Raw genomic sequence first — 72,089 nt, 5'->3', positions numbered from 1 at the left:
TTTAATAATAAAATTTTTACCTTTTCAATAAAAAAAAACAAAATGGTAATAATTTTTTTAATGGATTTTTCTAGAATTTATTAAAGATAACTTTCTATGTAGAAGAATTAAGTATACAAAAACATTGTCCAAAAAACCTATAAAATTGACAATATTCACAAGTCTTTCTCATTCTATTCGATTCGATGATAATTAAAAAAAAAACTCTTAAGTAATTTTTAATTCCTTAAATAGAAAGTACATTAGTTTTTTTTTTTCTAATTATTGATTTTTCTTATAATAGGGTGTCCTTAGTTTTTTTTTTTTTTTTAATTGAGTTACTTAAAAGTAAAATCTCCCTTATCATTGCTAACATTTTCCATTTATTATTAATTGAAAAAGAAACGAATCTTATTATAGGCGAAGATGATTGCATGGTCATACAATGAGTGGATGTCAAGCTCACGTCAGTCGCCAGTTCAATCTTTTTTCCGTACCATTTTTGTTTCTAAATCTTTTGAGTTGAGACCTCTTGAATAGAAGAAAAAGAAAATATTAAATAGAGAAAAAAATGAAGAGAAATCATTGATAATCATTCAAACAAGTTCCTTTACTTGACTTTTTTTGGCAAGTGGGTGCAAAGAAGCTACTAATACACTTTTTGATGATTTTATTGAATCTTATTTCCATGAATTTGTACCATCATTAGCGTTCCTAATACATTGGTCAAAATGTGTATCATGGAGTATCACCTTAATCATTGTTTCCTCAAACACGCATTCTCATAAAATTATATCAATTGTTAAATTTTTTTTCCTTATAGATTCAATTATTAAGCAACTCTCTCAATTTTAAAATGAGTGTCATTGTAAAAAAAAATTGTTTCAAAATAAATTTATTATCACTTTTCAATATAGAATTGATTACCATCAATTGTGTCTTTTAATTATTACTCCCTTCAGCCTTATTTATAAGTAAAAAAAAATTCCGGTTCATTAAATAATATATATATATATATATATATATATATATATATATATATATATATATATATATATAGGGCATATCATATGAGAATGTTTTTTTTTTTATATGAGAATGTGAGAATGAATCTGAACCATTGGATTTTAAAATAAATGGTGAAGATTATAGGTGAATCTTTTTTTTCTCTTTCCTATATTTTGAAATAAATGATGTAGGAGAGAGAAAAAAAAGATTCACCCATAATCTCCACCATTTATTTTAAAATCCAATGGTTCAGATTCATTCTCACATTCTCATATAAAAAAGACATTCTCATATGATATATATATATATATATATATATATATATATATATATATATATATATATATATATTTCCGATCAATGCCATATATATTAACAAGATATTATTTTTCCCTCACATCAATAATCAATGTCATATATATTTACATGTATTGTACACAAGATTTTTATTAAAATATGGTACACTTTTTCTTTTAATTTTTAATAAAAAATTCTCATTGTTTTTAAAAAAGATTTTCATCAAGATTTTTTTTTAAATTAAGAGATTCATATATATACATATATTTACATGTATTGTACAAAATATTTTCAAGATATTTTTAGATTTTAAAAAAATTTCTCATTGTTTTTTTTCAATTTTATTTAAATTAAATTATATTCTATTAATTAAAATTTAAGAAATAAAAATTGAAAATATATATAAACAATAAATACAAAATAATTTAATTCAAAATAAAATTAATATATATTAATTTTATATATTAATTGATGTCATTTATCTTTCAGTTTGGCATAAATCTGTGTATATATCTTGCTGATGTTTCTTGACAGATCACATGTCTCGACATCTCTCAATACATTTGGATCTGTTACACCAGAATTTCAAAAACGTTTCATTTTAGTCCTTTTAGTCTAATTAGCGACGAATTTAGCGGTCGATTTTTGAGTTTTTCCGTCGCTAATTAGACCAAAGGGACTAAAATAGAATATTTTAAAGAGTTAAGGGACCAATATAAAATTTTTTTAAGTTAATGGACTAAAATGAATCTTGGGGTAAACTTATGGGACAAAAAGGTATTTTGCCTTTTTTTTTTACTATAAACACCGTAATCTTTTTTTACATATTTTAAAAAAATGTTCAATAAATTTAATAATATTAACATTTATCATATTTATTATTCCTTTACACAATAAGCCCAGTCAAAATAAGAGAAAAACAAATTATTAATAAAGGAAGCGTGTACATAGTATATCAATGGTTATAATGAAATTAGGTTTTCCATGTTTTGGAATATAGAAAGACCAAGTACGACTATGTTTAGAATAATGCAAAAAAAAAAAAATTAGAGAATGTAAAAATGATTATATCAGATTAGAAACATTAATATATTATTTTTAAAGAGAAATTTAAAAAATCAGTCACAACATTAAGATTGTTTTTAGAAAATTTAAATCATATGACAATGAAAGACATGTTTGATAACAATCTTTTCATCACGAGCTTATAGCTTATTTAACTAGTTTATAGTTTATTTTTCAAACGCAACATAGCATTTTAGCTTATAGCTTATAACTTATCATCTTTTCTTCCACTTTTGCCTTTATTATTATTTTAACTAAAACCCACCACTACTCTTTATAATTTAATTTAAAATAAAATAATTATATATTAAATATTTTTTATGCCATCTTAATTTATCAACTAATTGAACAACTAATTTTACCAAACAGTCCAATTAGCTTATCAATTATAAGTTATCAGTCATCACCTATAAATTATAAGGTATCAATTATCACTCATCAGCCATCAGTCATAAACTATAAGCTATCAGCTAACTTATCAACTATCTGCTATTTTTACCAAACATAATCTTAAGTTGGATTAAGTTCACATAAGCATTTATATTTTGAAAATTAGTCCTATTGAAAAGAACAAAAAAAAAGTAATGTAGAACTAAAAGTAATTGGAAGATACAAAGACAATGAAAATTGAAGAAAAAAAAGTAATATAGGACTAAAAGTAAGAATAAAATAAATGAAAGTAATTATGAAAATAGTTAAGATAAAAATTGAAATTAGAGTATGGAAAAATAGTTTAATTAGTCTTTATTAGTATTAGAATGCAATTATGGTGATAATTGATTTTTTTATTTTAATTAATAAAATAAAATTAGTTAATATCTAATTATTACATATTAAATTACATTTCACTTTTTCTACAAGCTCTTTGTCAGATACTATCTTTTGTGTTGACATTGCTTGAGATCACTTGAGGTTTTAGATAATTTTCACTTTGTTTGTCTTCTTCGGATAGTCAAGTTCATCAAAAACCATTATACTTAGGTTTGCATCTTTAACCTTTTAAGCGTTGTGTTTGACTTGTTATTAATTATCCTTAGTTGTCATCATCATCAAAAGTTGATGTTTTGATTAAAGGTCTATTACCTGTAAAACAAACCTCCACAAGAGGGACAGATAAGCATACCACCGAGAAAGAATATATATATATATATATATATATATATATATATATATATATATATATATATATATATATATATATATATATATATATATATATATATATATATATATATATATATATATATATTCCCTCCATTTCTTATTATAAGAAAACTTTAATATTTTAGATTCATTGAAATATTAATGTATATAGTCTATATATAATTCAAATACATCATTTATTCAATGAATTTAAAAAGTTAAAATTTACTTATAAAAGAGAATGGAGGGTATATATATATATATATATATATATATATATATATATATATATATATATATATATATATATATATATATAAATAAATAAAGAACTGATGAGGTAGATAACCTTCGTCGGTGACTTCAGAGTGGTCGGACTGGGTCTGGACTCTTTGGCCTTTGTCTTTCTCTGTGATTCTGGGTTGAATGCCCATAGCGCTTCGAAGCACCTTATTTGGTTGGACAGTGTCCAAGGTGTCATGCCTCACATTTACCTGTTGATGCATATTGGAGGACTAACTTATCTGACCTCTAAAGAAGGAATGAAAGTTATCCTTCATGTCTAGTATTTCCTTTGGGACAGTGATTTTGGATGAGATCATAGGGTTACGGTTACCTCATTTCCTTCTGATGCAGAACCTTGGGTGGTGGAGTGCATTCATCTAAAACTAATGGTCGGTGCATCCTTTCCTCTCTTGTCAATTTGATAATAGGGCACTTGCTAGTAAGCTTATCCTGAACCCGAGTGATGTCGATCAGGGATGCAACTTCTATGCTCGGATACCCTTGCTCTCAATCTGGTGCTCTTTGAATTGCATTTATTGATAGGAATGGACCAAGCAATAAAGGGAACATCGAGTTTGACTTAAGGTAGGATCTTTGGTTGGCCAAAGATCTTCTGGTTCATATAAGTATCCGCTATAAGTGCCCCCGACACCGGTGGGAAGTTCGGGTGACATTATGTTAGAGGTTGGACCCCGAATATTTGGCTCGGCCTTCATGGTTATTGCTCCCAGACCCCGATGCAACCCTAGATTTGGAATCTTTTCCTTTGCTATTTTACGGATTTTTCTAGAGAATCGAAAAATCCGAACTTCAGAGAGTCACAATTGAGAAGATTGCCAGTTGAACTGGCTACGATAGGTACTTGATTTTTCTTCTGAGCACTCTTTGGTTTTGAGATCTGATAAGGTTATAAATGACGAAAATGAAAGGCAATTACGAATTTAGCGATAATGTAGGAATAAAAAATTGGTTCTCTTTTGATTTGGAGATCTAGAGAGGTTGTGAACTAGTTAATCAGAGATATAGATTTAAATCGCAAGAATCCAAATTTGGATCTTTTAAGTTTCTTCGATGGTGTTTTGTGAAACGAATATGATTTTTATGAAAATCGTAGGAATCAAAAGTTGATTCCTACATACGGTGTCATTCTTTTATTCTTGGACGAGAAATGGTTTATCTAGCTCTACAAAGGAACTGGAAAATAATATAGTTGGGTTAATGTTGATCTTGGATGCTGGCTCTGATTTCCTTTACGATAGCGTGATAAAACCTGCATGGTTAGCACTTCAACGTCCAAGTCAGTTCAAGATTCAAGATGAGTATAATGAAAGTAGAGATAAGAAATTATGTACCTTCTCATAGCATGTGAACTATTTTTATATATTTGGTCGAGTAGAGTGGGCTTAAGATGGATTGGTCCTTGGTCATATGGGCCTTTGGCCAGTCCAGAACAAACTCCATCTACTTTCTCGTGGTCTCGAAACCCTATGATTGGTCTGTCTTATTTCTGCCTCTTAGTTACCACAGGCGATTCTTAAGAGTTTCACGCTGGATGATTTTCATTATCTACATCCTTGTTAAACGATCGACCATCAATAACAAAAATAACAAGGTAAGAGATGATCTTGGAGTTGATAGATCTATGGTGACTTCATCGTCTAGATCTTACACCATCGTCTTCTTTCAAACGAGATCGCAGTTGTGATTCGTGACTTTGGAATCAAAAGAATCTTATCTTGAAAATTCGTGAAAATCAGACATTGATTCCCACTGACGACGTCATGATTCCGTAGTGGAACAGTAAATAGGTGGAGATTGAATGAAATAGAGTTCTTATGCGACGGGGTGAGCTTTCGGTACAGTTGAGCAGGGATGTACTTACAAGGTTAACACTACAACACACAAGTCAGTGAATGAATGAGAAAGTAGTTTGAGGGTGTGAAAGAGAGAATATCTGAAATGGTACATGTTCGTCTAATTACATCTAACGACGATGTGCAACCATCTGGGGACGAGGATTGAGTGTGAATCTCATAATTACTGGTACTCTGAATCCTTAGCATCTTAGTATAGCTTATTATGGTTGGACTTTTTTGTCTTTGAGCTTATTGTCGGATTGGAACAAAATTATTTTTTTTTAAGAAAAAAGATATTATTATTAGCTTAATCTATAAGCATAAGTTATGCTACAGAAAGAGAATAACAATATTAGAAATGGAACAAACACACCATTTTAAAAGCATAGGCAATATAAGATGAAAAATGCCTCACATGCCCCCATACAAAGAACACCAAAACTAAATCTAGACCACCACAACTTAAGCCACGAGCTTGAAGACACCAAAATATTACCATAATAAAATTTAAGCAAGAAAAGTTCTAAAGTAAAAACTCTATATTACACCAGCCACAACCCCAACTACAATTCTAATTGAGCTATAGTCATTTAAAGCACTCTACCATGAAATTCTAGCAGCGGCCAAATCATAATGGCTAGGCTCAAAATTAGACAAATGCATAATAACCAACAACTCAGAATGATATAAAACCATCCTGATCAAAATACAACAATTAAATAATAATTAAAAAATCCACCACTTCATAAATAACCAACTCTTAGGCGAACTCAAATCATTCCAAGAAATTAGGCAGAGAAACTGAAGAAAAAAAGCCTAGTTGAGAATCAGCCTTGGATTCTAAAACCATTGTGATACGTTACACTTCATCGAGTTGTGTTTGATGCTCAACCTGTTCCAAGATTGTCTCTAGACATTTTCAATCAATAGATCCACAGAGGTAATCTTGTTTTTTAAGATACTGTTGTTTCTTGCTTTCCATATGCTCCAAATGGTTGAACCATATCATCCAGGCTCTGATAAAAAGGATTTTACTACTCTTCATAAGGCCTTCGATTTGCTCTAAATGCTCACATCTATCATTTGGTAGGAAAAATGACACGCAGAGCCACCTATTAGTGTAACCCTAAATACCTACAAAAGGTGGATACTCAAAAAATAGATGAGATATGAATCCGTCCACTTCACACCCTTCAACATTGTGAGTATTGTCCTGTGATATGGCTCCTCTTCTAATTTGATAGTCTTGGGTTGGAATTATCTTGTGTAATAATTTCCAAACTAGGCATGATACTTTTGAAGGAACCACATTGTGCCACACTGCAGACAAAGTTTTGCTACTCTCTAGTCTATTATTCGCATTCAATTGTTGATAGCTCTCCTTAACTGAATACGAATATGCATTTTATCTAACTCCTATATCTATGTGATAAATATATCGCCACCACAACGAGCTATTCCTATCGCAAATTATGTTAATCCCCTCGGAACTGCCATATCTATCCAACCACATTTTAAACCAGAGGCCAAATCTCTCTTTTCTTATTTTCCAAATCCCCTTACCTAGCAAGGAATTGTTAAACACGCGTAAGTTCTTTATATCCACCCTCCCTCTTTTATAGGTCTACAAACTTTATCCCATTTGATCCAATTTATCTTTCTTGCATCCTCGTTACCTCCCTACAAGAAATTTTTAAATAAAGATTATAGTCTAGAGATAATACCTGACGGAGCTTTGAAGAAAGATAAGAAATAAACGGGGATTGCAGACAAGAAAAAATTTAGCACCACCACTCTTCCTCCAAACGATAGATGTTTATGCTTCTAATTTGACAATCTTGATCTCACAATATCCATCGTCGGTTGCGAAGTTTTCTTTCTTATTGGGTTAGCTCCAATAGGAATCTCAAGATAATTTAACGGGATTGATCCTACCTTACACTTTAGATTTTTGGATGCATCTTGGAGCCAGCATTTACAAATGTTACCCCCAAAGAGACAACATTTCTGGAAGTTGACTTTCAGGCCCGACATCATCTCAAACTAGATCATATTTGCTTTTATGCTCTTAATATTGGCCCACTTCTTTTCTCCAATGATTATTGTATCTGTGTATTGAAGGAGTGAGAAAATGTTCCTTCCTTTCTCGAATTTGTACCCATTAAATTTTCCCGTCTCCACTTCTTTTTTCATTAGCATGTTGAAGCATTCAGTAACTAGTAAAAAGATAAAAAGGGATAAAGTGTCCCCTTGCCTCAATCCTCCACCAACCTTAAACTCTTTTATGGGGCTTCCATTCACCAATATTGAGATCGTTGAATTTTTTAGGCATTCTAAGATCCATCTCCGCCATTTTTCTTGAAATCCCATCTATTACATCACCTCCTCTAAAAATTTCCACTCCACTGAATCGTAAGCCTTTTCGAATTCCACCTTGAACAAAATCACTTCCTTTTTCTTCCGCTTTGTTTCATCCACGACCTCATTCGCAATTAGTATACCGTCTAAAATTTGTCTCCCTGATATGAACGCCAATTGAGTTTCATATATGATTAAACCCACTACTCTTCTTAGTCAATTTGCTAACACCTTAGTAATTACCTCATAAATGCACTCAATCAATAATATTGGTCGGTAGTCTTCCAACTTTGTTGGGTTCTTCTTCTTCGGAGTTAATACGATATAAGACGTGTTTTCCCCCTAACCATCCTTCCATGCCAATGAAATTCTTCCATAACTCTGATGAAATCACCTTTGATATTAGCCCAAAATTCCTTCGTAAACCCTAGATTTACTCCGTCGAGGCTGAGACTTTTTGAGTTGTCACAGTCCCACACAGCTTGGTAGATTTCTTCCTCCAAAAATTCTTTGACTATCTCATTTTCTCCGCTTCTGATATTTGTTAAAAGTCCAAATTTGTATTGATCAATCTACCTTTTGTTGTAAAATGTTGTTGGAAGTGCTTAAATATGACCTTACTTGTCCCTTCCACTTCCTCCACCCTTCTTCTGTTTACTTTGAGGTACAAAATTTTGCTATCCCTTCAACTCTTATTGACGGATCCATGAAAGTATTTGGTGTTTGCGTCTCCTTCCTTTAACTATTTGATTATAGCCTTTTGTCATTGGATACTACAATTTAGGTTTGAAAGCCTGTATAACTCAGCTGCTTTAAATCTTTTGTCGATTATTTCCTCATTTGACAATCCGATAAATTCTTCTTTGATTTCGATTCTATTAAGGTCTTATTTGATTTACTTGGATAGGGTGCTAAGGCCTTACTAAAACATTCTATGGCCATCAAATAGTGACTAAAAAAGATGGAACAGTTAAAACACATTTGATACACATTATTATCATGGGACCCAAGATAAAAATAATTTTCTTCTCCAACATCTGTTTCTTGGATGGGGTAGTAAGGCCTACTCAATCAATTGCACGAATATTTTTATTTGTTTATTGCGTCACATTCATTGATAATATATGTCACTTCTAGTTTGGATTATATACTATGTTTTGTAATAAATATATTCAAATGCATTGACTAGACTATAACGGTGGAAGCATCTTTGCTTTTCTGAGTCCCAAAACCACATAATTGAATCACTTAAACGTTTTTTTTTAATGGAATCACTTGAGTTGTTTGTGGCCACACCTTCTCCATCTATGGTTCTAACCCTTACTAGTTTATTATTTTGAAAAGATTGGAGTTAGTTCTTTATTAAAACACATTCATATGAGAGGAAAAAAATTAATTTTCTTTTTTTATCTTTTAAGTCAAAAACATTCAAAATAAAAAATCTCTTCTAACTTAATTAAAAATGTTTTAAGTTTGAATTCAGTCCTTAACATGTAACACTATTAGATTTTTTTAAAGATGAACTTTACCGTCTATTGTGGTCCTTCTCGGCTTGAAGAATTAGAGAAATTTTTTTACTACTTATTATAGTTATGATCCCCGACTCAAGAGATTAGTCTCTGCAATCACGTAATCCTTCCCGACTCAAAGAACTAGATTTTAACTCTCCTTTAACAAACATTAAAGTTACTGATAATTCTTCAATATGTACTATTTTTTTTCACTTTTCAAAATTTGTACTACTCTCTATGTTTTAATTTCATTTCTCTCTTCTTTGTTTCCAATAAAAACAATGAAAATGGCATATTATCAATCATCCTTTCCCCTATGAAGGAAACACCCATCATTTCCCTCAACAATCTTTTTCAACCTTAGAAACCTATGAGAATTTCTAACATATTCCCTCTCTTCCAATATTCTTTTTCCACTTTTTTCCTTCTCTTTCTATTTCCTCTCTAAAATTTAAATAAAAAAAATAAAATCATTTTCCACTCTCTCACCTATTTAAATATCTCCCTCCTTTCCTTTTCCATTCCCTTCCCACACACAAAATGAACCCTTTTCCTTCTTCCACAAACTCAGTCAACAGTTTCTACACATTCTTAAGCAGAGGAATTGATGATTTAGAAAGAGCTTTTCTTTCAAACAATTTAATGTCAATCCAATTCCTTCAAAGGGTACTCTCTATACTTAGATCCTTTCACTCCCAACTAGTCCTTTTGGTTCAAAAACTTCATCTCCCTGTTGGTGATAAATGGCTTGATGAATACATGGATGAAAGCTCCAAACTTTGGGAAACATGTCACCTTCTCAAATCTGGTGTTTCTAGCTTTGAAAATTACTACTCAACTGGTATTAATATCACTTCGATTTTCGACTCTCACTCGCATTTCACTCCTCAACTCCGACGTCAGGTTAATTAACTAATATACTAACATTTGTCTATAACAATCCAAACTTATGTCCTCTCCAGTAATATCAGTCTAGCCTGATTTTAATGGTTGTTCATCTGAAACTTTTAATCATTACAACGATCAAAATTAGACTAGACTAGAGAGAGAGGATATAATAGCTAGAATTGTATGGAACATTTTGAAAAACTCACATGTTAAAGTTTCATTCTTTTATTTATTTGCTCTGCACCCTTTTGGAAACTATTTAAAGTTTTGAAGTTTCTTTTAATTTTCAGGCTTTAAGGGGAATATCAGGGTGTAGAACAGAAGCTATGGGAATGGAAGAAGAAAACCGTGCATTGATGGAAACAAGAGTCCAACTACTTTCTCTATGTTTCGACGAAAGAGTATCGGTTGAATCAAAGCTAAACGGTTTCAACGGTTTCAGGGGAGTTTTATATGCAATGAGAAACATTAGTTCAATGCTGCTCACAATCCTGTTACACGGTCTGGTGTACCATTGTCCCGAGACATTGAGCACAGTCACAGGGTTCGACGGTCGGTTGTTTCTTGGGTCAGGGCTAATGATATCTGCTACGAGGTTGCAGCAGAGAGTGGCAGCGGAGATGAGCGAGGTTGTGCCAGGGATGTTATTGTACGAGTTTAGAAGGACGAGGGTGGCGGTGGAGGAGCTGAGAGGAGAATTGGAGATGATCGCGTCGTCGCAGGTTGTTCAATGGGAAATGGAAGATGGTTTGAGGGAGAGAGTGGAGAGTGTTAGAATGTGTTTTGGTGTGCTTAAATCTGGTGCTGATAATATTGTTTGTCAGCTTGATGATTTCTTTGATGAAATTGTGGACGGTAGGAAGAAGCTTTTGGATTTTTGTAGTCATAGGTAATTTAGTTACTACTAAGGTTTGAAATTATAACCGCGTATGCGATTACGCAATCATCTTATTAAAAAAAAAATACAATCGAGTGATGGTGATGTAATCTTTAGCTTATTATATGACAAAGTTGAAACTAACCAGAGTTAAATATCTCAATGGATCGTGGCAGTTGATCGCATTCACGAAGTTGTAATAGTTAATACCATTCGATTGAGATCAAACTATCATAAATCCGTGACAAGGTGAATGTGTGCTTTCTCTAACTGCATTGAGTGGCACTCCCTAAAAAAGAGTACAATTATGAATTCATTTTCTTTGATAGTGACTAGTTTTGGTCATTGAAAGAGTGCTCTCTTATTTAATTATGGCTAATGATTAATCATTCTACTTCTGAAACAATAGAAAACGAAAGTTTAGTACTATAGGGAACATAGGAACACTCTTTAAGATTCCTAAACCACTTTAACCTCAAAAGAAAACTTCTTTTACTCTTGGAAAAGCTTTTGTCTGATCTAGTTTGGTTCATATGGAAAGCAATGGAATGATGATGAAAAGTAGAACAAAATCAAAAGTTTATTTTACTTTTTTTTATTACTATTTCAAAAGTTTTCAGTGGTCACTTTCTCATCTCTCGTTTGTAAACGTATCTCATGCTTTTTACCTTGAGGAAATTCATGCCTTGCCTCCTTACAAGGGTTCATATGAGTGCTGCTTTCAAACCCAACAACAAAATAATCCTAAAGGAACAATACATACAGAAAAAACCAAAATCTAACATGCTGGATGCCACACATTGTGTTCTAGGGAGCCACCCTATAGTAAAAGCAATGACTGCATGAGATGAAAAAGCATTTACCACTAAAAAGTATCATGCTCAGTCTACTAATAATGACGGCTTGTTGTAGGTAAAATTGAAATGAGCAACAAGAGAAAAGAATATTCAAGTAAAAATCAAAACAAAATCGAATACGATATATGAAGCATTGACACCGAACACAACACAGACATGTCGACGTTGTTAATAATATGAGAAAACACAATAATCCAATGTAACCATATGCTTTAATGTCAAGCAGCAAGATGCTTTCAATGTGAGGTATCAAGGCTACATAGGTTACTATGTTAAGCCGAGTTGTATATACGCAATAGATGTATGAAGGGCAGGTAAGCCGAGTTGTATATACGTAATAGATGTATGAAGGGCTGATGGGGTTTCAAGAATCAATATTGAACCCTGACATTTCAAATTGGGCAGGCAAGTATCTCAACTCGATTTCTAAGCATAATATCCTTTTTCCAAGAACATTGAGAAAATATTTGTATGATTTCCTATGTTCTCTCGGTATAATGCATGTTATCTGAGATTCCCTCAAAAGAAAATATGCTATTTTCTCAAAATCGTCTTATGAACAGCCTCTTGCTGTCACAGTATTAATTCCTGAATACAGATACAGATGATAAGGGGGTTTGAGTATATAATTAATGTGTTCAAAATCAGCAGACTCAATCGCAATTTGTAAAATAGATACAATTTATAAACAACAATGCAATAAGTTTGGAGTATAAAAACTAATGCTATTAAGAATACTTTATATTATATGCTCACACACATGGAAATATTTCATGTAGGCAGTGCACAAGACAGCAATTCAATCTGACTGTTGCAGATTTTAGACAAGGCCTAACTAAGAATGTGGAAGTTAATACATCAAAAGAAAAAAGCAGTTTAGAGTAACTCTAAATCCTATAGTTTCAATTGATTGACTGAGTTTGGAGATTTATAACAAAGATTTCTGCAAGAGAATAATCATAAACTCAATATATTCTTAAATCACATAATTTGATTTATACCAGAATTACATATGTATATAGACGACAAGGTTGTCAATAATAGCAATTCGCGGGCAGTGAGGTCAGTTGCGTCTCACTTTGAGGGTGCCAATACTACATTAGTGGTGGGAACGAAACGGTAAGGCTCGCGTCTGTTGCGGAATACCAGAATACACCCTTGAAGGGTTTCAAACACCCAGAAATACCCTTAAAATAGAGACATTGCAGAGCCATTTTTGGCATTTCACAAGCTAAAAGCCTAATAATCCTCTCTTTTCTCTTCTCCGCAAACCAGCCACCCATGAACGCCGCAAGATGCTGTTGAACCCTCTACTTTCACTTTTCGTCGTAAGCTTCATTTTCCTGAGTTGGTTAGAGATCACCCATTGCATGCAAGCAGGTCACTATTTAAATCCTGAGTACTTCTGTAGCAATCTACAAATTGAGAATGATGTTAAATTGGTGACTGACCTTTATAAATGCTGTTAAGACAATGACTTGAACAGTAAATTTTAGTTGAAAAATCATATTTAAACTCATAATCTACAAATCTTAGCTTCAAATAAAATCAATTCTAGAAAACATAATCAATTATATTCGAGAGAACAACCAAACATATCAAAATCAGTTATTCACGTAAAGAATCAATTCCGAGTGCTTCAAAAGTGAAACCAAACCTATGCTTAGTTTCCTTCATATAAATAACAGAATTACAAGACGGTTACTCAGTAGGATAAATGATATATAGAATTAAATTTTCAGTCACAAAATAAATTTGACAAAAATTGAAAAAGTAAAGAACAAAGAGAATAATTATTTTCACCTTAACCGACATTAGAATCAAGAAGCTGGAATGGGCGTTTGCAGAAAAGCAATTGGAGTTGGTTATTTATGGGTAGGAGTAGAAACAACAGAAGCAGCGACAGCAGCGTCTGAAGCAGGAACAGCGGAAAGTGCGGAAGGTTGTGCGTGGTGGAGGAGCGGTGTTTGGTGCTGAAGCTGAAGTTTCCATGAGGATGACACTGACGAATGAAATGCTGTTGACTGCGGCAACTAGGGCTGTTTTTGGCCTCTGGATCCGAAAACCAGACCGGGAACCGGACTGGTGGAACCGGTTCATTGGACCGACCGAAATGTTACTCGGTCTGGGAATGGATAATGTTTTTTATCCGATATCAAAAACAGATATTATATTGGATACTTTTATCGGATATCTGAAGTAACGGTCCGGTTTCGGTCCAAAAAATAGTCCACCACTATTTCGGTCCAACCCGAATTTATCCGATTACTATTTCGGCCCGATTTTCGAGATGACAAATATCCGGACCGGACCGATAACAGCCTTAGCAACAACAAAAGAGTGTGACAACATTTTCTTTAATAAGACAAATATATATAGAATAAAATAAAAATTACAAGAAAGAAAAGACATAAACTAAATCACTCAAACCACAAAATAACCCGAAAGGGTATACAAATAGCTTAAAAACCACAAAAACTACAAAAGTGATTTATAAAAAACTACTCCCTCTTCTCTCAGCTCTTATCAAGGGAGCAGTATCTCAGGGAGATCCGAAAGGGTATACAAATAGCTTAAAAACCACAAAAACTACAAAAGTGATTTATAAAAAACTACTCCCTCTTCTCTCAGCTCTTATCAAGGGAGCAGTATCTCAGGGAGATATTTATGGTGTCCGAATATGTAGGGGGCGCCTAGTATGTCCCACCTGCTTTTGCTGACGATTATTTTTTATTTTACAGGGCTAACATTAAGGAGGTGTCTCACCTTATGGAGATTCTTACGATCTATGCTGACGCGTCAGGGCAAGAGATTAATTTAACCAAGCCTGAGGTGTTCTTCAGCCGCAATCTTAGTATACCAGCCCAAAAGGATATTGCTAAAATCATGGGTGTCCACCATGTGTTAGGGACGGGTACTTATTTGGAATTGCCGTCGATGATTAAGGTTATGAATGAACCTGGGCTTCGGGGGAGTTCAGAAGGGTGTTTAGGTGGTCCGGTTAATCAAGGTGTGTATGATCTTTATGTTAAGAATCTTATGAGTCCCAATTCAAAGCAGTGGGATGCGCACGTTGTTAACTCCTTGTTTGATCATGTAGTGGCAGGTGAGATTCTGAATGTTCCTAGTTAACTCCTTGACTAAGTTTTGGTCTTCAATAATGTGTGTTTATGTTATAGGATGTCAAAATTAGTGTTTCATTTTAGAAAAAACAAATATAAAAAAACTTGTAAGATTTGAAAAAACGATTTTGAAAAATCTATTTTCAAAAATACAAAGAAAAAATCTATTTTTTTAAAGCTGAAACAAACTGGCCCTTAATTTTAGACAAATTCAAGAGTTTTTATGAGAGGAGTATATATCAAAATATAATTTTAAAACAAATCAATTCTAACATTTGAGGTTCTATTATTTAAAACATTATATGCTTTACTTGTATCTTGGAGTCTGGATTCATCAAATGATACATGAACATATTTTTTAACATTTGAGGTTCTATTATTTAAAACACTATATGCTTTACGAGATGAAGAATACCTAATTAATATTCCTTCATCGAATTTAGCATCAAACTTTCCTAACTTGTCCTTACAACTATTTAAGATGAATCACTTGCAACTAAAAACATATAGATAAAAAATATTTGGTTTTCTACCTTTAAGTAACTCATATGGGGTCTTCATAGGATAGGTCTAATGACCCCCTTATTTAAAACGTGGAATGCAGTATTAATTGCATTTGCTTGAGAGTATATGGGTAGTCCTATATTGGAACGCCCCAATATACTTTCAAGATTATCGACTAACCCCATAAACCAACACATGTCTTTTCAGCATGATTTGTCCTCACTCACTCTTTTTTCGGGAAACCTCCCATTAGGTATCTCATCCAAATACTAATCCACGTCAAGCACACTTAACTAGGAAGTTCTTATTTGTCAGGCTATCAAAAAGAATGTGCATATGGTTGGTATAGGTAGTATCAATCAATTCTTATAAGCCTTCCTTCAACCATACAATGACATACCTGCACATCTCGAGGATCCCTCTCATTCCAATGTGAATTTGTTTTTTCCCTAGAAGCTTCCAGGAGCCGCTCATTGTGATGCCTCTGTGTACCGACAACCACTCCCCGTCCTCGTCGGCCTCGGGTGTTACATGCCCACGAGCTTCTTCTTGATTCGTTCTCAAATCACATCATACAAGAAGAGGTCTGCTCTGATACCATTTGCAACACACCAACTGATTTCAGGAATATAGAATGACCCCACAAACCAACATGGGACTTTTTATCATGCTTTGTCCTCACTCACACGATTTTCGAGAAACTTCCAAGAAGGTCATCCATCCAAATACTACTCTAACTCAAACACGCTTAAATATGAAGTTCTTAATTGGTAGGCTATCGAAAATAGGATGAATCTTCTTTTTTGGTAGCCTAACAAATAAGTACTCCATAGTTAAAGAGTCTTGACTTGGAGTAGTATTTGGATGGGTGACCTTTTGGAAATTTTTTTGGAAAGCATTTGAGTGAGGACATAACATGCTGAAAAGACTTGTGGAAGTGTTTGGGGTCAGTCTTAAAGCAGTCTAGAGCGTTACACATATCACATATCATGCATATTTCATGCTAGGTCTTATGAAACATAATTTCTACCCTCTAAAACACAATTTTATTGTTGAATGTAGGGACATGAAAAGTTGAGGTTGTACCATTTTCATCGCAAGATTTCCCAAAATGATGGTTTACAAATTCATCACCATGATCTCTTCTTAAAGTGGTTATTTTCAAAATAATTGGTTTTGGACAAGTTTAGTAAGCATAACAAAAGCTTTAAAAGTTTATTCCTTGTATGCTAAGAATAGTTTCCAAGTATACCTAGTAAAGTCGTCTAATATTAAGAAACCATAGAAGTTTTCTCCTAGACTTTTAGTCTTGGATGGAACAAAGAGGTCTTGATGGGGAAGCTCAAGATGTTTTGTTGTTGAAACACATTTTTTTGATTTAGAAGACACTCATGTTTGTTTCCCGTTTGGCATGCATCATATATTTTTTTTCTTTAGAAAATTTTATTTTAGGTAATTCGATGATTAGGTTCTTGGATACTATCTTATTGATTATATCAAAATGAACACGCCCAAAATGATATGCCCACTGTCCTAAAATCATATCTAGTTGGCATTCCTAAGACACTCCCATATAGAATTTCAATGAATTAGTTTATATGCCCAAATTGTGTTAGGTATTTAGGTGTTAGCTCTAAGACATTTAGGCAGCCATGTCACAAACCCATAAGGAGCTTTTACATTCTTAATTTGGTAGTGAAGCCTGATATGTCAAATCTCACTATAATAGGATCTTTAGGCACCCATGTCACGACTCACAAGCCCATTCAGAACTTTTACATTCCTAATTTGGAAGTGAAACCTGATATATCCAATCTCACTATAACATGATATTTAAGAAACCATGTCGCAAGTCCAGCTGGAGCTTTTATATTCCTATATTGGAAGAGAAATTTTTTATCTTCTTTCTAGTGATGCAAACATACTTCTTATATAGTCTTCTAAACAAAAGTCTTTCATCACTAGGACTCATAGTAAAAATGATGGGTTTTTAAGAGTGTTTTGGCATTTCTCCTTTTAAATTATTAATTTCAATAAAATTGGACTAGTCTCAAACTCACTTGATTCCAACTTTTCTTTCTAAAGTAAGAGCATACAAAAATGGTCGCTTACTAGAGATGCATAGTTCTCTTTTAGAGTTTCTAGAGCACCCTAGAGTTTTAAGATTTCACCCTCAAATTTTGAAATCGTTTTCTTTTGGAGGGGTATTTTCTTAAATGAATTCAAAGCCTTTCCATGCATTCCTTAGAATGCATTTCATAATTCATTGTAAGAAGGTATATAGTGTGAAATCTGAGCCACTTACCACCACCATCTATTTGTCTTGGTGTCGCACCACTAAACACAAATGAGTGATCTCATCCTCACTGACGTTGTTTTCTAAAGATGAGGAGTCTTTATTATATTTCCAAGATACATATGCTTTATAATCCTTGGCAGATTTTCCTTTCACCTTGTAGAACACTTGCTTTTATGCTTTACTAGACTTTATAATCGGTTTTAATATGCTCATGTTTACAATAGTCATAACACATGATGTATTTATCTTCCTTCTTTTTCTCATCCAAATTTATTTATGGATTAAAATTTCTAAGCAATTCTAAGATCTTTTTTAATTGTTTGAGACTATTCTTTTTCATGTACCGAATATAATGTCTAACAAACAATCCCATCGATTGCTGCATGGTTTTCTACTTTAGTCTGATGGTGGGGGCGTACATACAAAAACTCTAATACTCAAGTCACTAATGGTCATAAGTGTGAGATTTTTAGATTAGAAGTGAATGTAAATGAGATTGATTTATATTGTCCAATTTTTTGAAAGGCCCCTAGGGTTTTTAGCCCTAAAGCCTTTTTCGATGGACACGTATCTTAGAGGGATTTGTAATATATATCACATGGATTTCTTATGAACCAATGACCTAAGATATTTTAGTTTCCTGAATCCAATGTGCCTCTAGGGCTAGGCGCCTAGGCACTAGGATGATAAGAACATGTATATCCATTTTTCTCTTAAAAAAATAGGATAAAGCTAACATGTGCCTCAAGGGCACATGTTAAGAAACCTAAATATAGTAAATTTGTATTGGAAAATGTAATTATCACATTAATTATAAAATTTTTATGAAAACAATGCACAAATTCTAAGAAACAATTTCTACATTTAGCTCTTAGGGCACATGTTAGCATAACCCAAAAAAATATGCACTGACATTGATTTATATTATTCCATCTCCATTATCACCTGTTTTTTATTCATTAAAGATTGGGTCTGTTTGTTTTCACTTTTTTTTAAAAATGATTTTAAAAGGTTACATAATTTTGGGTAAAAAAATTTTTCCATAAAAGTTTCAAATAAAAATTTGGTTTAAATAGTTATTCTTAAAATATTATTTTAGGTATTTCATCTTTTTATTGAAACTTTTTTTATATTAAAATTTTAAAAAATCACATAATTTTGAAGCTATTTCAAATAGATTTTTATAAAAATCATTTTTGAAATACCATTTTTTTAAAAATTGCGATTTTGACTATGCTCTGATCTTCAATAATGTTTGTTTATGTTATAGGATGTAAAAGTAATGTTTCAACTTAGAAAAAACGAATATGAAAAAACTTGCTGTAATATTTTAAAAAACAATTTTGTAAAATTTATTTTAAAAATTATCAAAAAAAAATTTAAAAGCTGACCTGCAGTTTTTAAAAAGTTGAGAAGTCAATAAAAATAATAAATTATAATGAATATCAGTGTTTTTTATGTTACCCCTTCACTAAGCGAGTATCACAGACAAAACACAACTAATTGATCTACTGAAGAGACATTTTCTAAGTGTATAAATGAGACAATTATAAAAGTGATAAATCATAATACATTTGTTACTTAAAAAAAATATGACTAAAACTTCAAAGGTTTTTTTCCATATAATTTTACTAATTTCTCTATATTTTGTTGTAAAACAGGTTGACGGTGAGCCAATACTCGTGAAAGATTATATTAAATGTGAATTTGACGATGATTGTCCAAAAGTATTTCTTATAAGAGTTTTCAGGTGCATGGAGAAGCTATGTAGACTAGTTAGAGTGATTCCTGATTGAGTATCATACCTATAAAGTGTGAAAGCGTCATGCCCTAAAGAATAAGTTCATGAACATAAAAAATATCTATGCAATTTTATTTTAATTTTGCATGCACTTAATAATTGTAATTTTATTTGCTTTTTTGTTTTGTAAATTTATGGATCATGCAATTATAAATTTGTACTATAAAATGTTTGCAATTATATGAAATAAAACAATAAAACAATAAACAATATTATAGTTAGACTCTTGTGAGTTTGGATGTATCAACGTGGCCTTCAATTATTTTAGCTCTTTTGTTGTAAAAAGTCAATTCAAGATTTCTCCAACACACATAAAAATCTAAAGTAAATTCAATATGGCCTTTTTTATGGAAAGTTTGATAATTGCAGACTAGGTAATCTGCTTTTGTAATGTATTTGGTTATATAGCCCATTTTGTGCTTCTAAAAATATATGCATTTTGTTAGTAGATAAATACTAGTGCATGCCATTATGCCATATAAGAAAATAATAAATAAAAAAACTATGTTATGATAATTCTAATTTCACAGTTATCACAAATTAATGTATAATGATTTCTACTAATTTAATCCTCAATCTTAAATAATTATTTAAAATATTAAAAAGAGGCTGAATCAATCAAATAAATATGTTTAGAAAATCTTAGAGTATTTATTTTAAGATAATGGTTTTTATTTTAAGGTTTAAGAATCCAATCAATCAGTTTAATCAAACAACAGGAATTAGTGCAGACACCGGGCTGAATGTTTTCTAGTCAGGTCTAATATTCAAATGATTATTTAAAATATCAAATGAAGTCAGAATCAAGTAAGTGAATTTTTTTGAAAATATTACAGTGTTTATTTTAAGACTATGATTTTTATTTTAGGACATAAGATCTCAATCAGTACACTTTAATCAAATAATACGGACTGGTGCATTTTTTTTCGTATATAGACTTCATTTTTGTTTAGGTATCATTTACAAAAATATTTAGATCAATAGTAAATTTCGTATATAAAAATATTTAGATCAATAGTAGATTTTTTTCCGTATATCATTTTTGAATAAAAAATATTTGAATCATAAATACCGTTTTTCGTAAATAATAGATTTTTTCCGTATACAAATATTATTTTTATTTAGGTATCATTTACAAAAATATTTGGATCAATAGTAAATTCCGTATTGAAAAATATTTAGATCATTGGTAGATTATTTTCCCGTATACCATTTTAGAATAAAAATATTTGGATCATAAATAACATTTTTCGTAAATAATAGATTTTTTTCTGTATACAAATATTATTTTTGTTCAGGTATCATTTACAAAAATATTTGAATCAATATTAAATTTTCGTATAAAAAATATTTAGATCAATAATAGATTTTTTTTCTCGTATACCATTTTTGGATCAAAAATATTTGATCATAAATACCATTTCTCGTATATAAAAATATTTAGATCAATAATATATTTTTTTCCCGTATACAGACCTCATTTTTGTTTATGTATCATTTACAAAAATATTTGGATCAATAGTAAATTTTGTATATAAAAATATTTAGATCAATGGTAGATTATTTTCCCGTATACCATTTTGGAATAAAAATATTTGGATCATAAATACCATTTTTCATAAATAATAGATTTTTTTTCCATATACAAATATTATTTTTGTTTAGGTGTCATTTACAAAAATATTTGGATCGATATCAAATTTTCGTATATAAAAATATTTAGTTCAATAATAAATTTTTTGGCCTATTCCATTTTTGAATAAAAAATATTTGGATCATAAATAACATTTTTCGTATAGAAAAATATTTAGATCAATAATAAATTTTTTCACGTATACAAACTTCATTCTTGTTTAGGTATCATTTACAAAAATATTTGGATCAATAGTAAATTTCGTATATAAAAATATTTAGATCAATAGTAAATTTTTTTCCCATATATCATTTTGAATAAAAAGTATTTGAATCATAACTATCATTTTTCGTAAATAATAGATTTTTTTCGTATATAAATATTATTTTTATTTAGGTATCATTTACAAAAATATTTGGATCAATATTAAATTATCGTATATAAAAATATTTAGATCAATAATAGATTTTTTGAATAAATTTTTCCCGTATATCATTTTTGACTAAAAAATATTTCGATCATAAATATTATTTTTCGTACATAAAAAAATATTTTTAGGAGAAAGAAGTGAGAAAATGATGAAAGAGAAAAAAATAGAGAATGAAGAGAGATTTGATAAATTTGATAAAATATAAGAGTTGTATTATTTTAATAAATAAAATTAAGAACTTTAGGGTGCAAAGACCAAAAAACCACAATTTTAATGTGTTGGCAAAAAAATCAAATAAGAATATTTTTTACTTTCCACAATCATTAATTTTCTTATATTATAAATAGCTACAAAATTTTCAATTTCTACTTTTTGTTGATTTTATTCACTAAGAGGCCAAAATGAGTGAAATCTGTGCTTTTTTTTTTTTTTTTTTACAGAGATGTTTTTGGAATTAGTTCTATATAGCAGGGGCAAACAACCCATCTAAATAATTCACCATGCTTATCCTTCACCTAGAAACAAAGCTTTTGTTGCATTTCAAGCTTTTAAAAAAGAAACAATCATGTTAAATTTTTCAAAAATAGCAAAACAATGCACGTGTACTTACTCCTTAGGTCTTTTAGGAAATATGTTATTTAAGGGAAAGATTGGTCAACACTAATCAATTCAATTGAAAGTCCTTTAGGAAATAAGTTATTTAAGGAAAGAAAAATATATCTTGACACTAAAAAATTACACTCTATCGGATGTGAACAGTATTTTTCTTATTATTTTAACTTTTCAATGTTTTTTTTTTCAAAACTACTTTGGTTGATAAAATATTAATACTTGGTTAATATTTATTCTGAGATAAAAATTTAATATATATATACTATTCACACTTTAGTTAATATTATAATAAAATTGGTTAATTCAATTCATAACTTGGTTAAACAATTCTCAAATATAAAAAATATTAAATAGTAAAATAAAATTGGTTAATACATTTATAATTTAGTGTCAGAACATAGTTAATAATATGTATTTAATTGATAAATAAAGTAGTGAAAGTGGTTAATGTATTATAAGTAAGATAATTGGTTAATGATTCACATATTTGTGATAAATACAATTGTAAAATTGATTAATGATACAATCTTATTTTGTGTTATAAAATAAATATTTTTTATAAAAGTAATATTATTAGGAAAAAAAGGATATGCACTGACAGTGTAAAATAGTTTTACACTGTCAACCAATGACGATCATGAATCAGGACAAGTCATACTGAAAATTTAAAAAAACTTATATGACATGGCAAAATGTTATATTTTAATTGGATGACAGTGTAAAACTTTTTTACACTGTCAATGCATAACCATTAACCTCATATTATTATATTAAAAAAACAGTATAAATATGAGGTTAATATCGGTGTAGAATTTTTGTGTTAAGATAGTAAACCTTAATTGTTAAGGAAAAGAATAGTCAACACTAATCCATTGTTTTTAATAAAAACAATTGAATCTAGAATCGCATGTTCAAGTGAATGGTTGGTTTACCTTTAAAAGTTAAAACTATAGAAACCTCTTCCGTTATTTTCAGACACATATCCATCCCTTATCAATACTGAACAGTTACTACAAACCAAACCACAAGCATGTCGAACCAGAAAACTCACATCCTTGTTTTCCCATACCCAGCACAAGGCCACATGCTTTCCCTCCTTGATCTTACTCACCAATTATCTCTTCATAACACATTCACCATAACCATCATCATCACTCCCAAAAATCTATCAATCCTAAACCCACTCTTATCAACTCACCCTAACACCATCCAAACACTCATTCTCCCCTTCCCAAAACACCCCAAAATACCCCCCGGTGCAGAAAACATCCGCGATGTCGGTAACACCGGAAACTACCCTTTCATCAACGCTCTTTCCAATCTCCAAAACCCAATTATCCAATGGTTTAGCGCCCATCCTAATCCCCCTGTTGCTCTCATCTCCGATTTCTTTCTTGGCTGGACTCAACAACTCGCCACGAAACTCAGTATTCCGAGAGTCGTTTTTTACTCTAGTAGCTCGTTCCTGGGTCCTGTTATCGACTCTTGTTGGAGTAACCCACTGCTCTTACAGTCTGAGGTTGTTCAGTTTCATGATTTACCCGGAACGCCGTCGTTTAAGAATGAACATCTTCCAAGCTTAGTCCTCCGTTACAGAGAATCAGACCCTGAATCGGAGTTTGTAAGGGAGAGTTTCATTTCAAATGCTGCAAGCTGGGGATTTGTTCTGAATACTTGTGAAGCTTTGGATGGTCGTTATTTGGATTATTTTCGGGCCCGGTTTGGTGACGGTGGAGTTTATGCTGTTGGGCCATTGGGTTCTATTCGGGTTGATGCGAATCAAGATGGTGGCTCTGACGTGTTACGCTGGCTTGATCGGCTGGAGGAGGATGGTTCGGTGGTTTAGGTATGTTTTGGGAGTCAGAAGCTTTTGAAAAGGGAACAAATGGAGGCGTTGGCACTCGGGTTGGAGAGATCCGGGAACCGGTTCGTTTGGGTTGTGAAGGCGCCGTCGACGGTGGAGCAAATAGAGGAAGGTTATGGGTTGGTGCCGGAAGGATTTGAGGAACGGGTTTCGGGTCGGGGGATTGTGGTGAGGGGTTGGGCTCCGCAGATGGCTATATTGGATCATCGGGTCGTGGGCGGGTTCTTGAGTCATTGCGGGTGGAATTCGGTGTTGGAAGCGGTGGCGACGGGGGTTGGGATTCTTGGGTGGCCAATGGAGGCTGATCAGTTTGTGAATGCAAAGCTGTTGGTGGAGGATATGGGAGTGGCAGTGAGAGTTTGTGAGGGGGCGGATTCGGTACCCGACCCGGATGAGTTGGGTCGGGTGATAGCAAGGGTTATGAGTGGGGATAGTCGTCAAAAGAGAAGAGCTAAGTTGATGAAAGAGGGTGTAGTTGGTGCTGTGAGAAAGGATGGTGTTTCATCTAATGAGTTGGATGAATTTGTCAAAGCCTTGAAGCAGCTTGGTGTTAAACAAAGATCATAATGATCGTAATCCACATGTGTCTTGTAAAATTTATGCAAAAGGGAACAATCTATGTTATCATAAATATCATGAAAAATTGAAGAAAGGATAATAGTTTGTAATGTATGACCTAAAAGATCAAATTCAAATGAACAACATCAATAAACAAACTTATTTGTTAAAACTTCTCATTTGATCAAGTACTCGAATTTTATAACTTTTTTAGATCAATTATGTAACTTAAGTGTGCGACTCTTCAAGTATTAAAACTATATCACACACTCACAAAACAATTTTCAAAATCTTCATCTATTTTATTTTGTTTTTGAAAAATTCTTTGGAGTAGCCAAACTTCTTTTTAAGTAATCATAATTGATTAGAAACTATTTGTAATCGATAAGCAATTATAAGGCGGAATGTATTATGGTCGTAGCGTAATCGATTATGGACCAAATCGACCTTTTCCAAAGTTCCCAAAATATTTTAATTGTTCTACTATAATTAAAATGAGGTCTTGTGTTCATTTGGAAAAGAAGAAAAAAATACAAGATTTATGAATAATCTCTTCTCTTCTTGAAGAGGTGGTGCAGGTCTTTCTGATGCGATTATGCAGGGTGAAGCTGTTGGAATTAAGGTTGTTTTTGTGTGTAGGACAAGTGTTTAGAAATATTGGAGGCTTGAATAAAAACTTGATAGGTAGGAGAATTCTTTATGGAAGAGAGAACTTTGTATTTTGCTTAATACAAATGTGTAGGATTACATCTCTATTTATACTACTCTAAGGAGAACTCTAGACACACTAATTCTAGAGAGTTCTCAACTCTAGAGATTCAAAGAGTATTCTAGAGAATTTTACAACTATAAGAAATATCTAGACATTCCAAACACTACAAGAATTCTCTAGAAACACTACCCAAAATTATCTAAGCCCAAAATAACTAAGCCCAAAATACCAAATAATAAAGAGGCCCAAATCAAGTTTAATATTTCAACATCCCCCCTTAAACTTGATTTGTGACTCCAAACATTCTCCTTAGCTTCATGCTTGCTCAACTCGCTGCCACATTCCAACGGGGCGTCAATTGAATTGGGGTCATCCATCTTTAACTTCTTAAGGTCTTCTTTGACATATCCTTTTTGGGTGATGAAAATTCCTTTGTCTTCTTGCTCCGGGATCTTAAATGAGTCTTCGTCCATGGCGTCTCTCCATTTGATGTTTTTCGCCGCTTCTTGATAGCTTAGAGCCTCACAATCACCAAAAAGACAAAAGAGGTTAATGTGGTTTAGGTTTTTGGTTACCTCATAAATCTCTTCAATGCTCCTTAGTCGCGGTGTCCTCTCACTTGAGCTTGTTTCTTCCAACCTTGGTGTCGGTGAGGTCGGTGGTGTAAGATGTTCCTCTATTATTGGTTGTTCAATTTCTTCTTCTTCTTCAAAGTAAGGAAGAAAATCATACCTTTCTTCTTGAACACTCCAATCCCAACAATCTTCTTCATCGAACTCCACGTCGCGGCTTATGACGATCTTTCCACTATTTGGATTATAAAGTTTGTATCCTTTGGAACTTGAGTCGTAACCTATGAACACATATTTCTCACTTTTATCATCGAGCTTTGTTCTTCTTTCGTCTGGAACATGGGTATAGGCAATACTTCCAAACACTTTAAGGTGAGAGATCCCAGGCTTCCTTCCACTCCATGCTTCTTGTGGTGTCTTATTGTGCACACTTCTTGTTGGGGGGCGATTTGTCAAGTAAACCGCACATGCCACAGCTTCGGCCCAAAACTCCTTCGGCATCTTCTTGCTCTTGAGCATGCTTCGCACCATGTTAAGTATGGTTCGATTCTTTCTTTCTGCTACTCCATTTTGTTGTGGCGATCTTGGCACAGTCAATGGACGGCGGATTCCATGTTCTTCACAATATTTGTTGAACTTATTTGAAGTGAGCTCTCCTCCTCGATCAGATCTCATGGCCTTAATGGAAAGACCACTTTCTTTCTCCACAAGGGCTTTGAACTTCTTAAAGTTTTCAAACACTTCTGACTTCTCCTTTAAGAAGTAAACCCATGTTTTTCTGGAATAATCATCAATAAAGAGGAGAAAGTACTTACTCTTACCAAAAGAGTTGGGTTTGATTGGTCCACAAACATCGGTGTGTATGAGCTCTAGCGGCTTTATGGCTCTTGATGTTGATTCCTTTGGAAAGCTTTTTCGGAATTGCTTCCCAATTAGACATCCTTCGCAAAGTTGGTCTGGGTGGTTGATGCTAGGAAAGCCTCTCACCATCTCCTTCTTTGCCAAACATTCTAAACCATCGAAGTTGAGATGCCCAAATCGTAAATGCCATAGCCATGAAGAGTCGGTATAGCACGCCTTGAGACACTTTGCCACATCATTTTGAATGTTCAAAAGGAACATTCTATTCTTTGACATAGGCACCTTCGCAATCAAGTTATGTCTACAGTCTCTTAAGAAAAGACTATGTTCTTTCAAGTGGATGTCATAGCCTTTCTCTAATAATTGTCCCAAGCTCAAAATATTATTCTTCATGTTAGGGACATAGTAGACATTGGATATGAACTGATGACTACCATTCTTCAAGCGTATGAGAATTTTACCTTTTCCTTTGACCGGTATCTTCGAGTTATCTCCAAATGAGACATCGCCAGTTGCCGCTTCATTGATCTCTACAAACATGCTTCGATCGCCGCACATGTGATTGCTTGCACCAGTGTCGAGGTACCACTTGTTTCTTTTCTCTTCAACTTGGTTTTGACATGCGAGTAACAAAGTTTCTTCTTGTCCACCTTTTTCTTCTACGAAGTTAGCTTTCTCTTCAACCTTCTTCGAGAATCTACACTCGGATGCATAATGACCAATCTTGTTGCAGTTGAAGCACTTGATTTGTGATTTTTCGTACCTCGACCATGAATTTCCTCTTCCACGACCTCTTGTCGCTTGTGGATTCCAACTTCTTTCTCCATTGTTGAAGTTGTTAGAGTAGTTGTTGTAACCTCCTCTTCCTTCTCTTCCACGTCCGCGTCCACGTCCACGATCTTGGCCACGTCCTCGTCCTCTTTGGCTCTTGTAGTTTACATAGTTTGCTTCCTTTATGTTGAGTTGTAGTAGTTGCTCTATAGCCTCCTTTTGTTTAGTTTTTCTCTTTTGTTTTTCTTCATATGCTTGTAAGGAACCCATGAGTTGCTCAATGGTCATGGTCTTTAAATCCTTATTTTCTTCAATGTTGGTAACAATGAAGTCAAAACTTGGATTTAAAGTGCGAAGTATTTTCTCCATGACTTTCACATCATCAACATCTTCACCATTTCTTTTAAGTTGATTGACTACAGCCAATACTCGAGAAAAATAATCAGAAATTGACTCGGACTCCTCCATAAACAAACGTTCAAAATCACCTGTAAGAGTTTGAAGACGAATCTTTTTTACCTGCTCAACTCCTTTGTTGCAAGTTTGAAGCTTGTCCCATGCTTCTTTGGCCGTCGTTGCGTTGGATATCTTCTCAAAAGTATCTTCATCCACCGATTGATAAATGAGAAAGAGAGCTTTCTTGTCTCTCTTTCTTGACTCCTTCAATGTATCTTTCGCACTTTGGCTTAACGAGGCTTCGTCTTGCTCCTTCAAGCCTTTCTCAACGACATCCCACACATCTTGAGATCCTAGTAGCGCCTTCATCTTGATACTCCAATTATCATAGTTGTTCTTTGCGAGCATCGGCATTTGAAAAGGGAAACCTCCATTCGCCATCTTTTGAGGACCTTGAAGCTCTGGTACCACTTGTTGGAATTAAGGTTGTTTTTGTGTGTAGGACAAGTGTTTAGAAATATTGGAGGCTTGAATAAAAACTTGATAGGTAGGAGAATTCTTTATGGAAGAGAGAACTTTGTATTTTGCTTAATACAAATGTGTAGGATTACATCTCTATTTATACTACTCTAAGGAGAACTCTAGACACACTAATTCTAGAGAGTTCTCAACTCTAGAGATTCAAAGAGTATTTTAGAGAATTTTACAACTATAAGAAATATCTAGACATTCCAAACACTACAAGAATTCTCTAGAAACACTACCCAAAATTATCTAAGCCCAAAATAACTAAGCCCAAAATACCAAATAATAAAGAGGCCCAAATCAAGTTTAATATTTCAACAGAAGCTTCATTGTTATCACTCCAATGCCTAAATTAATGAATAAATGAAGGAAGATAGAGTGAATTATAGATAGAAGCATACCTTTTTGCTACACATGTGGTGGTTTATGTATCACGGGTGATAATTGGGCTTATTTGGTATTGGGCTTGTGGCCGGTCGAGAATAACTGCCCTCATAACTTACCGTAGCGTGATAAATAGAAAGTCTTTCGAGGAACTAAGTAAGATATCCTTAGTTGGGAACTAAGTCGAGGAGATGTGAGAACAACTTCATTAAATATTATTACGTTTCACATAGCAAAATCTATAGGGATGGTGAAAAAGATTGAGGCAGTAATGCTGATATGATTGGGATCTGTTGAGAAACTGAACTGAGTTTATAACTCACCTCAAAGATCATGAATATGCAGCAAGAAACTCCACGAATGGAGCTTGAAAAGCAAGATGGAAGAAGAAAAGTATAGAGAAGAATGAAGCACTATATTCACTTGATAAATGCTTGGCCATTCATTATAAGGGAGTGTCTTATATATAGCTAATCAAAAGTGGTTGCATCTAACAAACTCTCTAACCACTTACGAGCTATATAAGGAAATGTGCAATTGTGATAAAGCTAAAACAAGTATTTTAACATGATCAATATTGTTGTTTATTGGAAAAGAAAATGGCAGTGATGCTTTTATTAGGTCAGTTGCAGCAAATAATGTTTAGTGGCATGGTGCTAGTAGTACTAGTAGCAATGTTCTGTTGGTGAAGATGATGGATGTAGAAATGGACTCGTGGTGGTATGATTTGGTCATAGTAATGTGGTGGGAGAGAAAAGCGATTCTTTGTCTTTACCTATCTCGCTAATTCATCTTAACTTATATATATGTTTCATATAAAAACTTTCAGAAAATTATATGAAAATTATTAACTTTAGTTTTCATATACTCTTCAATGATTTTAAATTTTAATAGAGTCTACATAACTCTGTTTTCATTAACTTAAAGGTTTTATAATTGGTGATCTATTTATTGGTAGTTCAGAACTCGTTCGGTTCAACAAGTTTCTCTCATATAAGTGGATCTTATATACCTGTAGTTTTTATGAACTAGTGAATATTTAATAGTGAAGCATGTTGTTTTTCAACAAGTACCTGAAATATATATTTGTGTATTAATTCAGTTTTGAAGTGTATGCTTTCATGAAGTGTATATCAGGATGTGTTTAGTGTAACATATCAACAAAAAAAAAAGAATGTGTTTGGAGTTTATGGTATGGACTATTATATTTATAATGTGTTTGGCATATTATATTTAAGGTTTTTTTAGGTTGCCTTGACAAAAAGATTAGTAAATTACCCATTATAACATAGAGCCACTTATAAATAGACATGTGTAAATGGGAAAATGAAACTTTACTCTCAAATTAATAAAACGATATTAAATAGTGTTGGGTATCCGAGTAGCAAGATAAATATCCCGCAGTTTAAAATAAGAGATCAAGGAGTAGAAATTGACCCATAATATTTATGTGAAAAATCCTCAACAAATAAGAGAAAAACAACGGATACCGGTAGAAAAGATTTTTACTAAGTGGAAGAAAATTACAACATTTCTCTTTAAATACAAGGAGAGAACAAATTACACTCGCTTGAAATATGAAAACACTCTCTAAAAGAATCTTATAGGAGAATACAATATTTTCTTTTCTCTCTTACTTTTTTTCTCTTAGTTATGTTGCAATGCTATTTTTGTGGTGTACAATGAATGAGAAATGCACCTCTATTTATAGGTGCTCATCTTCACATAATCATGGGAGTTGTTTCACAAAACCATAGGTGCAAAACCATGGGTGTTGCTTTCTTTGGTCCACAAATTGTGACTTTATTCACCAATAATCCTTGACCATAATCTTTGACAATCTTCCACTTAAAGTCATATTTGTGATCTTGCAAAATTTTCTCTACCTTGCCAACTCCATGCTGATTACGCCTCTAATAGGCCATATGAAGACCTAAACCATGCAAACTTATCAGAGTTGATTGGTTTCGTCATTGCATCTATTAGGTTATATTTGGTGTGAATTTTCTGCATATCCACACTTTCATCTCCTACTACCTCTCTGACAAAATGGTATTGAACTCATATGTGCTTTGTCCTGTAGTGAAAAGATGGATTCCTTGCAATGTTAAGGCACTCTGACTGTCACAATACATAGTAATATTTTGTTACTTGTGCCGGAGCTCTTCCAATAACCTTTGAATCCCAATTGCTTCCTTTCAAGCTTGGGTAATGGCCATGTATTCGACTTTTATAGTAGACAAAGATACAATAGTCTGCAATTTAGATGACAGTGTATGGTGTTGCTTCTAGAAAGCTGTAATCACAATTGTGATATTTCACTAAGATTAAGTACAAAATAATGAACTCAGAATATTGATATGAGATTTTTGCTTCAGAGAGTTTTTCTTCACACTTGATGATATTTCAGAGTTGCAATATTCTTGTGTGTTCTTTCTTGTTTTTCACTCGTTGTCTTGTAATTTCTTCAAACGATCATGAGTATATATAGATTCAGAATTTTTGACCGTTATCTTCAACGCTTGTATGCAGCATTAAATGGTTTGCGTGTTGTCTTTGCTTTTGTTTTCTCCAAGGATTTGCATGTGGATAGCTTCTTTAATCAACCTTGGGAATTTCGCTTTTGGAGTGTTGCAGTCGTTTTGCTAATGATTATGTCTTTAACGATTTTATTTTGAATCAATCTTCGTGATCTTCTGTTTCGGCTTGTATTTCAACTTCTGTTGTAAGCGTATTCTTTTGTGATCTTCTGTTGTAACTGTATTCTTTTGTGATCTTTTGTTGTAAGCGTATTCGCAGCGGTTTGGTGCAGTATCAGAAGTTGCCTTGACTCCTTGAGTGTCTCTTCCATTTATCCAGCTTTATATTTATTCCAAGTTCTGATTGTACTGGTACATCTTCTGAAATCAACAATATAGAATTAGAGTACCATGTTTGCTTATACAAAATTTATTTGTTATCATCAAAACACTGAAATGTGATTAGAACTAAATTATGTTCTAACAATCTTATAGCACGTGCATATGATAGGGTGTGAATTGATCTGACAATATATAGTTTCTCATAAACATTTTTCGACTTCAAAGTGCCCTACGTCAAAATCCAACATATCAAATTATGTGTATTGGGTGGGTTTCTAAATTAATGCATTTTGTTCAAGTTTATTTGAAACTGGAATGCCATATATCACTAACATCACTTAAGTGAAAAACTCATTAATCAAAAGAAGCTAAGATTTGGCTAAATTATTTGTTGGATAGGATGAGAGAATTCACCAAGTGGAACAAGATTGAAAGAGAATCAAATAAACAAAAATCAAAGACGAAACTACCCATAGATATCAATTTAGGTGATGATATATATTTTGATTCATTTTAGTTTTTATCTAACAAGGTATTTAGGCAATGACATGTGTTTTGTATGTAATATTGAATTGATATTAATGATGTAAACTTGATACATTTTGATACATCTTAATGTATATTTCAGTTTCCTACATTTTCCAACATTATTTTCCTTCTAAACATGTTTTGTTTCTATAACATAGTTTGTTGCTATGCGGTTTCGAGTGAATTCGAAAATACATTTTCAAACGCATTCCAATTTTCTTTTAAAAAGACTGTTAGGAGTTTTTTCAAAAATGCATTCCTTGAGTCACCCTATTTTTAATAAACGAAACATGGTGTATCCGAAATTACATCTCTAAAATAACCTCTGAGACAAGATTGGAATTCTAAAGTCCATATTGATCTAAAATTTGTATAAATGTGAGAATCAATATCAAACACACACAACACGCAGAGAATGTCTCAATACACATATCTCGCTTCTCTTCAATTTAGGTTCCCAGAGATCGTCCGTCTTAGCAATTTAAAATCGATACTAGTAATTTTGTATCCAAACAATCGAAAAGTTGTCAAGCTCAAGTATCGTTTACCCTCGACTGACGACAAAGGAAAGTTACTGCTCAACAAATTTGAATTCAAGATGGATAAACATTTAACTTTTATAAAGTATATTTCACTGTTACAAAATGTTATACTTGATGCTAAATTGTATTGTTAAAATGTATTGTTAAATTTACGTTAACAACTAATGTAATGTTTCATTTTTAATGGTCATATCAATGATTGATAATAATTTAAAGGGTTAAATACCTTTTACCCCCTGCCAAATAAGCGAGATTTGGTTTTGCCCCCTTTAAAAAGAAAATTTATTGCGCAGACCTTACCAAATGCAGATTCCAGCCATTTAAACCTTTTACCATGTTTTTACCTAGAACACCAGGTTGCCATCCTACGTGTCTGTTACCAATGCCACGTAAGCCATAGTATATATGTCATTGTTTTAATATTCTCATCTTACCCCCTTGAAAAAAACTAGGTCAAACAGTTCTGAAAAAGCTTAGGCGAAAACAAAAGTTAGGGCAATGGCGAAATCGAAGAAGACGAAGACGAGCAAGACGAACAAGACGAAGACGAGCCAGTCAAAGAAGACGGCGCGGTCAAGCAAGACGACGCAGTCAACCCATAGTGAGAAGACGACTCAGTCATGCCAGTCAACCAAGATGCCCAAGGTTGCGAACAGGGACGAACTTGTAGAAGAAGAAGTTACTGAAGATGGAAAGGTACGAAATTTAGGGTTTGTCAGCATTTTAGGGTTTAACAAATAAGGGTTTGTCATCATTTTAGGAGTTTAACAAATTTTTCATTTCCTTTAAAAATTCCAGAATATGCATTTAATAAGTGTTGCTTTCAATCATGGAGGGGAATTTGTGAGCATGGGTGACGGGGCTATGATATACAGGGGAGGGGTAACGACACATGTAACTGACATTCACATTGACAACTTTACCATGATTTGCATTAACAAGCTGTTGAATGAGTGGGGTTACAGTGAAGGCACATTTAGGGTATGGACAAAGGTTGTTGAAATTGATCCCAACTTTTTCCAAATTAAGAAAGATGATGACTGTTATGATGTTGCTGCATTTTCTTATGCCAATGAAGTAGAGGGTGTCATGTATGTAGAGCATGATGTAGTAGATGTTTCATTTCCAGTTGTTAGCCCTAGATGTGTGAATGAAATAGGTGTTCAGGATCATAGTGATGAAGAAGGAGTGGAAGGATTAGGAGATAGTGAGGATGAACGTGCCACTGGGTTGGAGGATGGGTTTGAAGATGTGGATGTTTCTGTACCTAGGAAGGAAGCTCCTGCTCCTTCCCTATAAGATGTTATGAGGGGTTCAGAAAAGAAAGAAATGGAAGATGGAGATGAATATGTAACTGACGAGTTGGACAGCTCAGACCCTGATTTATCAGATGAGGACAAAGGTCACAAGTTTGAAAAGTTTAAAAAGGAGCATTTCAATAAGAATTTTAAATTTGAGTGGGGTATGGAATTTAATTCCCTTGATGAGTTTAGAGAAGCTATACGTGAGTGGTCAGTATTAAATGGTAGGGAAATAAAGTTTGTGAAAAACGAGAGCTACAGGGTTAGGTTGGAATGTAGGGCCAAGTGTGGGTTTTTAATACTTTGTTCAAAGGTGGGCCACAAAAATACTTTTGCTATAAAAACAATATTTGATAAGCACACATGTGCTAGGGTTCTAGACAACAGATCTGCAAGCTCAAGGTGGGTGGCCAAGGCTGTTGTAAAAAAAATGCAAACATCACAAAGTGTTAGGATTACTGACATCATTCAAGACTTGAGGCAGAATTTTTCTGTGGGCATCACTGTTGCAAGGGCATGGAAGGCAAAGCTCATAGCCAAGAGGATTCTTGAGGGAGATGCAGATAGACAATATGCTGATTTGAGGAGGTATGCATCTGAGCTACATAGAGTTAACCCTGGTAATACTGTGAGTATCACTGTCAACAGACCTAGCCCATCCATACAACCAAGATTTGGGTCCTTTTACTTTTGTTTTGATGGTTGCAAGAAGGGGTTCACTAATGGCTGCAGACCCTTCATTGGGGTAGATGGGTGTCACTTGAAAGCAAAATATGGTGGTCAGTTGCTAATTGTTGTGGGTAGGGACCCCAATGACCAGTATTTCCCTTTAGCATTTGGAGTAGTTGAAATAGAGAACAAGGAAACTTGGAAATGGTTTATTGATCTGCTTATGGGTGACATTGGGCAGGACAACAGATATGTGTTCATATCTGACCAACAAAAGGTTAGTTCTATAGTTATGTGTCTTTGTGAAAATTTGCTCTTCTTTGTGGTATTTGTTGTTTGTGACAAGTTATATGCCTTTGACTTTGTGATTGCAGGGACTGGTTTCAGTTTTTGAAGACATGGGTGAAAGGGTGGAACACAGACTGTGTTTGAGACATCTATATGCTAACTTTAAAAAGAAATTTGGAGGAGGAGCATTGATAAGGGACTTGATGATGGGGGCAGCAAAAGCAACATACTACCAAGGATGGATGACCAAGATGAATGAGCTAAAAGAACTTGATCCAAAGGCATGGAGTTGGCTTATGGGAGTTCAACCAAAAAGCTGGTGTAAGCATGCTTTTAATTTTTTCCCAAAATGTGATGTTCTAATGAACAACATTTCTGAGTCTTTCAATGCAACAATACTAGATGCTAGGGATAAGCCAATTCTGACCATGTGTGAATGGATCAGAAAGTATTTAATGAATAGGTGCTCAACATCTGCTTTGAAGCTAGAAAAATGGCCACATAAGGTCATGCCCATACCTAGGAAAAGGTTAGACAAGGAGGTTGCATTGAGTGCTCATTGGCTGCCTACTTGGGCAATGAATGAGCAGTTTCAGGTCACACATTCTTTCAATACCCAAGAGTTTATAGTGGATATCTCAAAAAGGTCTTGCAGTTGTAACTTTTGGGAGCTGGTGGGCATTCCCTGTAGGCATGCTATAGCAGCATTAGGTTTTAGACAACAAAACCCTGAGGATTTTGTGGATGAGTGTTACTCTAGAGATAAGTATAAGTCTTGTTATAATTTTGCTATTAGTCCCATTAATGGCCAGGATATGTGGCCTGAAGTAGAATCAGATGAACTGTTGCCACCAATATTTAAAAAGGGTCTAGGGAGGCCTAGAAAACTAAGGATCAGAAAGACTGGTGAAGATGGGGCAAGAAGAAGGTTGCCAGGAGTCTCATATAGATGTACAACATGTGATAAGTTTGGGCATAATGCACAGACTTGTAAAAGCTCAGTTCAGGATGAAAATGCTCTCAAGAGAAAGGTATGATGTACAAACCTAATGTGTTGTTAATGTGTGACTATTGAAAATGATAATTCTAACTAATATTTCTGATGTTTGATAGAAAAAAGTGAAGACAACTGCATCAACACAAACAACTCAGCATGCAGATGGAGAGGGTTCTACTCAAAATGCTGCAAACCATGATGAAGATGCTGTAGAAACACAGGCAAGTGTGGTTATCCCTACTGATGCAACCCAAGGAAGTCAAGTTAACCCTACTGATGCAACACAAGCAAGTGAAGTTGTCCCAACTGATCCAGCTCAGACTGACTATTTTGATGGAATTTCTGATGATATCATAACAAGCCTACCAGACATCACCACTGCATAGAATTACAAAGAGGCCACCAAGAAAAAGAAAGTAGTGAAAGAGCTCAAGCCAATGAGAAAGAGGTCAAGTGAAAGAATCAAGATAAATTGGTTTAAAAAACCAAAACCATTTACAGGGCCAGGTTCCAATAGTGACCAACCAATGTCATTGACAGATGAAGAGGAAGGTAGTGGATCAAAGAAATCAAACAAGAAAGCAAAGAAATGGAATGCTGTCTATTTATGTTTTGTCTCATGTTTTATGTAAACTTTATGACAATGTTATGTTTTGTGTAAGTTTATGGTGTTTTGAACAAGTGATCTTTGACTGATCTTTGAGTGGTGTGAGGTAATGTTATGTTTGAACAAGTTAATGGTGTTTTGTGTAAGTTATTGTTCTGACAGTATAAGACTTAATGTCTTGATTAATATGAACAACATTTTGTGCTCATTACCTGTTTACAATTTATTTTATGTTGCACAATTGATTCATTAAACCTTATAAACAAAACAATGAGGTAGTTTAATACATCTAAAGTCATAAATTGAAAACAAAATTTTCCATTAATTCATTTGAAGTTTACATAATTTTACCATCACAAGACTACAACAACTTAAAACTAACATACTACAACAATCTTGTTATTTTAGAACTCTAATGCCTAAATCTTGAACTTCAAAATCACTGCAAACATGATCAAGCAAAACGTGAAGCCCGATTTCATCTGAAACATCTTCTTCTGCATTATGGTAACTTTCAACTTTGTTTTTTCAAGCTTTTTCACTGTTATTTCCAACTTCACCAATGCAACATTACATTTCTTGCATTCACGATTTTCACTCTTCGAACTTTCACCCATGGCTGTGGCAAATTCATCATCCCATAAAAACAAGTCACAAGAATTAAGACCCTGCAAACATCAACAAAAATTGGCATGAAACACATGTATATATATGTTGAGTCAAATTAACCCAGCCAAATATATAAATCATACGACATATTACCCCAGCCAAACGACACTTCCAAAACTTCCGGTTTCTATTTTGCATTGTATTTGCTACCCACATCTTCATTGGCAAACGACAACCACACTGGGAAACACTCGTAATCTCGTGCGAGTTGCTGCTTCCATTGTTGTAGCTTTGTTCCATGCCTATTAGTGATGATGACGAAGAAGAAGATGATGAAGAACAACATTGCGCAGCCGTTGATGATGGACACGATTTGCCAAACCCTAGTGTTCACAGTTTTTGATTTGGGGATTTTATGGCCCGTGAGGAAGGAGGGAAAAAAATGATGATGTGTCAGCGTGGCAATTGGTTAAAAAAAATAGCATTGGTAACAGACACGTAGGATGGCAACCTGGTGTTCTAGGTAAAAACATGGTAAAAGGTTTAAATAGCTGGAATCTGCATTTGATAAGGTCTGCGCAATAAAATTTTTTTTTAAAGGGGGCAAAACCAAATCTCGCTTGTTTGGCAGGGGGTAAAAGGTATTTAACCCTAATTTAAATTACATTTTTTACATTAGTTTATGAATTTTTTGTTTCTAACCGTTCAAAAACACATTTCCAAGTTTATCAAAGGTTTGGGTACATTTGGGTGCGTCTATAAATATAATTTTATATTTGAAGGATAATTTTGGAAATTTCACAAAGGTATATGAGTAAGCTTGAGTGAGAAAAGTAAACCCATGCCAAATTAGGAACTTATTGGACCATATAAAAATGCCTCAAACTTTGTGATCACAAAAAACCTCTAATTCTTATTAAATTCAAAAGAAATATATTCCCAAGAACATTTTGTTCATGAAATTCTATTCAGCATCTGGATAAGAATATGGTATTTGGAAATTGGACTGCTAGGAGAACCATGAACTAGGATATCCCAAAAAGTACAAACATTAATGAATTATAAATCATATCTACACGCTCTAAAATTAAAAGTGAAAAAATCCCCTTTTTTTGGGTAAAATTGGCCAAAAACATAATAAACTTTATCATGTAGGATAAAATCCTCTTGAAAGAAAGTAAACAGATCAAAATACCCCCAAAAGATTCAATTTCCCAGCACCCTACTACGGCAGAGAAAATAGCCCCTACCTACCAACCAGCCCTATGACTTTTAACCATAAAAAAAAGGCAAATAACAAAAGAATTTCCTTGTTAAGTAGGCAGGATTGAGGCACCTGTATCTTATTGCAATATTTGCAAATGCAAGGTTCCATTCAAAACCCACCCACATCTAATAACCCCTAAATCATCGCCTTTCTTTCTGAACAAAAGGAATGGATCTAGCCCTCTGCCATCAAAAATTGAAACTTAGATTTAACAATGATTAAAAATAGCACATCAAGCTTCAGATCTGGGATCAGAAGAGTTCAATTCAGCAGATGCTCCTCGCAAGTCAGATGCACAAGAATCAAACAACTTGGACAGCTGTGGCTGCATACCCTCAATGCATAGCTTGAGTGTGGAGGGGTCCAATTTCTTGCACTGGAAAACAAAAGACAACAGAGTAAGTCGACCAACCCCATCAGATAACAAGCTTCAAGTGTCAATTTTGGCCAAATATGAATTGAACCATCCAATATCAGCCAGCTTAATAATAGCAAGTTGCATCAAAATATAATGTGGCAGGGCATGAAAAGTCTTCCATAGGGAATTCACATAATTACACATCAGCACACAGTAGATTTAACTAAGTTTCAATTTTAATGATCTCAAATTATCAATCAACAGAAAAGTGAATAAAGTTAAGAGATTACCACCTCCTGATAAAATGCATTGATCTCCTCTTCAGTTAGGCCTTCATCCTCATCTGAATTTTCCTCCCAGCCAAGAGAGCGAAGAAATGCAGCTTCTTCCTCATCTGGGTAGACCGTAGCTCTAGAAATAGAATCTTTCTCTTCATCATCAGAAATTCTGCAGGGCTTTTCATGTGCGTGAGCATTGCCGTTACTAGTCAGTTCAGCACCATTCCCAGCAGATTGAGGACTTGCAGAAGGCATAACTGATTCCCTTTTTAGTTCCGCAGAGTTTTCCAATGTGGGAGATGAAACCATCTGGCCAGAATCTGGAAGAACAGTAGACGAGTTTGTTGCCGATTTGTTCTTAAGCAAATTGAAGAAATCATTTCGGCTCTTCACTTGAGATATGGATTGTTTCTTGTCCAAAGTAGACCCTAATTTCAAATCCAAAGGAGATGGCTTCCGCTCTGTGGGGGATTTTAGGTTGTTGGGGTTCTTCACTGGTGGGGGAGCGGCTGCTGAAGAAATAGCATGTTGATTTGCCAATTTATTATTAGCATAATTTGTTAGATTTGAAACATCCTTAGAAGTAGGGGAAGCACCATTTTCCCACACCACCGATTTAAGATCAATAAACTTTCCAGATGTCTTAGGAACATCAACTTTGGCATTTACACTGCGAAGAGATTGACTAGCAATGTGCAACGCAGAAGGTTGCTGGGGCACACTCTTCGCAGCTACATTCATCTCAGCATTTCTGATAGCTGTTTTTGATTTTGATTTCTCAGAAGAATTAAGAGCCTGACAAGAGAACTAACATAAGTCACCAGGATTTTTAAAAACATCAAGATAGAACTCAATTTCAATATTATTCGAAGATTTAAAAAATATATATCCTTTGCACAATCCTAATTCCTCCAGTTTTCAATATAGACATGGAAACAAATGGAACATCTTCATAGCAATTAAAGTCTTTCATACATGCAAATACATAAATAAGTATTCCATTAAATAACCTTTTGATCACACTGAACATTAAAATAAAACCTGCAAACCTATTATAAGCCAGTTTGCAACATCAATTTAAGTGTTCTCCAGTTCACAGGATTAAAATTTCATTCGCAATCATGGGAGAGCAATGTTAAGAGATCACAAAAAATAGAAATAGTGTATAATAATACTAAAAAACTAGAGACGAACATGTATCCGGTTATCTCAACATAAATTGGCTTTATGCTTACACCTATGTTGTTAAACTCGGATAGCGTTGCGTAGCACCGACCACCTAAAATGCTATGGCGGTATAGGTGATATGATAACTGATATTGCAAAGACTAAAACCAATGTACAAAGTAAACAAATACTCAAATATTGACTAATACACAAAATTCAAGAGACCATCATACTTATTAGTTAAAAAACCTAAAGTATAGAATAGTAAAACTTAAGCAAAGAAGAAGAATAAAACAGAATTGAACTAAAAGTAGGAAGAAGTGCAGAACAATTATTTCTGAGCAAGAACATAACATCACTCTTCAAATGGTTTGGATTGAAATTATACCCTTAATAAAAAGAAAATGGCTTTAAAAAAGATTTAGGAATATATCCCCGAAATTCTAATAGCGGATGCAACAGTGAATGCAATAGCAGTTTGGGGCCGCAATTAGTGACCTCTACCAACCTCTAGTGTTGACAGCGGCTTGCAGACCAATACCATTGCGCTGAACCCTACCATCGATATGCTAGAACTTCGACCCTGTATGTTCTGACTTCTTTTTTTTTTGAAAAAATAGGTTTTGCTAAGCAATTGAAAAATCATATTACAACAGACTACTATTCCAAGCAATTTTATCTTCCCAGCTTAAGAGTCCCAAGCATGTAACATAACAAATGTCGGACAGTTAAGTAGTTAGTCATTCATTACCATGCAAGTGGATAAATTCTCTAGTACAAATGGAGGACCAGTACCACAAGCACTGGATTGAAGCAAATAGCCACTGGAAATATATACAGAGAAAACTCCATTTTCAAATTTGGGTCACCAAGTATTTGTAAAATAAAATGCTTGGTCGTATTCGGTCAGCATACAAGGAGCATGCAAATATCACCATAACAAGAAAACATATAACGATTCTAATTCTAATTCTAATGATATTAAGATTCGGCTAATGAATACAGCTCAAAAAAACAATCCATGAAAAGTTCAAATGGAAAATAAAAAAGAAATACCATCCCCTGGGCTAATTAATCACACTTTTAGTGCAGGTAAATAAAAAACTAACTATAGTAATGAACACAAATTGCCAACGCAACAAATATCACTTCAAATTACATGAGGGTAGAAAGACTGTGGCTTCATAAAGTAAATTAAAAATACTTCAAAAGAATGTTCCTTAAAACCTGCATATACACTCTAAATCATAAAAAAATACATGTACCCTTTACAGAGGGAGGTAGGAGGAGTAGAGGATGATAACCAATAAAAAAAATTGTAGCGCCCATAAACAATGAATTTGTGCAGAGCATAAGCAATGAAGTCTATAAAACTTGAATCCAATCAACAAGTTAAGCAGTTTCGTGTATGAATTTCAAACACAAAGCTAACAATTAACAACATTAACAATATTCAAATAAAGAAATGGAAAAGAGATGTATTTGTTCAATGCCATATCCAATCAGTTACACCAGATTGAGAACCTAGTTAAACAATATTACGGTTACCAAAATATTAATAGAATAAAGCTGAAAATAGCCCTAAAGGAAAAAATACACTACACAGCCCAACAATTGAAATTCATTAAGCAATAAAACAATAAATTAAAAATAGAAGAGCAATGTGATTGCAGGAAATGGTTACTACTATAACTTTCTGGACATCAATAAATGGAACATAAATGATGGTGAAAAAGGATTTCAACAAAACTTTTCTATCCATTCATTTCATTAACATTTAATTTAATTTGTATTGAATGTACCTGGTAATCATTAACTGATATAAAAGTTATTTTATTAATTTCACCAATATCTTTTTAAGTTTTTACCTAAATCCTAGTAGTGTGTTCCATTGGTTGTCAAGATTACAATCTAAATTGTAAAATCAAACATACATGAATGCTTGTTGTTGCTCTGTTTCCGGTATACCTACTCCCGAAAGTGGCGAGGTAATAGGAGAATGGCAAATACAACTTCAATAGTTGCTCTGTTTCCAAAATCCAAACACGTGCTTTCCACAAGTGACTTGTGGTGCCAAGCAGACACTTTTATTTCTTATACTTATAGGCAATTAGGGCATACATTGACCTATAATTGGGATAACATTTTGTTTTGATCCCATGTGCTTAAGAGTGTTGTCCATGACGGGGATTATGGTGGCGAGCCAAATATCCGCCATAAAAATATGGCAGGTGGCTAACAGCATATGCAGAAATATGGCAAGCAAAAAAAGAATTATCTTATATATACACCCACAGAAAACACAAAAAATAAATAAAACACCAAATTATATCAATGTATAACAAGAATCACAGACTTAACTGATAGAAAATATCATTTGTCTCAATCAAAAAAATATAATTTAAAAAACAGAAGGATAATCAAACAGAAAAATACTTTTTTTGACAACAGAAAAATCAATTTAAAAACAGAATATGCTTAGAAAATAGTGTAGGAATTAAAACAGAAAAACAAATAAAAAAGAAGCAAATATAGAAAATAGATAAAAACAGAATATGCATAACTAGAGCAGAAAATGGTTATATAAAAATAATAGAGGGGGAAATTAAGAACGAAATAAGCAAAGAAAAATTGAAATATAGAATAAAGTATAGCAGAAACTGAAGAAACACATGAGAAAATGAATGAAACCTATAGCATATGCTTTGAGAATAGATAGAAGAAAAACTGGTTGAGGAGAATTTGGTCAAAGGTGATCGCAGATGGATCACAGATGGATCGCAGTCGCAGCTGGGTGGCAGTTGCAAGCAGCATAGACGGAAATAACAGAGGCAGATAAGGAGTGCATAATCATTAAAATGGGCCCACTTTTTGGGAATAAAAGGCCAAGAAATGTAAACCAAAAAAGATGCACAGGTTCTTTAAAATAGGTTCATTAAAATATTGTTTTGTAAATTTAATCAAAAATAGATAGAGCAGTAACTGAAAATATATAATATACTAAATATGATATTAGTGTAATAAAAACTTATAATCTATATATCATGCTGTACCAATCACTCTCTTGAACCTAGGTACTGGTAAGATCTCATTTGCTGAAACATTGGTGTATACCACAGATTACCATACCTTCAACATTCAAATGCATTCAAAACTTCTCAAATCAATTGTCCAGTACTTAAGTCTTATTTGAAACTACAACTCAGTTTTTTAGCACAAATAGCAATGCAACACAAAAAAGAGAGGAGTACAAATCTAACATCAAGTGTAACACTGCAGGTTAGTTATACTATTAAAATTACCACAAGCATAAGATTTACTAAAAGAAGAGATAAATGATATGTTAACCATAAGAAATCGAATTCACAAGCACTAGAATAAGGCATGAAAATTGCAATAGATAACTTATAAAAATATGTTTTACAGCGCAACTCTCTTACCAAAGCCTTAGGCATAGATGGTGTTACTGGAATCAACTGTCTTGACTGTTTGATAGCCAGTTCCTCAAGCCTTTGTGTTTTCACCGACACCTACAATTAATTTGGACATTATTAACTGATATTGGACATCATCAAAATCATTATCATTAAATGAACTAAATGAATGTGAATAAAAAATCTGGTGACACAGCCAACAAGCTCAACTACCTGGGGAGTTGAACGAGCTCGGGATGGAGCCTGTGCCAATGCCTCGGCCATATTAAGACCAGTTGAAGAAACAGACCCAGAAGTTGCAGTAACAGTTTGCTGTGCAGATACGGAAGATACCTCTGCAAGGGCAGATGTCCATCCCTCCCCACCAATCAAAGCTGAACTACCAACAGGTAGACTTTGACTAGCGGTGGCACCCAAACCAGGGGATGAAACCCTCCCTATTTCAGCTATTACCTGCTTCTCTTCAGCGCCGAGTGATGGAAAATCCTTGTCAAAGACAGCTTTCTGAATGCTACTGCCAACACCACCCCCAGGAAGCACATCATTGCCATTGTTGTGATTGCTGCTTCCACCAGATTTAGTGTCAGCTGCAACTCTGCGAGGTAAAGTCTCACCTTGTTTCCGGGTAACCATTGACTGAGAACGGCGCAATGTATCCCTCTCTATCCTTCCAGAAAAAAGGTTGGCCAATGGGTCAGACCCATCACGATCCCAATGGTCTCCAAAATTGGATCTATCTTTCTCTCTATCGCGGTCCTTGTCGCGATGATTTCTGTTGAAACTACTGTAAGCATTCTTGGCAGAACCATTGATAATAGAACCCCTCCTATAACTAGACGACGATGTCCGATCAAGAAATACAGAACGCGAGCTATCAAAATCACTATTTGTCCTAGAAGATCTGTTTCTGTTGTTATGGACTGCAGATGGAGAATGGGAATCTACAAAACAACATAGAGATATTCAATATTTATTACCATCTTTTTCATGGAAATTGAGTAACACTGTTATAAAGTATAAACTAAAGATAACACGTGTGCACATGTTTTTGTCATATATATATGAATGCTAGGAAAAATAGTCTAAGGAAACACGGCTAGTGTTGTTAAAAAATGACTTGGCGGTGCTATAGCATCCGGGAATTCGAATAAATCTCTATTGTTTTGCAATAGACTATTTAGTACATATGTAATGAAATAGCGGCTACAGCGGCTCAATAGCCTTGTTGCATAAGATGGTTATAAACTGAAGATAACCTATTGTTCTGCAATAACCTATTTAATACAAAATGGAATCAAACGGCCGGCGTTATTCAATAGAAGAATTTGAACAAAAAGCTATTTTCTAGAACCTGTAACGGACAACATTGAAAACTATTTTCTAGAATCACGAAATCGACAACATTGAACTATTCACAATATTATAATTCGAATCAAGCTAAAGCATTAAAATATGTAAGCAATGTGAACAAAATGCTATTTTCTAGAATCTGTACTTGACAACATTGAACACCATACTATAATTTGAATCAAGCTAAAGCATTAAAATACATAAGTAATTAAAAGCGAACGCCAAAATTATACCGGTATGATTAGACGAGGACGCAAAATGTTGGGCTGAATTGCCAGCACCACCAACACTTCCAGCACTTCTCAGCCATTCTGGAACTAACGTAGGTTCACTTCTATCCATAACTAACACTGTACATGATCAAAATTAACCAAAACAAACACACACACGCGCACTTCCTCACCGTATAAACGGTGAAATAGCACCAATTCCACTATGAAATTCAATTAATCCACAACAAAATGCTTCAATTCAGATTCCTCTTCTCTCTCTATGAGAATTAATCGGTAGAACTCAATCTATCGCTAACCCATTCATAACACTAAAAACTATACCAAAGAAAAACGAAATTGAAAAGCCCTAAAGAACAACGATATATTGAGTTAAGAACACCAATGAAATTGGAATTAAAAGCAGAAGATAAAACCCTAAAAGAAGAAATCGTTAACTAGGGTTAAAGAAACCTAAGAAAGAACGCGAAATTAACCCTAGAGGTAATGAAACGTGGTCGTTTTGATAACCGCCAAACGGAGTTAGAAAATGAGGAAGGGAAGGGAATGGAAGGAACAGAGAGAATTGGAGAGAATAGGGTTTTGTTTTATATATATAATATGTGTGTGTGGGAGAGAAGAGAGAAGAGAAGAGGAGTGCGATGAGTTTGTGTGAATGTGAAATTGAGAGAAGGCGAGAGAGACAAGGTAGAATTTCTGTTAGTTTTTTTGGATACTCAGAAGCAACCCAAACTATGACATTCTCTATTTTTCTTCCTTAATATAATAAATATTAAATCCATTTATTATTTTTTGCCTAATTTCTCTATTTTTCTAAATTAATTAAAATACCTTAATGTGATGCACACATGTATATATTAAATCCTTATAGTATATACTATATTCACGTGATGCACACATAAATTTTATCAAATTATTATTTATAAAAAACTATAAATTATATTCGTAGAATTCATAGTTATCATTTTTCATATAGATATTTTTTGACTAAAAAATAGTTGAATTTTATAGTTTATATTTTAATTTTTTATTAATAAATTTTATTTATATTAACAAATGTATAAATATAGTTAAAATTTTGTTACATATTAAAATATAAATGGTGAAACATAAAGTAAAAATAATTAAAATAATAAAGAATGTGAATTTTTTTACACACCCTTCATGATTCAACTTTTAAAAAATATTTAATAAAAATATATATTTTTAGATGATTTAAAGTTTAGACGTATAAAATAAATATAACCAAAAATTAATACAATAAATAAAATTAAAATAAAAAGAAATAAATAGGAGGCAAAAAACAAATGTAAGATACACAAATAAATAATAAATATAGTACAATTTTTTGGTCAATTTACTATCAAATTTATATAAAATAGAAGATATAAAATCAACAATATATTTACTAAGTATTTCGTGATTCCTCAAAAAGCCTACCTAAAAATACATAATCAACAATACTAAACAACAACACAAATTAGAAATAAAAGAATATATAAAGTGAATAATATTTTTACTAAAAATAATGTATTTTGTCTTTCTAAATTGTCTTTATCTATAAATAATAACTAAGAGTTAGTAAAAGAAGTGAAAAACAAATGCAAGATATAATATTAAATGACTTCTTTTATTAAATAATAATAATAGAATAACCTATTTTGATTTTTAGTGTGAGTTTTATATAAGCAATAAAATTAATTATTAATAATAAAAATTAATGATAACGAATCACATATTTGATTAATTAATGGCGGCTTTTATATAGACAATGAGGTTAATTCAAGGGGGCTAAGGCTTTTATATGGACAATGAGATTAATGAAAGGGGACTAATAAAGTTAGTGTACTATAATTATTCACATTTGCTATAAATAATAATTAATTGAATTAATAATAATAAAAATAAGAGTGAAGACCCATTTTGGTCCCTCACAAAAACTACAAAACCCAAATTAGTCCTCCACAAAAAATAGGACCCGATTTAATCCCTTAAAAAATATAACCGGGTCATATTAGTCCTTCTGGGGATATTTTTTTCAAACCGGTTTTTTCTTCTACTTTTAAACCGTGACTGGACCGCCAAGTCGTATTTTATTTTTCATTTTTCATTTTTTAAATACTAAATTGATTTTTATTTTTAATTTCGATTTTATTTTTAAACAATTCAGATTTTAAAATATAAAAAAAGATAAGATTTGTTTTGAGAAGGAATCGAACTCAAGACATTTAGGTCACATCCTATGCCTTTACCACTATATCAACGTACATTGATGACAAATAATTGACATGATTTATAGTAATATTAAACAATTCTGAATTTAAAACAAAAAATATAAATTTTGATACCTACGGGGTCTCAAACCCAAGTCCCTTCAAATTAAATGGTAGTCACTTTATTGTAAATATGAAAAGTAATCTAAGAGGGGTTGCATGAATTAGATTAATTGATATTAGTGAATTTTTCTCGATAATGAATGTTAACAATGTTTTGATTTTTTTGAAACTATTATAACAATTTCGAAAAAATTAGAACAATATTGCTAACATTCATAATCGAGAAAAATTCACTAATACCGATTAATCTAACTGATTCACCCGCTCTTAAATCACTTTTCATATTTACAGTGAAGTGACTATCATTAAATTTGAAGGGACTTGAGTTTGAGACCTCATGGGTACAAATTTTATATTTTATATTTTAAATTTAGAATTGTTTAATATTACTATAAATCATGCGAATTATTTGTCACAAGTGTACGTTAGCATAGTGGTAAAAGCATAGGATGTGACCTAAATGTCTTAAGTTCGATTCCTTTTCAGAACAAATCTTATCTTTTTTTTGTATTTTAAAATCTGAATTGTTTAAAAATAAAATCGAAATTAAAAATAAAAATCAATTTAGTATTTAAAAAATGAAAAATGAAAAATAAAATACGACTTGGCGGTCCAGTCACGGTTTAAAAGTAGAAGAAAAAACTGGTTTAAAAAAAATATCCCCAGAAGGACTAATATGACCCGGTTATATTTTGTAAGGGATTAAATCGGGTCCTATTTTTTGTGGAGGACTAATTTGGGTTCTGTAGTTTTTGTGAGGGACCAAAATGGGTCTTCACTCTAAAAATAATAATTGGTGGAGGTTTTCATATGAGCTAATGTATAACTTATGTAAGGAGAATTAATAGGTTAATGTATTAGTTATTCACCGATTATTATAATTAATAATAAATAAAATTAATAATAATTTGTGGAGGCTTTTATATGAAGTAACTAGTAAGAAATCCGTGCTATCGCACGGGTCCTGCTGAATTAAATTACGCGTCTATTAGACCATCATTTATAGAGTATGAATTCATTCTTCGACATTCACATAATTACATAATTTTAAACATTTCTAATTTTTTATATAAATTTTAAAAAATTAAAATATCTAAGTTTTAATATAAATTTTACATCATGTATATGCCATTAACATGATAAATATTAAAATGTATATGTTTACTTGCATATTCTTATTCTAAAACATATTGCAATTTTAAATTAGTGCATAACAAAATTACTTGAAGACCATCTTGATATGCCATATAATATATTTGTGCGAATATTGGTTTGTGATATTATAATTAAAAAATAATAATTTAATTATAAGTGCTATTTTTGGATTAGTATATGCCACGGAATTTAGTAACAAACTCGTGTTGTCTCACGTGTCCCGTTTCAACCCTTTATAGATACGTTCACATCTACCCGTGAGTCCATAATGAGTTAATTTTAAAACTATATATTTGAATAAAATCATTTTTCCAATTCAAATAACAGCTTCCTGTCAAATATCAATTTTAAATCCTTCTTATAATATCTTATTTATAATTTTTACAAACTTATAATGTATAACAACTCCCCGTCAAATTTAAGTTCTAAATGAATATTTAGACTCCATGATATCTTGAAATTAGTTATATAGTTAAAATTAGTTAGAATATTGAGTTATTTGTGTTTATAGTATAGAATGAATCTTTCTCATTTATATAAGTCTTTTAACATTAGCTAAATTCTGAGCATTGTAGACTCTAATAACAACCATGACTTCAGCTCATTCTGTCTTATTTTACTTTTCTTTTATTTATATATTATTGGTTAATTTTTTGTTTGTTTTAAACAACAAAACTTGTGCCAAGGTTATTGTAACTTTCCTGCTAAAAAATATTCATTGAATCCATTACCATATTTTTAGAGATAAGAAAAATAAGTGTGGTTACCATACTAAAGTGAGCGCGTGGGATTCATTTGTCAATGTCTTTTTATGGGAAGTAAGTATAGACAGTAAAAAACATAGCAAAGACAATTGAGACAAACAAACAAATATATTTAAAAAGACATTACAAAATATTTTTCAATTCTTATTCAATGTTGTTTTAAGGTCCAAACTAACTATCCTCACAAGATACAATATTTATAGAGTTATGTACAATTCAACAACAATAACTAAATTAATCTATACTCTACTAAACTACATTGTTACATCTATCAAAGTCCTTGCTTACTTGCAACAAATACTTTTCAAGATAGAAACTAATAAAATAATAATACATTGAAAAAGTTCAACTTCAAAAGCAAGACAATTCAAAAGAATTGAGATGAATGATTAAACTTAAATTATAAACATAGGATAAAGTAGATGATAAAATCCAATAAGCTTGACTCAGTTGGCAAGACACTCCAAGCAAAGCTAGTAACAAAGAGGATCAAAATTCAAGTTTCACATGACATAATCTCAAGGGACAAAAAATTGCTTCAAGTGTCACAAACTAATACCATTTAATTCTCATATGTCAACAATTCAGTTCTGCTATTTTTTATAAATCTTTCCCTTCGTGTACGTATCCACTTATTAGATTTAATATACACAACTAGTTCTTTCAAATGTAAACAGTTATACAACTAACTGAAACAATAGGAACTGTGTTACTCGTCATTAATCTGTGAATAAAATAAAGAACAAAAATCTTTGTATCGTTCATGTTTTGAGACATCCCACAGTTCAACGAAGAGATCTCTCTCAGAATCACCTTTGACGCTACTTGAAGAGCTGTCAGAATTTCCATAAGTGGGATGCTGGAAATGAAACAGAGAAAGTTCGGTGAAGAAATTGAACAACAGAAGTTGTGTATGTTCATGTATAACCTTTCTAGCATGTTATACTTACCTTCACAACTACTGTACAACCAATCGTCTGAGAAGTCCGAGCAACGGGAGAATCTTTAACAATAAGGTGAACTAAAGAAGACTTCTCAACACCTGTAAGAATGAGAATGTGTCATATATCAGCAATTGATATATCTATGAAAAATGCTTATAGAGCGAGTCATATAGTAGGGGGAAAGGCATGTAATAACAATCATTTACCTACAACTGACTAACTAAAACAACACAAAATAACAAAAACGAATTTTCTTGTCAATTTATACTATGAAAAGAAAATCCTTAGAAGAAAACAACTCATTAAAACCATGAAAAATTCATAATATGAATGGAAGTATAAGGCTGAAATCACTTACCTCAATGAAATGGTGACGCACACGGAGGCCAAGTGGTTATCCAACGGCTTGGAATGAGATCGTTGGAGAATTAGCGAAATAGAACACGGTTCCAACAATTTATCTGTGTTGCTTTGAACTTTGAGGAGAGAAATCGAGGACCTAGAGAGAATTTGTGAACAAAATCAAACTTTGATTAAACATCCATGAAAGTGGAGCAAAGGATGCTTATAAATACAAATGTGCAGATAAAAGAAGCTCATCTTCAATATTCAAAATATATAAGAGGAAAATTTTAACCAATGTCTGCAGAAATATTCAGAAGTGCAAAAAATTAATAGATGTCTTACATTTCCAGATATTTATAAACCCATTCAATAATCGTAGAAATATTGCCTTGTGCCTTTGCCATAGCTACCCTTCTTTATGGATGCTCTCTACAACGATAACACATCCAAAAAAATAAAAAAGTTAGGTTTTCAAAAGTCAATAAAGCCATGGCACAACTGTTGTATGACCGGAGATAGACCAGAGATAACAGTTCAACTTCAAGTTACAAAATCTACAAGACAAAATTAAAATTTAAAAAATTAAAATCCCAAATTAAATTTATAAAATTAAAACCCATTTTTATCCAGAAGAGTAGCAAAAACAATACAATGAAACAAAAGTAAATTAGTCTCATATAAAAATTGAAACCAAACACACTTCCAATTAAAACCTAAAATAACAGTAGCTAAATTAGTATCTTTAACTAAAAAAATCACAAAACAATTCCAGAAATTCAAAAGCTCATACTGTAAATCAAAGCAAGGAAAGCAAATAGAAAACGGCAATTGAAAAATAACAAATATGTGCCACAATTCTAACGTTAATCGGGAAGAAGATAGAAGCATATATTTATGTTTTACCGGAAAAGATAGAAACTTGGAAAGTTGTGGGTTGTTTGAATGCAGAGTTGTGCCAAGGCTTTTTGAACGAAGGGTGGGTGTGGAAAAACAAAAACCACACCTTCCCTTATGTATCATTATGTTTTCCTTTTCGTTCATAATGATACAATAAAGGAAGGTGTGGTTTTTGTTTTTCCAAAACAGCCGTTTCAAAACCCAATGTACTGTAGCAGTTTCCCAATGATGAAATAAAATTAAATAAAATGGAATAAAGAAATTGAAGATTCAACAAATATTTGGGTGATGCCACATCATCCGTAATAAATGCCAAAACAATGATATTGAGTTATTTTGTCAAAAGTCATTTTTATTCCTGGAATAAAAAAAGTTTTAGTTGTTTAATCAAAGGGTTTGTCATGTAAATTCCAGGTACTTTAGTTTTTATATAATATATAATAGATAATAGAATAATAGATGTGGGGGAGTTATTGAGTTAGTGATTTCTATTCATTCACATATTAATTATTTCATTTATTTATTTATTTATCCTTTTTTAATTTATTTTTATTTTCTCTTTACTTTCGACCGCTTTTATGAGAGGGAAGCATATTCATGAGACAGTCCTAATTCCAAACCCTATAAAATACTCTTTCCGTCTAAATTAAAACTTTTTTCACAAAAGAAAATTATAATATCATAAATTTTAAATTATCTAAAAATATTAAAACATAAATATTTGATTTCTTTCATATTTGTTACTATTTAACATTATTGAATTCTATCAATTTTTATTTCACATTCCATTGATAAAGAATAATTAAGTAAAATAATATATTTTTTCATATAGAAAGTTCAAAATATTTTTTTTAATTGGGATGAAATTGACTTAGGTCTTCTTCCTTAGGTCCGTCTATGGCGCTCTCAACTTCTAATCTGATATCCTTTTGTGAATAGGCTATGAACATTGACTTAATTTGCTTTGAAGATAATTGGGTACAAGTTTTACGATTAAAATTTAGAGTTGTCCAATACTGAAAATGAGGCCGACATGATATTAGAGTCATGCCTTCCAATAGTGGTGGTGTTAGAAACCTGGCTTAAGGGTGCAAAAAGCAATAAATTCAATGCATATTGGAAAAAATGTGCAAAATAAAAATTTAGGGGGTTCAAATGGAATTTAAATAAATAAATAATTTATTTTTGGTTCAAGAGGTTCATTTGAACCCCCTCAAACTGGGTTGCTTATGCCCCCTGCCTGTAAGTTAGAAGATATGCATGTGGCAGCCTCACGGGGTGGGGGATAATGTTTCTACTTTTATACAATCAGTGACTTTGGGGATCTTTATTCAATTTACCCTCATAAAGTTTGATATCCTAAAATCATTAATGTTTCCCTTTTCCAGTTGCACTCGACAGTTGGGCATTTGTCAGAGGCTTTGAGATTCACTATTAAGCCTCAATATTACACCTACATCGAGCATATTATTCTTTATCTATGAGACAAAACCGTTGAATAAAAGTATAAGGGTCTCTTTAAGTATCATCTGTGGGCTAGCTCATCTCTCCCTTTACACTTCAAACTACAAAAACAAAAAATACAAGTTTGTTAGGGTCAAAGGTAGTTCCCACTGTCCTGAGATTATTTACGAAGAAGATATGACTCATAGGTTTCCCCTTAACTATATGAGTGAGCCCCTTCTTATTGTGGGCTACAGCCTAGACAAACTTGGCGAGGCAAAGAAAAAGGTGTATGATCTTTTATAGTGGTTTGATATCGTGGGGGTGAGAGGCATGTTTAGATTTGGGGAAGATCATTTGATGTTAATGTAACTATGAGATACAGTCTAAGAGAGGATGAATTAGTATTGTTGAATATTTCTCATTATTGCGCAATAATTCTTAACTTAAAGTATTGAAATAAATTGTATGAATGTTGATTTAAGATGAATGTAAAATGAAAAATTTTAAAGGCATAAAGAAAATAATTCAAGAGATTTATATTAGTTCCCCTTATCAACTTAAGGATACATCTAGTTCCTATATTCCTTAGAGGATGAGGACTATTGATGCCACTTTGTCATCATATAGTTTTTACAAGTATTTTTCATCATTTAGAGTTGTTCACTGGTCTTATCTGGTCACCTCCGGTGTAATCTGTGTGTTTGTCTTGTCAGCATACACATTGTATTATACATAAACCACACATAGCCGAACTTATATTAACTCTCGATGGTGTTGTTATCCCAACAAAGAGTGTGCGTCCTTTATGATACTTCTCTCCATTAGAGTGTCTCCTTAAGCAAATAATATACCATTTTTATTCCCCACTAAGATCATTCCTCATGGAAGAGTATTATTTCAGCATTCCTTGTCAGTTCATTTACCTAGATGGAACAACCTCTGGTGAGTTATCTCTTCACTGAACCAAGTCTTGGCTGACCGTTTCTCTCCAGTTTGTTCCTGGATTGAACTTTGGTCCCAGCGGTTATTTTGGAAACCTATACAAGACGAAGAGATTCTTTGTAACACCCATATATTTTAATTTTTAATTTAATGGGAAATTGAATTAATAATTAAAATAGGTTTGGTTTTGTGAAAATAATTGGAAAAGAATGGTTTATGGCATTGGGCCATGTGTGATGTTAGTGAAAAGGGGGGGTGTTATGTTAGTAAAGCCTTTTACTAATTATAATGTTATTTTCATAAAAAAATAAGGAAGATTGGGAAAAAGAGAGTTAGAACGTGAAAAAGAAGAACTGAAGAATTGGGAACTCAAGAACGTGAAAGAGGAGCAGTAGAGGGAGAGACCAATCAAGAACTTGGACTAAGGTAAGGGGGGACTCTCCGGTTAGCATCTATTATCGCATTTTTAGATGATAATATTGATTAGGGATGTTATTTGGGTCAATTGGATTATATGTTAGGTTTAGAGAGGTTATAATTGATGAAATTGCATAGATTATTGGTTAATAATGTGTTGTTTTGATGTATAATGATGTATGAGGATGCAATTGATGATTATTTGGCTGTATATGATGTTTAGAATCGATTTTGGACTTAGAATGTGTGGGATCGCAGGGTCTGTCGCAGACCTGAGAATCTGCAAAATCGCAGGTCCGCTAAGCGGAGGGGGGTCCGCTAAACGGAGGACCCGACCTAGTTAGCTTCTGTCAAAGGTCGCTAGTGGTCCGCTGAGTGGAGTTCTGAAGGTAGTTCGCTTCTGTCACGAGTTGCTAGTGGTCCGCTAAGCGAACTTTGTTGTGCAGAAAATTTTCCAAACTTGAAAATGACGTATCTTTTGAACTGTTGGCCTGTTTTTAGTGCCGTTTCGAGCACGATGGACCTTATGAGATAAACTATGTGTTTAAATGATGGGATTAGGTGTAACTTCAATTATTTTGAAACATGATTTTATTCCTTGATGAATGATGTATTGTACATATATGTGATGAGATGTGTTAATACATGCTATGTTTGAAATAATAATCATGTGATGATTTATGAGTTGTATAGTGATGATAATTGGATGATGTTTGAATGATGCTAATATATATTTAAACATACTTGATGATGATGATGATGATGATGGTATAAGTATGTTTTATATGTTGCATTCATTCATAATCATTTGTTGAGGGCTGAATCCTGATGATGTGGGGATTCATTGAAGGGCATGATTCCTATTGTGTGGAATTTGTGCTGGCAGGGCCGTATCTTGACGATGTTGGATCAGTCAGTGGGTTATTCCCATTGATGATGATTGGTACCACATGCATAGTGTCAGTTCATTCATATACATAATTTTCATAACATGATTGAATGTGTTTCAGTGTTATGAATTGATGATGTGCTAGTTGAGTATTTGTTGAATTGTCTGAATGTAATACAATTGGGTGAATGATATAACTATGATATGTTATTATTTACGATGCAATAATATTTGTTAATTGCAATGAGACTCGCCCTTACATGTTGTTATTTTCAGATTGAGGTAGCGGCTTTCCGACTTGGTGAGGATTAGCTCATGAGTCAGTGCGTTTTAGTTTAGCGTCAGGTGTCATGCTCTGATATAGTGTAACCCTGGGGAATGTGATGTTTTGAATTTATGTTTTATAACTCTAATTGTTTGTTTTGAGTTTGAAGGATAAAGTTTAAACGATGTTGAACTTATCTGTACGATTTAATTTCCGCTGTGTTAACATGAATTATTAAGTATTATGATGGATTCCTCAGTGAACGCCTGACAATGACATTTGATATTTATTTTAAATATGAATTGTGGCACCCTTGTTTCATGTTACTCTGAAATATTTATTTAATTGCCGCGGGGTTTAGAAGGGTGTTACAATAGTGGTATTAGAGCATAGTCGGTCATTGTGACCAGAGTCTTGTGCCAGTCTTCCCTGTGTGTATACGACTATGTACGAGTTAACTAGTCGATACTTTTGTTCTGACTGGATTATTTGTGATTTAAGCAAAACAATGGCTGGAAGAGGTGGAAGAAATGACGATGCTATCGTTGAGGCTCTGGGCATGATTGCTGGTGTGCTAGGAGGGAATGCAAATGGAGCTGGGATTGGTGCTGACCGACAATTGGGGACTTTTCAGAGGAACAATCCTCCATTGTTCAAGGGCACGCATGATCCCGAAGGTTCTCAGAAGTGGTTAAAGGAGATTGAGAGGATTTTCAGAGTCATTGATTGTGATGAAAATCTGAAGGTGGGGTATGGTACACATATGTTGTCTGAAGAAGCGATGACTGGTGGATGGCCAGTAGAGACGAACTTGAAGCTGCTGGTGTAGCAATTACTTGGGCTGTGTTCAAGAGACAATTCCTGAGAAGGTACTTTCCTGAAGATGTTCGGGGCAGGGAAGAGATCAAATTTTTAGAGCTGACTCAAGGTAATATGACGGTACCAGAGTATGCTTCAAAGTTTATCGAGTTGGCGAAGTACTACGTTCACTACAACAATGATGAAGCTAGTGAGTTCTCAAGGTGTATCAAATTTGAGAATGGTCTGCATGATGAGATCAAGCAAGGTATCAGGTATCAGAGGATTCAGCGATTTGTCGATTTAGTGGACTGTAGCAGGATCTTCGAAGAGGATAACATTAAGCTGAAGTCATCTCACTCTCGCGAGTTAGTTGATAAGAAAGGTAAGAAGCCTATGGACAGAGGTAAGCCATATGGTAGAGGAAATCCTAAAGCTGGTGATTGGAAGAAGCCTAGTGGGGGAGACTCCAGCGCTTTTGTCAGGTGCTACAACTGTGGCGAAATTGGACACTGTAAGAATGACTGCAAGCTTGATCAGAAGAAGTGTTTCAAGTGTGATAAAGTGGGCCATGTTGTTGCTGATTGTAAGAAGAAGGTTGTGACTTGCTACAACTGTGGTGAAGAAGGTCACATTAGCCCACAGTGTCTTAAACCAAAGAATAATCAGTCTGGTGCGAAGGTCTTTGCTTTGTCTGGGTCAGAGATTACTCCAGAAGATCAATTGATTAAAGGTACGTGTTTTATCCATGGCACACCTTTAATTGCAATTATTGATACTGGAGCAACACATTCGTTTATTTCATTGGATTGTGCTAAAAGATTGGGATTAGAAATATCTGATATTAATGGAAGTATGGTTATTGACACTCCTGCGTCGGGTTCAGTAACTACTTCATCTGCTTGTTTGAATTGTCTAGTCGATATTTTTGGAAGAGAATTCAGAATGGACTTAGTGTGCCTTCCGTTGAAACAACTTGATGTAATCCTGAGAATGAACTGGTTAGAGTTCAACCGTGTTCATATCAACTATTTTTCGAAGACGGTGTTGTTTCCTGAAGCTGTTAGTGCTGATGATCTGAACATGACTGCTAGACAAGTGAATGAAGCTGTTAGAGACGGTGCGGCGGTGTTTATGTTGTTTGCGTTGATGGACTCGAAGGAGAAGGTAGTGCGAACTAAATTACCAGTAGTATGTGATTTTCCGGAAGTTTTTCCAGAAGATGCGAACGAGTTACCGCCTGAAAGAGAAGTAGAATTTGCTATTGAATTGGTTCCGGGAACTAGTTCAGTGTCGATGGCACCGTATCGTATGTGACCATCTGAGTTGGCTGAATTGAAGAAACAATTGGAAGAGTTGCTCGAGAAGAAATTCATTCATCCGAGTGTTTCTCCGTGGGGTGCGCCGGTATTGTTGGTAAAGAAGAAAGAGGGCTCTATAAGACTGTGTGTAGATTACCGATAATTAAACAAGGTTACTATGAAGAATCGGTATCCGTTGTCGAGGATTGATGATTTGATGGATCAGCTATTCGGAGTGTGTGTATTTAGTAAGATTGATCTGAGGTCTGGGTATCACCAAATTCGAGTGAAGGAGGATGATATTCAGAAGACGGCATTTAGAACGAGGTATGGTCATTACGAATATTCGGTAATGCCGTTTGGAGTTACGAATGCACCTGGTGTTTTTATGGAGTATATGAATAGGATCTTCCATCTTTATCTTGATAAGTTTGTGGTAGTATTTATAGACGATATTTTGATATATTCTAATAACGACGAAGAGCATGCGGAACATCTCAAAACGGTGGTAGAGTTATTGAAAGAAAATAAACTTTTCGCCAAATTGTCAAAGTGTGAATTTTGGTTGGATGAAGTTAGTTTCCTTGGGCACTTGGTTTCTAAGAATGGTATTGTTGTTGATCCTATGAAGATAGAAGCAGTATCTCGGTGGGAAGCTCCGAAATCAGTGTCAGAAATTCGTAGTTTTCTTGGTCTTGTAGGTTACTACCAAAAGTTTATCGAAGGATTTTTGAAGTTAGCATTGCCGTTAACTAAATTGACCAGGAAGGGTCAGGCTTTTATTTGGGATGCGAAATGTGAAGAAGGATTCCAAGAATTGAAGAAGAGATTGACAAGTACTCCTATCTTGATTTTGCCGGATCCGGCAGAATCATTGTGGTATATTGTGACGCATCGCTGATGGGTTTAGGTGGTGTATTAATGCAGAATCAACAAGTGGTCGCTTATGCGTCGTGTTGTACCCCAAAATTTTCCCTATCAAATCTACGTCTGTTAATCCATCGATGGTCAAAATTAAGAGTCATGGGGTTTGACATTCCTATTGTCAAACCCGCTCTCTTATAAATCAGGTTGAGTTAAAACAAGGGCGTAATTAACAGGTGTTTAGGACCCAAACGTTGGGCCCAATTATTACAAGGGTTTTATCATTTTTGGGGGTATTTTGGGTTTTACTAACATTTGTTTTGATTATTATTATTTTTTTATCATGACTAACTATTGGTATTTAGCGTTATTAATTCTTATTATTAATGTTAAGATTAATATTAGGATTATTATTAGGTAGTATTAGGATTAGTATTAGGATTAGTATTAGGTTTTAATTAATTAGGTTTATTATTTTAATTAGGTTTTAGTAATTATATATATTAGGATTATTTTTTGGGTAATAATAGTCTTATTAGAATTAGTATTAATATTATTATTTAGGTTAGAATATTATTAGTATTACTATTTATAATATTATTATTAATTTTTATTATATTGGTATTAGTATTATTGTTAATTAGGTTATTATTTTAGAAGGAGGATTTTTAGGCTGATTATTGGGTTTATTGTTTTTGTTATTGGGCTGAAGAAAAAGAAAGAACCAAACAAACAAAAAAACCAAAAAATAAAGGAACAGGAGCAGGCCCAATGGGCGTTGGATCAACAGGCGGGTCAAATCGACCCGATCCTGTTCACTTCCTTCTTCCCCCAACCTCTCACGCAATCAGCGCCTTCAACCATGGAAAACCTAAGCTCATGAATCTTCTGCAAATCCATCTTAACAAAAATCATATCAAAATCTTCACTACATCTCAACAAAATCAAAACAACAATACGAATCAAATTGTTTCTACACAAACTTAAAATCTGAATCAAATCTTTCCTAACAAACAATCAAAATCAAAACGAAAATAATTAAAACCTAATCTAATATAACCTAAATGGAATCACTAACCCTAACTATAAAATATAAAAGAAATTATCAGATAGAGGGGGACGAAAATTCTGGAAAAAAACACTTGAAGTAGGTTGCCGCAAGCATCCAAAACAAAACTCTGAGAGCCAAGCCTCAACTCAGACCAACACCTACATATCAACACAACCCTTTATTTCTCTATTTGCAACACCGAACCTTCAATGAGACAACATCTCCATCAGCAATAACGAATCACCATCATCAAATTGCGGATCCACTTCAACTTCACGATTTCGCAATCCAAACCTGCATACCATAGCTGGCAAGCTCAAACGCACAACCGCTCCGACGACGGCGAATCCGAGCATGAATCGCGGCCATCCCCCATGCCTGCAATGAGACTCGCCACCATCAACGATGACGACCACAAAGCTTGTCGAATTAGATCCAATACCGCCTCAAGCTTCCGCCGCCAACTGCACAATCATCACACAGAGCTGTAACCCAACGAATTCGTCAGAACTGCCAGCGTCTCCTCGATCACCTACGACTAGAGCTGTCAAATAAGCCCCATAATTAAAAGCCCTAATTACTTGACCCCATTAAAGCCCCAATATATTAAGCCCTTAATTATTGAAATTTATTTTAGGGCCTAAAATTCTAGGCCCTTTATCTAATGTATTTTTTTTTGGCCCCATTGAAGGGGCCTTATTTTATTTAAAAAAACACAAGTGATAGTTTTAAAGAGTACGGAATGGCTAAAATTCCTTCAAAATGGAAAGGACAATGTGAAAACAGCATCCATTTCAAAAAAAAATCACTTTGTAACAAAAAATTCATTGTTGCTAAATTCTTCAACAAAGGACTATTAGCCAAAAATCCAAACGCAATCTTAGGATTAAACTCCACGGGTGACACAGAAGGCCATGGAACCCACACTTCAACAACATCAGCTGGAAGTAGAGTTGATGAAGCCACATAATTGAATTGAATTTAAAATATTTAATACTTTTTAATATATATCTTTACGTTTTTAATATATTTTTTTTACTTTTTTAATATATTTTTTTACTTTTTTTTTTTACTTTTTAATATAATTTTAATATTTTTTTACTTTTAATATATTTTTTTTACTTGTTTAATTTTTAATTATTTTATTTTTCAAATTAAATTTTTTATTTTATTTGGGGCCTTATGGCCCTCTTTAAAATTTTGGGGCCTTTTAACTTTGGGGCCTATGTATTTGAGGGCTTACTATTCATTGATTTTTTTAGACCCCCTTTATTATAGGGCTGGGGCCCAAATTAATTGGCCCCTTAAATTGACACCTCTACCTACGACCTCCTCCGTTTTCGAACCGTCAACCACGAATCAACACCAATTTTAAGAACAAAAAAAAAGAAAAAGAAGAGAACTTCACACACATAAAAAAGGAAAACTGAATGAATAGAAAAGAGGAATTACTCTTTTACTCAGGCATGTTGTATCTTTTAGTTTTGGGTTTTATTTGGTATTAAATCCGCCATATGTTTTATATATTATGTAGCCAGTGAATTTATTAAACAAACGGAAAGCGTAGCACATCTGGTAAAGGGGTAGTTTGTGAATCATGGAGAGCCTGGGTTCAATACCCAGGGAAGACTTTTTTTCTTTTACGTTTTTCAGGTGTCTTTGTCCTCACAGATCCAGTGTGCCTCCAATGCGTGACACACGATGCACCATCAGCCAACAACCGTCAGATCTCACCAGGATCAGATCCACGCCTTAGAGCTTGCAGTCCACCATGGACATTCAAAGATCACCCATACAGTATTAAAACTAGGTTTCTATACATTTTGTATTTATTTGTTTTGTTTATTTTATTATTTAGATTAAGTGATAATTAATTATATTTAATTTAATTAATTTATCTAATTAGGGTTAGAATATAAAATTAGGATTAGGGCTATAGGGTTAGGATTTTTCCCGATTATTCGATTTAATTTATTTTGATCAACCTTAATTATAAAAATCACAAAAACCCTAGGAAAGTTTATTAGTGCATTAGGGTTTGCACAATCCCACTGGTCACTTGGCCAAAGTATTAGGATTTAATTTATTATTCGTTTCGACCGAATCTATCGGTCGCGATGGTTAATAATCGATTAATTTAATTAATCAAATCCAATAATGAAAATACATCTATTTTGCTAAATGGTTTTAACCAAATCTATTGGTTACGATGATTAGCATACTCAATTCGTTATCATGTAATGATAAAATCTATTGATTATGAGAGGTAACGATAAAATTAATAATTTAAATTATTTAAAACACACTCATTTGCTATTCGTGATAATCAGATCTATCGATTAGAATGGTTAGCAATCCTTCATTCAATCCGTTAACTATGGTGATCAAACCTATTGATCATCGCAACTAACGGTAACATATTAAATCAGGGTTGTACGCCAAACTTAAAACACATCATAAAACACCATCTCTTTTACAAATTCAAAATTGCGATAAGGTAATTCAAAATACCTTGCAAAACTACGGATTTTCATCACTTCGATAAGGTAACTCAAAATACCTTCAAACCACTTCATATCAAATTCTAAGGCGTACAACCCTGTGCCCGAACTACGTAGACTCTGATCCTCCATAAGGAGGTACGTAGGCACTTGGCAACAAGGCGAGTCCCCTTCCCTAAAACCTCAATTCGTTCAAATCTCATTTTTGCCCTTTTCATTTCTTTAGCTATCAACTTAATAATTTTAGCCATAAACCTCCGCCTCTCAATTCAAAACCTTAGGAAAGGGTTAAGGGTGCCTAACACCTTCCCTTGACCTGATTATAATAATCTTACCCAGATCTTTATACTGCGTTGGGTTTCCTATTCGTCCTGGTAGAATAGGTGGCGACTCTAAAAAGTTAATTTTTAAGGCAGGTTGCTACAGCTGGCGACTCTGCTGGGGATAACACTTAATGGTGAATTATTATGCTCCTAAGTTTTGACAGGGTTTAGGTTTTGGTTAATCACTTAGGATTTTTGGCTAATATTTTAGGGTTATGGTTTTGGTTTAGGATTAAAAGTTTTTTTAGGTTTTGGGGTTTAGGTTTAGGTTTTTATTATTACATTATTTTCTTTTACATTTCTATTTTTTATTTGCATATTTTTTAATAAATTGTTATTTAACTGTTTATTTGAAATATCTGTTTTACCGCATTTTTTTGGGATATATAAATTGATGTTAAACCTAAGCATGGGAATTATATTTAAGACCAGAGGGGAATTACATCGCCTACGAGTCTTATTATAATTCCTCTCAAAGTGGGTTGAATATCCGGAAATGTCTGATACGAGGCTTGACTTTGTTGAGGGCAGGAGTTGGTATTTGACTGATCTCTCTGGGAACCTACCCCTAAAACTCGAACCTCATGGATAAATGAGTTGTTCTAAAATCCAAAGAGACAAAAAGTCTCGGAGGCTACGAACGACCCCATGAGACCTTCTAGAACATACCAATGGGAAGGGTAGGCACCCTAAGCCGTTATGTCGGACCTATGAACCTAGGGCTTATGTGCTTATTATATGTGTGCAATTTATATACTGCGAATGTCTTGCGTTTTAATTTTGCAGATATCCCTATGCGTTCCCTGGCCTGCAGGGACTCTATTTCCAAAACCATGTCCTTCCCACGAAGGACACCTCTATTTATGCACGTCAATTGGCCTCTCGATGGCCATGAGACCTAGTGACTGTCTTGAACAGTCACCCCGTGCTTGCTCCTACGCACTCCCTAGACTGTAGGGATTTTCTTTTATGTCCATGTGTTTTTACAACGTCGTGTCCTTCCCCTGAAGGACATCCTCATTAACGCACATCGATTGGCTTCACGATAGCCATGAGATCTAGTGACTGTCTTGAACGGTCATCCCGTGCCTATTCCCGCACACCCTCTAACTTGTAGGGTTTGGATTTTCATTTATACATCTTTTATCCCTAGCTTGTAGGGATTTCACTTTGTCTGATATCGTCCTTAGATAGGTTGTGTTTCGCATATAGAACCTTCCCACGAGGGACAACTTTATTGGTACAAGTCGAACGGCCTCTCGATGGCCATGAGATTTGGTGACTGTCCTGAACAGTCACCAGTTGCTACCTTCTGCATACTCCCCTGTCATACCCCAAAATTTGCCCATACTATTTCTCTTGTTCAAATTCAAATCACGGTACAAAGCTCAAAGACACCCTCTCCTAAACAAGGCTCAAAGATTTAGGGTTTGTTGTTCTGAAGGAAAATCAATGAACCAAAGGCTCCAAAGCATCCCATATGATCTATGATACCCCACATTATCTCCATGACAAATTTCAGCTCTCAATTCAAAAGATTGATCACTCAATTGCTCAGAAAGTCAACAGTCGATTGGGTTGACCTAAAAGTCAACTGTGGTCAAAGTACAGTCAAAACTCCTGATTTTTTTTCAAAATCCTCATATTGAAGTATAATTCACCATTTGATCAAGAAATGATCATGGTTCATCAAGGAAAGATCAGAAATCAACAAATCCAAAAGTTTCTAAATTAGGGTTTTTATAGGAGAAAGTCAACTAAACTTTGACCACCCATAACTCCCACATGGAACATCAAAAATTTTCCATCCGAAGCTTATTTTGAAGGAAATTTGATTCTATACAATTTTGTCTCTCACAAGCCAAGTCTAAAAATGCTTCATTTGAGAGATATGGACCAAAACATTATAGGTCCTTTTCAAAAGTCAACCAGAAGTCATTTTTCTCAAAAGAACACACAAGGATCATGGAAAATCATTTTGACATGAGACCAAAAACACTGGTTAGGGGACTCTTTAAGGTTTCTAGAAAGTCCTAGAACTCCTCCATACCTCAAAAATTGAGGGAGATAGGCCTTGTCAAAGTTGGACCCCCTTGGAGGGATAAATGTGAAGAAAAAAGGATTCAAAATGAATATTTTCACAAAGAGGCCCAACTTTTTATGGTCCAAACTTGTTTCCCAAATATCCAAGAGTTTCTAATCCAAATGCCACGAATTTGTAAATTTTATTTGATTTTTATATTATTTTTTATTCATTTAAAAAGTAATCTAAATCAAATATTCAAAGAAATATGGAAGAGATTTAATTTGGATTTAATTTTCAATCAAATTCCATCAAATAAACACCATATATTATAGCCAAACTCGTGCAATGTGGTATTGATAAAAAAAGATTGAAATTGGACCTAATATAGAAACTTCCATGAATCATATTTTTGAGATTGCCAAATAGTGATTTTTGAAGATTCAAGTCAGAATAACAACCCTAATTCACTCTATTATATAAACACAACACAACCAAACCCTTGGGGAGGATTTTGGCTGGAGATTAGAACCCTAATCAAGCTTGTAAAAGTCAAGAGTTTTCCAAAATCGATTTCACAGTTACAGGCCAATTCAAGGAATTTTGATCATTTAGACACGTTCTCTGGACATCCTTGAAGGTGTACCAATCTTTGCAAGGTCCTGAATCATCACGAATAAGCCCCTATAAGCCACAGTTTGTCTAAATCTAAACTGAATCGATTATGTTTGTTCATGCATCCATATTAAAATCCAATTGCATATATGTGTTTGTCATGATATATTGATCGTTTTTGGAGCTTTAATTGCGTTTCTATGATGTTATGAATGTTCCACCATTGTTAGGTTTAGAAAGTTTCGATTAGGGTTTTCTTGTACAGGTAAAGGTAGGTCCAATTGAGGCTATGGTTGTCTTCGTGAAGGTTAGACGAACGTAACAGTAGCCTCGCAAAAATTTTTTGGTATTGTTTGCTTGTATTCGTAAAACACAGGTTCTAGCTATGGAGGTGTCCGTCGCTAAAAGCTTGTTGCAGACTTAAAACGACGGAGGGAGGAAGAAGATGAGGATGTGTTCCCTCCCTATTGGCTGGCATGCGCGCGCTGAATTTTAAAACAAAAACGTATCTGGTGCGTGCTTGCTCACACGTGTACAATACGCATGCCTCAATCCAGCCTTCCAATCCCTTTCTCTTTCAATCTAACGCGCGTGAAGACACAAGTGCATCATGCTCCCTACAAATCTTACCACACAGGATTAAAAGTTAAGGTTTTTTTAAATTTTTTTATTTATTATTACACAAACCGGTTTTCTTATATATATATATATATATATATATATATATATATATATATATATATATATATATATATATATATATATATATATATATATATATATATATATATATATATATATATATATATATATATATATATATATATATATATATATATATATATATATATATATATATATATATATATATATATTCATTGTTTTTTTTTCCTCTATAATTTTTTCTTAATAAACTTGTTTTATTTTAAAACTTTTATTTTGTTTATTCAATTATGTTTTTTTTTGTTTCTTTAATTCATATAGTTTCATAAAATCATAAATAATTGTTTTTTTATAAAATATTATGAGAATGTCATATATTTAATTGAATTTATTTTCGCCATCGATTTAATTAATTAGGTTGAAAAACCAATAATTAATTAAATCGATCATTTATTATTTTAATTTTTATTTAATTCGTACCCTAATCAGGGTTTACGAAGATCACTCCCTACACTGAAAAAATATTTCTTTGTGCATTTTTCAAGGTTAACAACAGGGTTTCCTCCGACTATGCGCCTTGCCTATTATGAAGGTTAACCCCGAGGCTACTCCCGACTACGAACCATATCAGATCAAATCAAAAGCTAAGTCCTATTTCATATTTATTTTAAATATTCATTCTATTTTATTTTGTTTCTTTCATCAAATTAGGGTTAGCCTTAATTGTCATTGAATTAGCCATACACTCACTACTTTCTGTTTATTTCTCCCTTTTCCAATTTTCAAGGTTTGCCAACCGTCAAAGCTCAATAGTCGGTAACCCTAAAATCTAACCTCATTTATTTTTTGTTTTGATTATTATTTATGTCAGACCTCTTGTACTGTTGGTCCGCTGGTTTCTTTTTCCCCTTCCCCATAGTATTTTTTGTAACTGCTTCGAGGCTGTATTGTTTGGCCTTGAAGGCACTTAATATTTTTCATATTATTTTGTGGTTAGTAATTTAGGGAGTGGTAACCCTGAATTGAATTAGAATCACTTAATTACAAGATAAATTATTTTGAATATGATCACGTGATTGTTGCACCCACGCACCTTTTATGGTACCCTTCTTGTTGCATGTTGCCTGTTGCCTGTTGCCTTGTGTTTTTTTTTGCAGAATAGCCTTGTCCCTCGAATACGAGGATACCTCAGCAATGTTTCCCTCAGTTCATTCTCAAGGTCATAAGTCCCTAATGATGCTGCCTTTGATTCGCCAAATATGACCTCGTCCCTCGAAGTTGCCTACGAAATGCTGAGGTGTCCTCTGGTTGCCTAAACGAAAAAGGCTATTCTGATCTTTCCCTTAGACTACCTGCCTTCTCTATGACTAGGGACAGTCTTATGGCGAACGAAAAAGGCTATTCTGATCACGTGACTGTAGCATGATTTACCATGAATGTGCATTAGGTTTTGTGTTTAGGCTTTTTTGTTACAGGTGAAATTGGACAAAATTGAGGCCATGGGAGGATTCGTGAGATCAAACCGAGGTTAACCGTGGCCTCGTCTTGAGTTTATATGGCGCATGGTGTTATTTTAGATATGCAGGATTTGTAGCTATGGAGAACGTCCGTTGGTATAGCTTGGAGGTCTAAAACGACGGTTGGTTTGGGAAGACGAGGACGTGCCATCATCTCGTTGGTCCTTTCAAATTTTGTGCGCTGGAGTAATTGGGTATTTGTTTTTTTTACATATATTGTTATGTGCGTGAGTTATTCAATTGAAACAGACAGATGGAATGGTAAGATGGCACGCTGGGGACCGAAGGGTCCAGGGTTCAATCCCTGGCCCTTGCATATATTTTTCCTATATTTCCTAACTGCATAATCGTATGCGTCCCAACCCACAAGCTTACGTTGCGACCCTCATCACCACCCGTCTGATCCTCTTCCTTCCAAGATCCAACGCATCTAAGGCTGCTGGTGCATCATGCACTCTCAGGAGCGCCACACTGGATCCAGCTAAGTTTTTTTTCAGTTTTTTTTTTATTTTATTTTTAATTATATAATCCTATTGTTTTATTTATTTTTATTAATATATATATATATATATATATATATATATATATATATTACATAAAAAATTCTCCTTTTTTTCTAAAAACCTTAAAAATATTTTCTTATCAATAAGTATTTTTATTTATCGATTATTCGATTTTATTTTACTTACTTTAAAAATAGTTTAAAAATTATTTAAATTGTTTTTAATGAATAAATTAATTTTGATTAATTGATTAAAATAAATTTTGACATTTTTAAAAATCGAAATTTTATTTTTGATCTATTTAATTAATTAGGTTGAAAATCAAAAATTAATTGAATCCGATCTTTATTTAATTTCTGCCCAATTTAATATTTGCGAGAATTAACTGTACACTAAAAAATATTTTTTGTGCATTCCTTTTTCAGGGTAATTATCAGATGACTTCCGATTACGCGCCACGCCTTTTACAAAGCTAAGTCATGACTTTATTTTCCTTTAAATATTTATTTGCATTATAAAATTGTTATTAGGGTTAAAACCTCGAAAGTCAATGGACTCTTTTGCATTCACGTATTTTGCCTATTTTTGCCCATTTTTCAGGGTTAACCTCGAGGCTACCTCCGACTACGAACCATGTCAGATCAAAGCTAAGTCTCGATTAAACTTCTTTTATTTTGCCTTTAATTTAATTATTCTTCCTTTTTATTTATTTTTTACCCATTTGGTAAATGAACTGTCCATACACTCACCCTTCGTGTTTATTTTTCCTTTTCCAATTTTCAGGGTTAGCCAACCAGTTAAAGCTCGAATGTTCGGTAACCCTGAAATTCATCTTGTTTTTACTGTCTTAATTATTATTTATGTCAAACCTATTGCACTGTTGGTCCGCTGGTTTCTTTTTCCCCTTCCCCATATTATTGTGTGGTTAGTAATTTAGGGAGTGTAACCTTGAACTGAATTAGAGCCATTTAATTACAAGATAATTTATTTTGAATTGAATCACGTGATTGTTGCACCCACGCACCTTTTATGGTACCTCTCTTGTTGCCTGTTGCCTGTTGCCTGTTGCCTTGTGTTTTTTGCAGAATAGCCTTGTCCCTCGGATACGAGGATACCTCAGCAATGTTGCCCTCGATTCATTCAAAGGTCATAAGTCCCTAATGATGCTGCCTTCGATTCGCCAAATATGACCTCGTCCCTCGAAATTGCCTACGAAGTGATGAGGTATCCTCCGGTTGCTTAAACAAAAAAGGCTATTCTGATCTTTCCCTTAGACTACCTGCCTTCTCTATGGCCAGGGACAGTCTTGTGGTGAACGATGATTCAACGACCCTTCAACCTCCAAATCAAAGGACTTCCTTACCCTCTTATGGTAGGGATAGCCCTGAAAGGCTAAAGAACATTTTTCATCTAACCAGGTGATTTGCCCTTAATTGTCTTGCTCTAAAAATATTTTTCTACCCTATTTTCTAAACACTTTCAAGGCTACGCTCATTTACGAGCTAAAGTCCTTGTTTCTTCTTCTACATTTCTTTCAAAAGAGCAAAGCAATTAAGAGCCCATGGATAACCATGGATGCAAAGGGTGTTGTCATACCCCAAAATTTGCCCATACTATTTCTCTTGTTCAAATTCAAAGTCAAAGCACATGGCTCTAAGACACCCCTACTAAACAAGGTTCAAGGAACTAGGATTTTGTTGTTCTGAAGAGAAATCAATGGATCAAAAGCTCCAAGGCATCTTATATGGCCTATGATATTCTAAACTACTTCCATGACAAAATTCAGGGCTCAGTTCAAAAGATTGACCACTCAATTGCTCAGAAAGTCAACAGTCGTCTAATTTGACCTAAAAGTCAACTGTGGTCAAAGTACAGTCAAAACTCCTGATTTTATGTCAACATCCTTATTATGAAGTATCGTTCACCATTTGATCAAGATTTGATCATGGTTCATCAAGAAAAGATCAGAAATCAACAATTCCAAAAGTTTCTAAATTAGGGTTTTCATAGGAGAAAGTCAACTGAACTTTGACCACCCATAACTTCCACATGGAACATCAGAAATTTCCCAACCAAAGCCTATCTTGAAGGAAATTTAATTCTCTACAATTTTGTCTCTCACAAGCCAAGGCTAGAAATGAACCATTTGGGAGATATGAGCCAAAACATTACAGGTCCTTCTAGAAGACCGCAAAAAAGCTGTTTTTTGTCAGAAGCAATATCATCAAGATAAAATCTCCAAATGAAAAATATATTCCAAAGTGGCTTATAGAGGACATCTTGGGTTTTCCAGAAAGTCCTAGAACACCTCCATATGATGAATATCGAAGGAATTATGACTTGTTAAAATTGACAATTTTGAAGGAAGTGTATGAAGAAAATATTGGTCAAACGTGGAATTTCTTCAAATGGGCCCATAACTATTTGATCCAAACTTGCTTCTAATATTGTTGGAAGTCTACTGGCCCATCCATGCCATTTTATTATTTATTATTTATTTTAATTCATTTTAAATTTAATTTAATCAAAATAAATAATGAAAAAAATCAAAGATTTGGTTCTAGGTCTATTATGTGGTCAAAGCATCAAGATTATGTCAATATAATTAAGTCAAAATTCGTGGCAAATAAGATTGGAGAGAGGAGCAAGATTTGAGCAATTTTAGAAACTTTTGATATTTCATTCAAAACAAATTTCAATCTCTTGATTGATGAAGATTTGATTCAATTCTCTTGACCTAATACCATCTCCTATATAAGCCAAAAGAGTTCTGATCATAAGGGGATTTTGGAGGACGAAAACCTGAGACTAGAAGCCATAACCGAGTTTAAGAAACTCAAGAAAAATCCAAAGTCGAATTCAAGGATTGAGTCCAATTCAAAGATTCTGGTGCATTCTAATACGTTCCCAGGGACTTCCTGAAGCTATCCATATCGTTACCGGCGACTGAAGCGTTCAAAATCATCACCGATTCATCACGGTTTGTCACTCTTTTTTTGAATTCGAATACGGTGATTCATGCATTCTTGATGAAATTCGTTTGCATATTCTTAGTCATAATGGAGTTTCGAACGTTTCTGGACAGCTATCCGTGTTTCACGTGACTGTAGCATGATTTACCATGAATGTGCATTAGGTTTTGTGTTTAGGCTTTTTTGTTACAGGTGAAATTGGACAAAATTGAGGCCATGGGAGGATTCGTGAGATCAAACCGAGGTTAACCGTGGCCTCGTCTTGAGTTTATATGGCGCATGGTGTTATTTTAGATATGCAGGATTTGTAGCTATGGAGAACGTCCGTTGGTATAGCCTGGAGGTCTAAAACGACGGTTGGTTTGGGAAGACGAGGACGTGCCATCATCTCGTTGGTCCTTTCAAATTTTGTGTGCTGGAGTAATTGGGTATTTGTTTTTTTTACATATATTGTTATGTGCGTGAGTTATTCAATTGAAACAGACAGATGGAATGGTAAGATGGCACGCTGGGGACCGAAGGGTCCAGGGTTCAATCCCTGGCCCTTGCATATATTTTTCCTATATTTCCTAACTGCATAATCGTATGCGTCCCAACCCACAAGCTTACGTTGCGACCCTCATCACCACCCATCTGATCCTCTTCCTTCCAAGATCCAACGCATCTAAGGCTGCTGGTGCATCATGCACTCTCAGGAGCGCCACACTGGATCCAACTAAGTTTTTTTTCAGTTTTTTTTATTTTATTTTTAATTATATAATCCTATTGTTTTATTTATTTTTATTAATATATATATATATATATATATATATATATATATATATATATATATATATATATATATTACATAAAAAATTCTCCTTTTTTTCTAAAAACCTTAAAAATATTTTCTTATCAATAAGTA

The 72,089-nt window shown here is 33.6% G+C and overlaps 5 protein-coding genes across 5 annotated transcripts; 4 read left to right on the top strand and 1 right to left on the bottom strand.

Moving 5' to 3' along the window:
* The first annotated feature begins 10,042 nt into the window (after positions 1-10,042).
* Positions 10,043-11,681, top strand: LOC131617246 (uncharacterized). Its single transcript, XM_058888580.1, has 2 exons — positions 10,043-10,405; positions 10,681-11,681. The coding sequence occupies exons 1-2, from the start codon at positions 10,043-10,045 to the stop codon at positions 11,281-11,283; spliced, it is 966 nt and encodes a 321-aa protein (XP_058744563.1). The 3' UTR covers positions 11,284-11,681.
* Positions 11,682-23,465: 11,784 nt separating this feature from the next.
* On the top strand, positions 23,466-25,125 carry LOC131617245 (UDP-glycosyltransferase 89A2-like). Its single transcript, XM_058888579.1, has one exon. The coding sequence runs from the start codon at positions 24,411-24,413 to the stop codon at positions 24,954-24,956; it is 546 nt and encodes a 181-aa protein (XP_058744562.1). The 5' UTR covers positions 23,466-24,410; the 3' UTR covers positions 24,957-25,125.
* Positions 23,556-24,371, top strand: LOC131619116 (UDP-glycosyltransferase 89A2-like). Its single transcript, XM_058890257.1, has one exon. It carries the CDS (start codon positions 23,556-23,558, stop codon positions 24,369-24,371), a length of 816 nt encoding a protein of 271 aa, XP_058746240.1.
* A 9,303-nt stretch (positions 25,126-34,428) lies between the features above and the next one.
* LOC131619115 (uncharacterized) lies at positions 34,429-36,740 on the top strand. Its single transcript, XM_058890255.1, has 3 exons — positions 34,429-35,346; positions 35,444-36,388; positions 36,471-36,740. The coding sequence occupies exons 1-3, from the start codon at positions 34,429-34,431 to the stop codon at positions 36,738-36,740; spliced, it is 2,133 nt and encodes a 710-aa protein (XP_058746238.1).
* Positions 36,741-38,657: 1,917 nt separating this feature from the next.
* On the bottom strand, positions 38,658-46,380 carry LOC131620607 (uncharacterized). The gene is made up of 5 exons (XM_058891738.1): positions 45,658-46,380; positions 44,288-45,015; positions 44,081-44,170; positions 39,489-40,268; positions 38,658-39,213 (listed from the first exon to the last, which is right to left on the bottom strand). Exons 1-5 carry the CDS (start codon positions 45,764-45,766, stop codon positions 39,070-39,072), a joined length of 1,851 nt encoding a protein of 616 aa, XP_058747721.1. The 5' UTR covers positions 45,767-46,380; the 3' UTR covers positions 38,658-39,069.
* Between the last annotated feature and the right edge of the window lie 25,709 nt (positions 46,381-72,089).

This window comes from Vicia villosa, linkage group LG7 (assembly GCF_029867415.1).
Source record: "Vicia villosa cultivar HV-30 ecotype Madison, WI linkage group LG7, Vvil1.0, whole genome shotgun sequence".
NCBI classification, from domain to species: Eukaryota; Viridiplantae; Streptophyta; class Magnoliopsida; order Fabales; family Fabaceae; genus Vicia; species Vicia villosa.
The sequence above is the reverse complement of the archived record's forward strand: the minus strand, read 5'-3'. Positions and strand labels throughout refer to the sequence as shown.

Excerpts from the sequence above, each read along its gene's own strand:
- LOC131619115 (XM_058890255.1), top strand. The coding sequence starts at position 34,429 with ATGGAAGATGGAGATGAATATGTAACTGACGAGTTGGACAGCTCAGAC. Across the intron at positions 35,347-35,443 it reads TCATATCTGACCAACAAAAG|GGACTGGTTTCAGTTTTTGA; the intron begins GTTAGTTCTATA and ends TTGTGATTGCAG. Across the intron at positions 36,389-36,470 it reads AAAATGCTCTCAAGAGAAAG|AAAAAAGTGAAGACAACTGC; the intron begins GTATGATGTACA and ends GATGTTTGATAG.
- LOC131617246 (XM_058888580.1), top strand. The coding sequence starts at position 10,043 with ATGAACCCTTTTCCTTCTTCCACAAACTCAGTCAACAGTTTCTACACA. Across the intron at positions 10,406-10,680 it reads CTCCTCAACTCCGACGTCAG|GCTTTAAGGGGAATATCAGG; the intron begins GTTAATTAACTA and ends TTTAATTTTCAG.
- LOC131619116 (XM_058890257.1), top strand. The coding sequence starts at position 23,556 with ATGTCGAACCAGAAAACTCACATCCTTGTTTTCCCATACCCAGCACAA.
- LOC131620607 (XM_058891738.1), bottom strand. The coding sequence starts at position 45,766 with ATGGATAGAAGTGAACCTACGTTAGTTCCAGAATGGCTGAGAAGTGCT. Across the intron at positions 40,269-44,080 it reads CATCTATGCCTAAGGCTTTG|GCTCTTAATTCTTCTGAGAA; the intron begins GTAAGAGAGTTG and ends TTCTCTTGTCAG. Across the intron at positions 39,214-39,488 it reads TCAATGCATTTTATCAGGAG|TGCAAGAAATTGGACCCCTC; the intron begins GTGGTAATCTCT and ends TTTGTTTTCCAG.
- LOC131617245 (XM_058888579.1), top strand. The coding sequence starts at position 24,411 with ATGGAGGCGTTGGCACTCGGGTTGGAGAGATCCGGGAACCGGTTCGTT.